General features: G+C 41.7%; 1 protein-coding gene and 1 long non-coding RNA gene across 2 annotated transcripts in view; both read left to right on the forward strand.

The window, feature by feature from the left end:
• Positions 1–25,406: 25,406 nt before the first annotated feature.
• Positions 25,407–55,537, forward strand: LOC308695755 (NLR family CARD domain-containing protein 3-like). Its single transcript, XM_081373950.1, has 5 exons — positions 25,407–25,461; positions 27,061–28,846; positions 29,109–29,282; positions 30,123–30,296; positions 54,620–55,537. Exons 1-5 carry the CDS (start codon positions 25,416–25,418, stop codon positions 54,888–54,890), a joined length of 2,451 nt encoding a protein of 816 aa, XP_081230076.1. The 5' UTR covers positions 25,407–25,415; the 3' UTR covers positions 54,891–55,537.
• Positions 55,538–60,561: 5,024 nt separating this feature from the next.
• The window catches only part of LOC308695756, a 14,376-nt gene continuing 2,848 nt past the window's right edge, over positions 60,562–72,089 (forward strand). The window contains exons 1-3 of the long non-coding RNA XR_014030734.1: positions 60,562–60,683; positions 61,149–61,290; positions 61,828–61,899. This is a non-coding gene — a long non-coding RNA (uncharacterized lncRNA). The remainder of the gene's footprint in view (positions 60,684–61,148; positions 61,291–61,827; positions 61,900–72,089) is intronic.

Raw genomic sequence — 72,089 nt, forward strand, 5'->3', positions numbered from 1 at the left:
ATATATGAAAAATATGCCTATTAGGCTTAGGGTTTTATATTTAACCCACTTACATTTTAAAATACGGCAATTGCTGCTGTTTTGCACAATGTCCCTTTGCGCCACCTGGCGGTCATTTCGGGAACGACTTTGAAATGCGGCTGGTTTTGCTAATAGGCATTCTGGTTGTCCACTATCTGTAGCTCCATGTAGCTCTCGTGGTCTCGGCCCCCCGTCGCTATCAGATGGGTCTGACCCAACAAAAATCCAGTTTGGCGCTGTTTGACAGTGCGCGCGCACTTCTGTACGCGCTCAGAAAAAGTGCATCATGTCAGAACAGAATGCCAATGAAATGTTTACCCGGCAAAGCTTTAAAGCACGAGCAAATAATGAACTTTTATGATTGCGAATAAGTGCACAGTGTCCTGTGAGTGTAACTCTACCGCTGCATTAACATGTGTGATGTGAACGTACGTCGAGTTCTCTTACGAGAGGTTCTCTCGTATTGCGTAAGTAGCTTACGCATCGGGAAAGTCTTCTTTCTTCGAGATCTGAAGCCAAAAAATTATCCTTAATTTTGTATTCATTGTCAACGCAGTGCAGCAGCCGACAGACCTAGGCAGGCTAAATAAGCGTGCTCATTGGCTGCTCGGCTGCAACTGCTTAAGCCTATCGGTGAGCGCTCTGAACGCGGCAACCAATGAGGGCGCTTCGCGCCCTCCACACCCTTCTAACCGTCAGAATGGGCGTGGCCAGCGTGTATATATTCAGCGCTCACAGGCTAAAATTCTGATTTTCTTGTCTTCAGCGACGCTCTTCGCATCGCTGGATCTTGAGAGCCGCCGCCGTTGAAACCAGCGACCAGCAAGCTTAGGACAGCGCCTGAGGAAGCCGGCCGTCTTCGCCGCCTTCAGCCATCCGTGCCTGCTACGCTATCCGGCGACATATCCTTTACATTATTACTGTTTCTGTGTGTACTCTAAAAGAGTACGAGGCGTTTTTGTAAAAACGCCTCGTTTTTGCGGCTCGTGCCGCGCCCCGCTCAGCAACGGAGACCGCCACCTCTCTGCGCTCTCCGACTGGGCCGCGGGCACGCCGCCACCGCACTCTCCGAGTGCGAAGAGCTTTCAATGTCGACCCTGCGGGCTCGACTTGAAGCTTTCGACCAAGCTGTCGCTCCGCCTGTCCCTGCCGGGCCGCGCAATAAGAAGCGCCGCTCGCAGCGACCACCGGAGACTGTTGTGACTGAGGAGCTCGCCGGAACCTCTCCCTCGAGCTCTCTCTCGCCCTCTCCCTCCCGGCCGCTCAACCGCCGGCTCTGCCCGCGCCGCCGCCGCGTCAGGAGATGAGGTGAATGTGATAGATACCCGTACTCTCCCTCTGTTCGAGCCGTGCAATACGCCGCTCACAAGGGATGGCAGAAGCGGACGGTCTCGGAGCGAGTTTCCTCTCCCTCTGTTCGAGCCGCGCAAACTGAGCCGCTCACGAGGGATGGCAGAAGCGGACGGTCTCGGAGCGAGTTTCCTCTCCCTCTGTTCGAGCCGTGCAATACGCCGCTCACGAGGGATGGCAGGAGCGGACGGTCTCGGAGCGAGTTTCCTCTCCCTCTGTTCGAGCCGCGCAAACTGCGCCGCTCACAAGGGATGGCAGGAGCGGACGGTCTGAGCTCTCTTTACGTTACAAGAAAGCTACTCCGTCCTCGCGCGTCACTGGTGAAAGGGGAACAGAGTGTTTTCGTCCCGCCGTGGCCTGGACTATAACCTCCATTCTCACACATTTCTCAGTCCCCTCTTAAGTTCAGGCGACTGGAATTGTTACTATTGCAGTATACGAGCCTGTTATAAATACACGCTCGCCTGCAAGCAAACGCTGTCACAAGACATGATGACGCTAACCGCGTACTAATGTATTCTCCCCTGTGGCTCAGTGGCGGAATCCTAGACTGTCAAGCTAGAGACCCGGGTTCGGTCCCCGCTCTCGCGGCAGTTAAAGTTTATGCTGTTCGCTTCTCCGAGCTCGCGGCCAGTTTTTCTTACATACAGAAAACAAGCCCGCTCTCTCCCTCGTTGGGCCGTGCAGATTGCGCCGTTCAAGGGATGACAAAGCGGACGGTCACGAGCAGCGTTCAGCGTGCGCGCCTCACTCACCGGCGAAAAGAGAAGAGAGTGTGTTAGTCTCGCTACGGCTGGACAACCGCCAATCCTCACACATTTCTCAGTCCCCTCTTAAGTTCAGGCGACTGGAAATATTACTATTGCAGTAAACGAGCCTGTTTTAAACACACGCTCGCCTGCAAACGAACGCCGACGCGACACAAGAGGTCGCTTTTTATATGCTCGCGCTAACTGAAAGCCTATGTGATTCCCCTGTGGCTCAGTGGCAGAATCATACGCTTTCATGCGAGAGACCCGCGTTCGATCCCAGCTCTCGGGGAAAATAAAATTTATGCTGCTTGCTTCTCCGAGCTCGCGGCCAGTCTTTCTTACTTACAGAAAGCGAACCCGCCCCTCGCACCACACCTTCTCAGGGTGCTCGAGTATTTTTTGAGCGTCTAAACATGAGAGAAGAAAAGACGGTTAAATCCCGCAGCCCTGCGGCTGGACCACCGTCGAAGCTTAACGCTCTGTCAGTCCCCGTTGCCACGGCTACTGCAGCTGTTTACCCCGCAGTCAACGAGCCGGTATCTACTCGCTCGCCTGCGCGCATCCGCCGTTCTCACAGCAACCCAGAAAATGTCAAAAGAGCATAATGTCTGGTTGCACGGCTGACGCCGTATGTGTTTCTAGTACAGTGAATGTGCCCACGTTCTGTGCTCACCCCTGTACACAAGCACTATACATCCCGTGTCTCTCACAGAGCCCACTCTCATGAAGCAGGCAAAAGCCGCTTTAGTGTTAAAAGTAGGTCACGTGTCCACTTCTCCGTGCCCACACCTACTCACTGCCCGCTCTGTCACACGGCCTTGCACGACCGGTCATGTTTTAAATGTGAGTCCTGTGCCCGCCCTCGAGCGCTCACACATACATTTTCGCGCCTCACACTATATGTTCCCCGTCCAAAGCCACCGGGACACTGTGTGTAAAACGGCCAGCTATCGCTACGTGCGATCCGCCGTATCTAACCACCAAGAGCGCGCGCGCCGCGCCCGCCCCTGAATGTAACTCCTGTGCCCGCCCTCGAGCGCTCACACATACTAACGAACATTTTCGCCCCGACGCCGCCATCGCGCGTCGCGCCTCACACTTTATGTTCCCCGTCTAAAGCCACCGGGACACTGTGTGTAAAACGGCCAGCTATCGCTGCGTGCGATCTGCCGTATCTAAGCACCAAGAGCGCGCGCGCCGCGCCCGCCCCTCCGTTTCGAGCTCTCGAGCCCGCGATGCGCGGCGATCGGAGCCCGGAGGCCATTCTGCCCCTGGCTGCACACGCAAAAGCGTGGGAAACTATTCCAGGCGCATCAGAACGGGTGCTAAGCACAGTAAAACAGGGCTATACTCTGCAGTTCGCTCGCCGCCCTCCGCGCTTTCAAGCGCGTATCGAGACCAGAGTGAATGGGGAAGTAGCACATCTACTTCGAGCAGAAATACACTTCTGTGCAAAAGGGCTATGGAACCGGTTTCCCCTTCCATGAGCGAGTCGGGCTTTTACAGCCGTTATTTCCTCGTTCCCAAGAAGGACGGAGCACTCAGACCAATTTTGGATCTGAGACGTTTAAACGAGGCTCTTATGAGAAGACCGTTCAAAATGCTCACAACCAGACAAATTCTCGCGCAAATTCGCCCGAGGGACTGGTTTATATCTCTCGATCTAAAAGACGCGTGCTTTTCAGATCCTGATAATACCCCGTCACAGGCCATTCTTGAGATTCGCCTTCGACGGTCAGGTATATCAGTACACGGCCCGCCTGTCGACACAGCGCGCGCGCTGCATTCGACGCCTGGCCGCGTCTCTCCGGCCGGGCAGCACCGTACCTCTCAAAACATTTCAGAGGCTACTGGGTTGTATGGCCTCAGCCGCAGCAGTGCTTCGGCTGGGTCTTTTACGAATGCGCCCGCTACAATGCTGGCTGAATGCCCGAGTGCCTCACAGAGCATGGGCTTCCGGCGGTATTCGCATCAGAGTGACTCAGAGCTGCGTTTCAGCTCTGAAGCCCTGGTTAGCGGCCGACTGGTACCAGCGGGGAGTGACAATGGGAGCTATCTCACACCGCAAAATTATCTCGACGGACGCTTCCACCTCAGGCTGGGGCGCTCTGTTCGAGGGCAAACCGGCTTTTGGCCTATGGTCAGACCGGGAAAAATGCCTCCACATAAACTGTTTGGAGATGATAGCGGTCGAGAACGCGCTCAGGCGCTTCCTCCCATTCATACGGGATCACCATGTGCTAGTCCGCTCGGACAACATGTCCGTGGTATCCTATGTGAACCGACAGGGCGGTGTCAGATCCAGGAATCTGTGCAGGCTGACAGAACGCCTTCTCGTGTGGGCTTACCGCTCGCTGCGCTCGCTGAAAGCCGCGCACGTACCGGGCCACCTGAATGTCGGTCCAGACAGACTGTCCAGGGACAACATTCCCCCGGGAGAATGGTCTCTGCACCTCCAGACAGTCCAGTTTCTCTGGCGCCTATTCGGCAGAGCGGAAATCGACCTCTTTGCGTCGAAAGACAATGCTCAATGCCTGAAGTTTTATTTGAAGAGCGAAGACGCGCTGTCCCAGACATGGCCCAGCCTCCCGCTGTATGCTTTTCCTCCGATCTCCCTGTTGCCACAGGTCATTTAGAGGATCAGAGAAACGCACCACTCAGTGCTGCTTATAGCCCCGTGATGGGAAAACCAAACTTGGTACCCAGAGCTAGTGAGGCTGTCGCACTCACCCCCGTGGCCGATCCCGGTGAGAAAGGATCCTCTCCCAAGCCGCTGGATCGATCTGGCATCCCCATCCAGAGCGCTGGTCGCTGCATGCATGGGTGATCAACGGATACCCGTTGACCTGTCAGAAGGGGTCGTGAACACGATCACACAGTCGAGAGCCCCCTCCACGAGACGGCTCTATGCGTCTAAATGGTCGGTGTTTTCTAAATGGTGCGCTACTCAAAACCTGGATCCGCGCGCATGCGGGGTCCCGCGGGTGCTCTCCTTCTTACAAGAGCTGTTGGAAAAGGGCAGATCCCCTTCCACGCTCAAAGTATATGTGGCCGCTATTACAGCGTTCGCTGAGACGACGCGCGGCCGGGCAATGGGAAGGAATGAGCTCATTATCCGCTTCCTCAGAGGAGCTAGACGGATGAATCCCCCGCGGCCCCCCTCGGTTCCCTCGTGGGATCTGTCCTTGGTCCTGGCGGCCCTAAAGGCTTTTCCCTTTGAACCGCTTGAATCCGCGGATCTAAAGTATCTGTCGCTTAAAACCGTTTTTCTGATAGCTCTGTCTTCAGTCAAACGAGTGGGTGATTTGCACGCGCTATCTGTTAGCCCTGCATGTCTCGAGTTCGGGCCGAATGACTCGAAAGTCATTCTCAGACCGAGGCACGGTTACATCCCCAAAGCGATTGGAACCCTGTTTAGGGCACAAGTTATTTCCCTCTCGGCTCTGCCAGCATCCGATAGTGGGGACAGTGATAACCTCCTATGCCCTGTCCGGGCGCTGAGAGTTTACATCACGCGCTCCGCCGCTTTCAGGCGTTCAAAGCAGCTCTTTGTTTCCTTCGGCGGACGCACCAAAGGTCTTGCCGCCTCGAAGCAGAGCTTGTCCAGGTGGATAGTGGACGCGATAGCAGCAGCTTATGCCTCCAAACACCTGCAGTGCCCTCTGGGCATCAGAGCCCATTCCACTAGAGGCATGGCCTCGTCGTGGGCCTGGTCCAGCGGAATTTCTATCCACGACATTTGTATGGCGGCGAGCTGGGCCTCCCCGTCAACATTCGTGAGGTTTTATAACCTGGAAGTTCCTGCCCTACAGGCAAAAATATTGTCAGTATAAGTGACATGTATGCTCTGCCCAGCTCCCGTGTGCAGACTACGTTCATATGCTGGCGCTATTCTGGTAACTACTCAGGGTGAAGTGTTTGACTCAGACCGGCTGATCCGTTCTGTTTCCTATTTCCCGTTACGCGCTGTTATCGGTGCTGGCCCGCGCTGCTGGCCGCCCGCATTATTCTCTGCCGCGTGGGAATTTTTCTCTTCATGTGAGACCGACTATGTCGTTTTCTCCTACCCTTATGAGTGCTTATGTGCTGTATGGGCTCGCTCCGCCGGCCCTACTGTTTGTACTGTTATGTTTATAGACCGGCCGCGCCGCTCTATTTCATATGCTGCATGAAGTGCATGTACTGCGCTGGCCCGTCTCTCCGACCGGCCACATTTCCCAGCAGAGTGTTTTCCCCGGTTCCCCTGGGATTCATGGGCTGGATGCTCGGCGCACACGGCGTTGACAAAGGGTTCCCGATGCGTAAGCTACTTACGCAATACGAGAGAACCTCTCGTAAGAGAACGTACTCGGTTACTAATGTAACCTCGGTTCTCTCTAGAAGAGGGAACGAGTATTGCGTAACCTGCCGTGTCGCGCCACGAGCTTTTGCGCTTCAGACTGCGAAAACCAGAATTTTAGCCTGTGAGCGCTGAATATATACACGCTGGCCACGCCCATTCTGACGGTTAGAAGGGTGTGGAGGGCGCGAAGCGCCCTCATTGGTTGCCGCGTTCAGAGCGCTCACCGATAGGCTTAAGCAGTTGCAGCCGAGCAGCCAATGAGCACGCTTATTTAGCCTGCCTAGGTCTGTCGGCTGCTGCACTGCGTTGACAATGAATACAAAATTAAGGATAATTTTTTGGCTTCAGATCTCGAAGAAAGAAGACTTTCCCGATGCGTAAGCTACTTACGCAATACTCGTTCCCTCTTCTAGAGAGAACCGAGGTTACATTAGTAACCGAGTACGTTTTACAGTATTGGGACTGAGGCACCAGAACTGCAGCTGATAGAATGTGTCGCGCTGTTGCACTTGCACGATACTATCATATTTTAGTTTCCATTCTTATTTTGTTTTCACAATAATGTTAGTGAGTAAATCTACTGAAATTACCACCATAACAGTGGACTGTGATGTGTAAGATGTAGGGCTACCACATCTTTAAATTACTATTAGTATTATTTGAAGTTAACATAAAAAATACGTAGACCTAGCCTACACCAAAAAAGTTGAGGATAAATTCGTTAAAATTGGGCAATTCCAGCGTTATGGACGTGACATTTGCAGTCAAAACTTGAAAAATAAATTCTCAGAAAATGCATTTAATACCAATATATTGAAATCAGTCTACACATGCGTTTTATATTTAATATGAGGGAAATACACATGTGACGTGACACAAAAAATCTTTAACTTTTAGGTGGCAAAATATTTTTTAGTATGAATTACACTGCGCAAAAACAAAAGTAATATAGCCTTCCCACTGGATGAAGAAGGGACGGCCTCCACAGAACATAAAATGAACATAATATTATTTTTATTTTATTTTAAAAAGATAATATACAACGCATTTATGAGGGGAAAAAACAATGTTATGGACGTGACAGTTCTCCATTACAGACATGACCGTTCCGAGAGCGACTAATATGTAATCCATATGTAGGCTAATGTGCATTTCTTTCTGGCGCGTTCACTACTGCGAACTACTGTGGTCGACACAGAAAACACTTGTTTATTAATAAACAATTAAAATGTCTCCTTGCTACAGTATATTTGACATATTCATAATAATTACTTTTGCCGGTTCTTTGTGACAGCTTTTAGATGCTTTGTTGGTAGCTCCTGTTGAACGCGTCACACCGTATCAGCACCGAAAACAAGATTTTTTTCAAATCTAAAATCAAAAATCGTGATACGAACCGAATCGTAGGTTTGGTCTATTCGTTACAGCCCTAAGATGAGAAAGCAGGAGTTTATGGTTATAAAAAACAATGGCTATCTGAACATCTTTGCCAAACGCAAACCAGAAGTACGCTAATCAATATATTATCGGGTAGGGTCATGCCTTTTTTCACAATCTAAAATTTTGGAGGGTCATAGAAAAATGTATTGCTGGCAAAGGGAGGGTCATGTATTTTTTGACTACAGATTTCAAAACTCCTCTGGTGGCCCCTTAAATAAAAAACAAACAGTCCCTAAGCACTGTCTGTATTTCTTTATACTTAAGTCCAAGTTCAAAATAAAACTCTATGAACTGCTCCATTGTTAACGTACGGAGCTGTCTGAAACACTGACTTAACAGGAAGTGTTTGTCCAAACCCGCAAAAGTTTTGAAAAATAAGGTGAGACTCAAGATTTTTAGAAGTAATAATACAGTGTTAAGTGGCTCCTCACTTTTGTGCAAAGTGGAAAATAAAGAGGGTTCCCCAGTTGACAAATGCCACCTTAGCATTAAATTTGCCGCTGGTTACAGCAATGCCACCCTGACTGAAGATGCCAATGAGAACAATGACATCTGTCAAGCTGACACTGCTGAAACAGTGGATATCAATCATGAGGATCATCTTTAAAGGTGTAAAGACAAAAGTCACAACTCCTGTTGAAGAACTGGTTCTGTTAGTTTTCTGAAAAAGTTCTGGATTAACAAGTTTGAGTTCTGAAGAAAACAACTCCTCAGTCCTTTATGAAAAAATGCAGAACTGAAAGGAGTTCAAGTTCAGTGGAGGAACAAGCAACACCACATCATCATTATTCATGGTTAGTAAATACTAATTTATAAAATACTTATAGATACAGATTTAAAAGTGTCATGTATTTGTCATGTATCATGTAAAAAAGAAAATATTGCTTAGCACTAGCAGCACTGCCAACTTTTGAGTTTAGCTTGGTGTGAGAATTATAGAGCTGTATTTATTGTTTGAATTTTGTATAAAAAAATTTTTGAATTTGAAAGCTGAGACTTTTTATATCAAAGTAATCTGCTCTGTCTTGTCTGTCAGAATCAGTGTCTTTGCTTCATAATTTTTCACAGCGTGAGAATATGGTTGTGTAATGTGAGTAAGTGTGAGAACAGTGTCAATAGCGTGAGTCTCGCACTGAATGTCTGAGAGTTGGCAGCACTGGCACTAGTCTAGACTTGAAATTAAACTTTTCTCCCCGAATCACAGAAGCGAACACCATGAGATGCCATGAGATCTCTTATTTATTATTATATGTCAAGACATAGCAGAGAAAAACTATTTACTGGAAAGAGGGTCTTCATTCGTCAATACACAAAGGTTGGGCATTTATATGCTGACCAAAGGAACTTACATTATCTTTACAAGGTAGAGAAACGTGTTCATGTTTTAAAACTGAATGTATATCTCATGCTACACAATCCTCGTTCCTTAAAGAGAATATTTCAGTCAACATATGCATCAGTGGAAACTATGCTAGATTGCATTCACATTCCTCTGTGGTTAAAACTAACTCATCTCACTTCTCTCTATGTCCTTGGCATGCGATCCTCACACACACTTTCTGTGCGGATATATGGATGCTTATAAAAATGTTATAGCCATGAATAAAGGCTTTTATTTTTTTTAAATTCTCGAGTGCCTTGACCTTGTATAATTTTGCAAGTTGAACAATCCTGCAACGTGAACAACGTGAACGAGCATGCGCGGCGTGAGAGGTTGTAAGGGCTAGAGGGGAGGGGGGAGGGAGGGGATATATGGTATGTGATTATATGTTACATGTTGGTATGGATGGATGAATGTTTGTTTGAACTCTTTAGGTGTTTCCTAATATTTTTGAAAAATGTTATTCTGCAGATAGGGTTGGGCGATGCAGTTTGCCCTATATCATTCCACTTACATATAAAAATTAAATACAAAAATTATATAAAATAGTAGTTCAAATAAAATAATAATGCATACAAGGAGTATAAATATATGTGAAACACATTTAAAGTAGTAACTTGGAATGTAAATGGACTACAGGAGGGTTAAAAAAAACACAAAGTTATTTATCACTTGGAAAAAATGTCAGCTGACATAGTTTTTCTCCAAGAACTCCATTTTAAAGCCGGTCAAATAGAGTATTTGAAAAGAAGATGGGTAGGGGAGGCCTTTGAGGCAGTATATACATCCAGAAGTAGAGGAGTTGGGATACTGATTAATAAGAGAATACCCTTTAAAGCAGGGATCAGCAACTCCGGTCCTGGAGGGCCACTGTCCTGCAGAGTTTAGCTTCAGCCCTGATAAAAACTCACCTGCCTGTATCTATCTAGTAATCCTGAAAACACTGATTGCCTTGTTCAGGTGTGTTTAATTAGGGTTGGAGCTAAACTCTGCAGGACAGTGGCCCTCCAGGACCGGAGTTGCTGATCCCTGCTTTAAAGTAACAACATGTAGCTTTTCAACCTTCATAATATATATCCAAGACCCTTGTGATAGTACATCGACTTACAATAGGTTGAATGAGACATCTGCCAGAGCCTGACAGGGTCTGTATCGCTTTTACTGGCACTCTGTAACTTCGGGGTGCGGGTAGTAACCAGCGCTCAAAAAGAACTACAAAATTCGACTGCTTTACGGCATACGTCACTTCGCCCACCACTTCCGCCGTGACAGGCCAACCAGCGCGTTTGTTTTCGTGCGTCTGTTTTCGTCATGGCTGAAGCAGCAGCGAAACATAAGAAGTCCAAGGTTTTGTCGGAGTAGAGTCGAAAGAGGAAAAAAGAAAGTGATAAACTAAAAGGCAGGACGAGAATCAATATTGGTCGAGCGTTTGCTCGCTGGCGTGAGCTAAAGGAGAAGGAGTGTTACTAGACCGATGCTGACTTGGCCGTCATGCTGTTGAACTAGTAAGTAAATTGCTTGCTTGCATACTATCTTTAGTTTTTCTAATCTGTTGTCTGCCTGGCTACGTTACGGAAACTATCTGGTCCTCCATTTATCTTCATGAATCAGCTAGTAGATGAGCGAATTATCAATCTGGTAGCTAGTAAACACTAATATGATGGTTAGGATGCTATCGCTATCATTCTCGTTCAGATTTGAGCATTGCAATCGACATGCAAACCGCAAATGTTTGAGTTAAAATGTTTAGTCTACTAAACATGTATAAATTATGAAAGGAGGAAGATTAATAATATTATCATCATTGCCCATATGAAAAAAACCTGCATGCTTCATATACAGTAACCGTAAATCATTTTACGACAGCGGTAATGGACAATTCCGCTTCCAACCTGTAGGGCGACCGCAGAGGAAAAGTTCCATGTTGTTGCTTTAAACTAGTGTCACAGTATTCAGATCCGTACGGTCGATACCTTATAATTAAATGCTAATTATTTGGGGAAGTTTATACGCTTTTGAGTATTTATAGGCCTCCGGCTTCAAATATGGCTTTTTTAAAAGATATTCAAACAAGATTGGATAGTTCACAAACAGGTCGGATAATCATGGGAGGAGACCTAAATAGCATCTTTAGTGTTTGTGACAGCACAACAAAAACTAGTAAATGTTCCAAAACATCTACAGAAATTTCTTTCTGTCAATGCTCTTCAAGATATATGGAGGACCTTACATCCAAACTCAAAAGATTATACTTATTATTCAAATCCACTGAATAGTTATAGTAGATTAGATTATCTTTTTGTGTCTCAGGGGGGAATTAATAATTGTATATCATGTGAAATTGACAATATTATGATATCTGATCATGCTTCAGTTGTCTGCACCATGACTCCGAAGGAAAACACCTTACATCATAGAATTTGGAGAATGAATAGGAAATACTTAATGGATGAGGAATTTGTTGCTTATGTAAAATAACAAAATAATATTTATATATAATAATAATAATAATAATATAAATAATATTTTTAATTTAACTAATGTGCAGCAACCTCTTCCTCAAGATAAGCCAAATATCTGTATTATATGGGATTCCTTTAAAGCATATATAAGGGGGGGGGGGGTAATGATAGCCTTTGCAGCAAAAAGGAAAGTTAGCTTTGAGCGGAATATGGCTAAAATAAAACAGGACATTAATTTAATGGAAATACAACTTAAAAATGGGGACCAAACAATAAAAAGGAAATTGCAAGAAAAGAAAATAGAATTGGACACTATGCTGATGGATAAAGTTAAAGACCTTAGACAAAATTCAAATAAGCTTAATTATATATCTGCAAATAAATCAGGTAAACTGGCATCGATGGTCAAAAGGGTTACAAAGACTCAGGGCCCTATCTTCCACCCAGCGCAATTGACTTTGTACACCGACGCATGTGTCATTCCTATTTTGCACCCGCGCAAAGCGCGCTTTTCCCTCAACAGAAGCACGTCGCTAAACTAGGGAATGAACTTGCGCTCCCTGGGCGGTTCAGCGCAAAAAGGAGGCGTGTTCCGGCGCAAACGTTCCTTCATGCTATTTTTCAGGTTTAGAAAACAATTGCGCCACTAACCAGGAAAACATAGTTTAAAGTCAGTGGCGCGTTGCGCATGTTATTCATATGATATTTTAAGGGTGCATGCTTGGCCATAATCAATGTAACGTGTGCACAACGCGCATACACTTTGATTCTCTCATCTACACAGAAGCAGCAGTTTTCATTTTTGCAAATCATACATTATTACGATAGATAGATAGATAGATAGATAGATAGACAATTTATTATAAAAGCATACATCTAGCTTACACATTTACCCAAATTATCATACGCCTGTTTAACCGAAGCTTATTTGGGTGTGTTTCTCCATCCCCAATGTCACTTCTCTCTCTTTTACGGCCCTGACGAGAACGTTGCTCTCCTCGGCTGTGAAGTGCTCCTGGCGCGCGTCTGGCAGATCCGCCGTTACAATAGCAATTCGCTTTAGAACAAGCGCACCTGCTCTTAAAGGGAATGTGAGATGACGCTCTGATTGGTTTATTTCACGTTACGCCCAAACCACACCTATGAATAATGAAGCTACTTCAGACCAACCCATTTTAGATTTACGCCTGGCGAAAGAGTCATTCATCCCGCCGGTATAATAGCAACAGCGCCAAGACCCGCCCACAAAGTTACTTGCGCTTTGCGCTTGACACTTGCGTTTCAGATCATTAAAATAGGGCCCTCAGTCTATATCTTTAAAAGAGGAAGAATCAGATGATGTCATTATAAATAATGATATTATTAATAAAAGATTTAAGCAATTTTATGAACACTTGTATACAACAGAGGTTAAAGATGATGACCCAGATTCCTTTCTTAAATCGGTCAAATTACAGCGCTTATCAGTTCATCAAAAGGAAGATATACGGAAAGTCTTTACAACCTCTGAGATTGAAGCTGCAATTAAGGCATTTCCAGAAAAAAAGGCCCCTGGATCAGATGGCCTCCCTATTGAGTTTTACTCAACTTTCTGGCCAAATATTAGATCTTTGTTCCTGGAAGTTGTAAATTAATTTGTTAGTCAACAAAAGCTGCCAGAAACTATGTATCTTTCAACTATTTCTGTGATACCAAAACCAGGTCGTGAATGTAATAAGCCTTCTGATTTCAGGCCTATCAGCTTAATCAGTTGTGACAAGAAAATCATAACAAGAAAATCATAACAAAAGTAATGAATAATAGATTGGCACTAATCCTACCTAGCATTATCCATCATAACTGTAACGGTCACCAGCTGGAGTTGCCCTTGAGAGCCACTAGAGGGCACTCCACATAAGACTATTATCACTCTTAAACTACATTTCCCAGAACTCACTGCCTGGACTCATTATCACTTATCACTGATCACATTCACCTGTACCTCATTCACTGATTGCATTCACCTTTGTCATATCATCCTGTTAGTCTCAGTCTGTCAATCTTGTTCATTCATTCACTCACTGCAAAGTCTTGTTAAGTGTTACACTGCATTTCTGAGTGTTTCCCTGGTTTTCTTGTTTCTTGTTTTTTTGATATCTTGCCCTGTTCCCTGGATTACTCTCTTGCCTCTGGTCCCTGTCTGCCTGCCTGTTTGTTTGTTTGTTTTGTTTTGTTTCTTTGTTTTGACTGCCTGCCTGTGTATGACCTTTGCCTGGATTTTGACTGCGATTCTGAACAACACTTTAAATAAACTGCATTTGGATCCTCAACCTTCGTGTCTCGGAGCAGTTCGTAACAATAACCAGGCTGGGTTTATTCCTAATAGGGATCTTAGAACTAATGTTAGAACATGTATATCCTTAACACAATATGCAAAAAAACATAATGATGATTTGACTTTGATGGCAGTCGATGTCGAAAAAGCATTTGACTGCCTTGATTAGTCATATTTGTATAAAGTGCTTGAAACATTTGATTTCCCAGTAGAATTCATCAATATGGTAGAAACTGTGTATAGAGCCCCCAAAGCACAAGTCTACACCAATGGTGTTCTATCTGAGGCATTTTCGTTAAGCCGTGGAACTGCTCAAGGCTGTCCATTATCTCCAGCGCTATTCGCGATGGCTATTGAACCCTTGGCTGAGAAAATAAGACAGACAGATAACATAACGGGTATCACTATAGGCAAAAACAAATATAAATTAAGTTTTTTTGCTGACGATTTGTTGTTGTATCTAAGTGAGGTGGATATTTCAATCCCGAGTGTAATCAATATAATGAGTCAATTCTCAAAAATTTCAGGTTATAAAATTAACAGTTGCAAAACTGAAATTTTGACTATTGGCCAAAAACAAATAAACCCAGAGGTATTTAAACAATTTAAAGTACAAAGCTGTAAAATAAAATATTTAGGTTGTTATATCAGTGCAAATAAAATACAATTGTATAAGAGTAATTTTTTAACACTGAAAAATAATCTAAAATATAATCTCAATAACTACAGTGATCTCAAGTTGAATTTAATTGGTAGAATAAATTTGGTAAAGATGATGTGGCTCTCTAAGTTTATTTACTTGTTTAAGTGTATTCCGTTGACACCACCAAAAACCTTTTTCAAGGAAATAAATTCCATAATTACATCTTTTATTTGGGCTGGAAAAACCCCAAGAATAAAAAGGAATCTATTGTTTTGCTCAAAATGGGAAGGAGGGTTAAACCTCTCTAATATGGAATTGTATCAGATAGCAGCTCAGATGTTTTATATTGATCGTATTATTAACTAGATGTACCGCATCGCGGTACAAAATATGACCGCCGCTCAGGCCTGCACTGGCTTTCCACAAAAATAAATGACGTTGAGTAATTTGGCTGTATTGCGTGTTTATGTATATACCTGTCAGGCTTCTGGGTGGATGAAGTAGGAGACGAACACAAAGATGATGAATTCCAAGATTTTAATTCTCAATATAAACAAATACAAACAAAAAGGGAGCGTGTGCTCAGACCATAGATTAACCTAACATAAACCAACCTAACATAAACATTGACCGACAAGTGATGAGTGAACAGAAGGAACTTAAATACACAGACAGATGAACACAAGACAGGTGATGCAGATGATGATGATGACGAACAGGCGGGTAATGAAGGGAGTGAGTTCAGGTGTGGAAACAAGGAGGATTCTGGGAACTGTAGTGCAGACAGGACGATGACAGACGGTGAATGTGACATTACTCCCCCCTCCCGGTAGGCGCGTCCTCGCGCCGTAGAAAGACCAAAGGGGTGGGAGGGTGGGCGCCCTGGAGGCTGACGGGGAAGACAAGGCAAGGGAGACAAGGCAGGAAGCCTCCAGGGCGGAGCAGACTGTGGGTGTGGTCACGGTGGAGCAGGCTGTGGGCGTGGCCAGGACGGAGACGACCCCTCGGGCGGCCACGGTGGTGAGGACCCTTCGGGTGGCCACGGCGGAGAGGACCCTTCGGGTGGCCAGGGCGGTGATGTCCCCTCAGGCGACCACGGCAGTGAGGACCCTTCGGGTGGCCATGGCGGTCCGGACCCTTCGGGTGGCCAAGGCGGAGAAGACCCTTCAGGTGGCCATGGCGGAGAAGACCCTTCAGGTGGCCATGGCGGAGAAGACCCTTCAGGTGGCCATGGCGGAGAAGACCCTTCAGGTGGCCACGGCGGTGAAGACCCTTCAGGTGGCCACGGCGGTGAAGACCCTTCAGGTGGCCACGGCGGTGAAGACCCTTCAGGTGGCCATGGTGGTGAGGACCCCTCAAGTGGCCATGGCCCCTCGAGTGGCCAGGACGGAGCCCTATGGCCCCCCCCCAAAAAATACTTGGGAAAAGTCCCGGGTACCAGAGAGGGCTCGGTGCTGGGCAGCGACGAGGGCTCGGTGCTGGGCAGCGACGAGGGCTCGGTGCTGGGCAGATCCAGCGACGAGGGCTCGGTGCTGGGCAGATCCAGCGACGAGGGCTCGGTGCTGGGCAGATCCAGCGACGAGGGCTCGGTGCTGGGCAGATCCAGCGACGAGGGCTCGGTGCTGGGCAGATCCAGCGACGAGGGCTCGGTGCTGGGCAGATCCAGCGATGAGGGCTCGGTGCTGGGCAGATCCAGCGGTGAGGGCTTTGTGCTGGGCAGATCCAACGATGAGGGCTTTGTGCTGGGCAGATCCAGCGATGAGGGCTTTGTGCTGGGCAGATCCAGCGATGAGGGCTTTGTGCTGGGCAGATCCAGCGATGAGGGCTTTGTGCTGGGCAGATCCAGCGATGAGGGCTTTGTGCTGGGCAGATCCAGCGACGAAGAGGGCTCTGAGCTGGACAGGACCAGCGGCGAAGAAGGCTCTGAGCTGGACAGGACCAGCGGCGAAGAAGGCTCTGAGCTGGGCAGGACCAGCGGCGAAGAGGGCTCTGAGCTGGGCGGAACCAGCGGCGAAGAGGGCTCTGAGCTGGGCGGAACCAGCGGCGAAGAGGGCTCTGAGCTGGGCGGAACCAGCGGCGAAGAGGGCTCTGAGCTGGGCGGAACCAGCGGCGAAGAGGGCTCTGAGCTGGGCGGAACCAGCGGCGAAGAGGGCTCTGAGCTGGGCGGGACCAGCGGCGAAGAGGGCTCTGAGCTGGGCAGGACCAGCGGCGAAGAGGGCTCTGAGCTGGGCAGGACCAGCGGCGAAGAGGGCTTTGAGCTGGACAGGACCAGCGGCGAAGAGGACTCTGAGCTGGGCAGGACCAGCGGCGAAGAAGGCTTTGAGCTGGGCAGGACCAGCGGCGAAGAAGGCTCTGAGCTGGGCGGAACCAGCGGCGAAGAGGGCTCTGAACTGGACAGGACCAGCGATGAAGAGGGCTCTGTGCTGGACGGGACCAGCGGTGAAGGCTTTGAGCTGGACGGAACCAGCGGCGAAGGGAGCTTTAAAGTCGGCGGAATAAAAGAAAACAAAAGCTCTGCGGGCATGACGCTGTCTGTCACAGGTGCAGCGGGCATAACGCTCACAGTCTCAGGGGCGGCGGGCATGACGCATACTGCCTTGGCTTCGGCAGATCTGGCAGGCTCGGCTGGACTGGCGTGAAGTGCTGGCTCGGCTGGACTGGCGTGAAGTGCAGGCTCGGCTGGACTGGCGTGAAGTGCAGGCTCGGCTGGACTGGCGTGAAGTGCAGGCTCGGCTGGACTGGCGTGAAGTGCAGGCTCGGCTGGACTGATGAGAGGAGGGAGATCAGAGAAGTCATCATCTCTGGAGATGTGTTTGATCCTGCAGACGACTGGCTCAGGTTCTGGTTGGACGTGGGGATGTTGGTGCTGAAAAAAGTGTCTGGCCCCATATCGCCCATATCCTCCCCTGTGACCTCCACGGATCCCCCTGAACACAGCTTGGCGGGTTCCCACAAAGGCCTGCTTCCAGATCTCCATCTTCCTTTCTTTTTATTTAAGGTTCGGTCAATCTGTCAGGCTTCTGGGTGGATGAAGTAGGAGACGAACACAAAGATGATGAATTCCAAGATTTTAATTCTCAATATAAACAAATACAAACAAAAAGGGAGCGTGTGCTCAGACCATAGATTAACCTAACATAAACCAACCTAACATAAACATTGACCGACAAGTGATGAGTGAACAGAAGGAACTTAAATACACAGACAGATGAACACAAGACAGGTGATGCAGATGATGATGATGACGAACAGGCGGGTAATGAAGGGAGTGAGTTCAGGTGTGGAAACAAGGAGGATTCTGGGAACTGTAGTGCAGACAGGACGATGACAGACGGTGAATGTGACAATACCTATAAAAAGTAATAGTATGTGCATGTCTGTGTGTGTGTGTGTGTGTGTGTGTGTGTGTGTTTGTGTATGTGTGTGTCTGTGTGTGTGTCTGTGCGTGTATGTATGTGTGTCTGTGCATGTGGATTTGTATGTGTGTGTATGGGTGTGTGTCTGTGCGTGTGGATGTCAGTGTGTGTGCATGCTTGCATTTGTTTGTATTCCTGCATGTGTGTGTGTGACAGTATCATCCTAAACCAGCAACCCTTCGCTCAACAGCACCATCTACAGGCCGATGAGTGTACAGTCACTAAATGTGCACATAAATGAATTTATTTTATACCCCCCCCATGGATGAAATTCTACAAAACTTAGCAGAGGATACCCCCAGAGGATGTCAAGTTAATCATACACATGAAATATGGTGCAGTTCTGAACATCTCCACTGAAGATAGGGGCGATTAAAGCAGAATAATATTGCATTTTCATTTTTTATGGGAGGGGCGCAAATCACAAATGACTGATTATGGGCCAGGTTGATGTGGGCCCTTAAGAGTGGGCCCTACATACCATAAAAATGTCTTCATCCTCGGTGCCACGGTTCAGGTAGTTATTTAGGAAAAACTGCATTTTTTTGGGTTTGGGGGGGCCCAGCGCGGGGGGGGGAGTGGCCCCCGGGGACCAAACGAAATTTTTCCTTAGAAGTCTAGAGGGGCTGCATGCCCACCAAATTTCATGTTCCCCGGTGCTTCGGTGTCCCTGGTATCGTTGACGAAAAATTTACGGGGGCCCCAGCGCGGGGGGGGAAGTGGCCCCCGGGGACCAAACGAAATTTTTCCGTAAAAGTCTAGTAGACCAACATACCATAAAAATTTCTTCATCCTCGGTGCCACGGTTCAGGTAGTTATTTAGGAAAAACTGCATTTTTTTGGGTTTGGGGGGGCCCAGCGCGGGGGGGGAGTGGCCCCTGGGGACCAAACGAAATTTTTCCTTAGAAGTCTAGTGGGGCTACATGCCCACCAAATTTCATGTTCCCCGGTGCTTCGGTGTCCCTGGTATCGTTGACGAAAAATTTACGGGGGCCCCAGCGCGGGGGGGGAAGTGGCCCCCGGGGACCAAACGAAATTTTTCCGTAAAAGTCTAGTAGACCAACATACCATAAAAATTTCTTCATCCTCGGTGCCACGGTTCAGGTAGTTATTTAGGAAAAACTGCATTTTTTTTGGGTTTGGGGGGGCCCAGCGCGGGGGGGGAGTGGCCCCCGGGGACCAAACGAAATTTTTCCTTAGAAGTCTAGTGGGGCTACATGCCCACCAAATTTCATGTTCCCCGGTGCTTCGGTGTCCCTGGTATCGTTGACGAAAAATTTATGGGGGCCCCAGCACGGGGGGGGAAGTGGCCCCCGGGGACCAAACGAAATGTTTCCGTAAAAGTCTAGTAGACCAACATACCATAAAAATTTCTTCATCCTCGGTGCCACGGTTCAGGTAGTTATTTAGGAAAAACTGAATTTTTTTGGGTTTGGGGGGGCCCAGTGCGGGGGGGGAGTGGCCCCTGGGGACCAAACTAAATTTTTCCTTAGAAATCTAGAGGGGCTGCATGCCCACCAAATTTCATGTTCCCCGGTGCTTCGGTGTCCCTGGTATCGTTGACGAAAAATTTACGGGGGCCCCAGCGCGGGGGGGGAAGTGGCCCCCGGGGACCAAACGAAATTTTTCCGTAAAAGTCTAGTAGACCAACATACCATAAAAATTTCTTCATCCTCGGTGCCACGGTTCAGGTAGTTATTTAGGAAAAACTGCATTTTTTGGGGTTTGGGGGGGCCCAGCACGGGGGGGGAGTGGCCCCCGGGCACCAAACGAAATTTTTCCTTAGAAGTCTAGTGGGGCTACATGCCCACCAAATTTCATGTTCCCCGGTGCTTCGGTGTCCCTGGTATCGTTGACGAAAAATTCAGTAAGGTGACGGGGGAAAAAAAAAAAAAAAACTTTGACAATCCCTATATGACCGCTTTCGCTAATAAACAAAAAAATAAACAAAAACAGTTCAACTCTGTGTGGAAACCAATATTTGATGCTCTGTAATTAGCCCAACGCTAGCTCTGCTTAACTCAATCTGTATTTTATTTTATTTGTTTGTAAATCTAACATGGCAATGTTAAATTATTATTATTATTGTTTTATTTTTTTCCTCTTCACAGTTTATTTAACCCTTTAAAACCGATGGGAGCGCCGGCGCTCCCATTTGCGTGTGTCTGTTTAAGAGCCTATAGAAACTGAAACCAAATCGCTAGCTCAATAACTCTTTTTGCATTCAAAACCAGAGATGTAACATGTTCAGATCAAGCCTCCAACATGCTCCTGTTGCGTTGTTTTCACCCTCTAATGAGTCTGTACAAATTGTGTAATATGCGTTTACAAAAAAACACACAAAAATGCATTGCACGTCTTTGCACACATGTTCTGTAGATCTGCGATTGATAGCTACATCTTCCGATGCTCATTGACGTATTACGTTCTGTGCACTATGACCCCAAAGGTTGTCACATGTTGTGACGTCACAAGCTGCGTCATTTGACCATGCGTTTGACTCCCATTTGCTGTACCGGTATATTTCTTTCTTTTCGTTATTGTCTTTTTATCATTGCTTCATTTTATCATTTATTTCTCCTTTACACACTCACAAATACTCTTTTACAAATGCAAGAACATTCACACACACACGCGCGCACGTAACATTACGTCTAGTCTAAATGAAAGTACACGGACGCGGTTGTTTTGGCAATACTAATTGCGTCCGATGAAGATGAACTCTCCGTTTGCTCATCGGCTCCAGATTCCGTTTCAAGGACGAAACCGACTTTCTTGAAGGAATAGATCCGTCCCAGGAAGAAAGCCAGGTGTGTGCAGCCAAAGAAAGAGGTGCATTTTTGTGTGGTTTTTTGTTTGTTTGTTTTTCTTTTGTTTTTGTAAACGCATATTACGCAATTTGTACAGACCTTTATATGAGTGTATCTTAGAAACTAATTAACAGTTCAAATAAATTCTGTATAGTTTTAAATTGTTTTATCAGGAAGAAAGCCAGGAATGCAGCCAAAGAAAGAAATGATGTGCAATGCATTTTTGTGTTTTTTGTTTGTTTTTCTTTTGTATTTGTAAACGCATATTACGCAATTTGTACAGACCTTTAAATGAGTGTATCTTAGAAACTAATTTATGTAAACAGTTCAAATCAATTCTGTATAGTTTTAAATTGTTTTATGCACGTTTTTCACATTGACAAGTTTGAGGTTGGCATTTAGCAAATTTCTGTATTGAATAAAATATGTAGAAAAAAAATATGATTTTTTTATTTTTCCTTTTGTTTATTGCACTTTTGAGATATTTATCTAGTTACTATTGATTTATTACAAATATAGCCTTCAAACTGGGAGAGTAAGGATTATTTTGATGTATGGCATATGAAAATGCTCAAAAGAATGACAGCACAGCATGTGAAAATACAAAGATATACTCTGGCAGAACTGTTCTATGGTAGGTCATAAAGGGTTAAGGAACACCACCAGTGTAATTTGTGTGTGTGTGTGTGGGCATGTGTGTGTGATTGAGACATTATTATTATTATTATTATTATGAATTTGGTAGATCAGTTTGTTTTGTTTTGTTAGCCGGTTGTTTTGTTAGCCGGTTGTCCTGCATCCTCAATAAACAAGTTACAGTTAGTCCAAAATGCAGCCGCTAGAGTTCTTACTAGATCAAGAAAATATGATCATATAACACCGATTTTATCATCACTGCATTGGTTACCTATAAAGTTCCGTATTAATTACAAGGTATTGCTACTGACTTATAAAGCTCTAAACGGCTTAGCTCCAGCCTATTTAACGGATCTTCTATCGCCATATAATCCATCGCGCTCTTTAAGATCACTAAATTCGAGGCTTTTGGTCATTCCTAGAATATCCAGATCCACCAAAGGAGGGAGAGCATTTTCACATTTAGCTCCAAAACTCTGGAATAGCCTTCCTGATACTGTTCGTTGCTCAGACTCGCTCTCCCAGTTTAAAACTAGATTAAAGACGCATCTCTTCAGCCAGGCATTCATATAACATTTTAAATCTTACTGTTCAAACTAAAATCTGGCCTCTAGTTCATAAACGCCAGAGGAGAACTGGCCCCCGACTGAGCCTGGGTTCTCCCAAGGTTTTTTTTCTCCATTGGGTCACCTGATGGAGTTTTAGGACACCTTTAGGTCACCTGATGGAGTTTTCGGTTCCTTGCCACTGTTGCCTTTGGCTTGCTCAGTTGGGGATATTTTGGGGATATTAATTTAATTTTATCAATCAATAAATTTACACTAGAAACAAACCTTGTTGTGTTATTCTGGTTTAATGCTGTGAAGCTGCTTTGATGCAATCTGTATTGTGAAAAGCGCTATATAAATATACTTGACTTGACTTGACTTGACTTGTTAGTGTGACGTGTCCTGTGTGTTGTAACTTGTTCTGGAATGTGTCTAAATGGTTTGTCATGTTTGTCTGCTGTCCTTTGTCTTGTGTGTAAAAGGGAAAAGGGGAAAAAATGAAAAAAAAGAAAGAAAGAAAAAGAAAAGAGTGCTGTATGTATAAAGTGAAGGGGAATGTGCATTGTGTTTTCTTTGTTGTTTGGTTGTTGTTGTTTTTTCCCCCTACTGCACAGAGGATTTTGTTTAGTACTGGTTAATACTTGGATGGAAAACCAGGTTGACCAGGTTTTAAGTTGCTCTATCTCTCTGTTTTCTTTGTACTTGCATAATAAAAACGTCCATCCATCCAACCATTCTACCGCTTATCCGGGGCCGGGTCGCGGGGGCAGCAGTCTAAGCAGGGATGCCCAGACTTCCCTCTCCCTCGACACTTCCTCCAGCTCTTCCGGGGGGACACCGAGGCGTTCCCAGGCCAGACGGGAGACATAGTCTCTCCAGCGTGTCCTAGGTCTTCCCCGGGGTCTCCTCCCGGTGGGACATGCCCGGAACGCCAGGAAGGCGTCCAGGAGGCATCCGGAAAAGATGCCCGAGCCACCTCAACTGACCGATGTGGAGGAGCAGCGGCTCTACTCTGAGCTCCTCCCGAGTGACCGAGCTTCTCACCCTATCTCTTAGGGAGCGCCCAGCCACCCTGCGGAGAAAGCTCATTTCGGCCGCTTGTATCCGGGATCTTGTCCTTTCGGTCATGACCCACAGCTCATGACCATAGGTGAGAGTAGGAACGTAGATTGACCGGTAAATCGAGAGCTTCGCCTTGCGGCTCAGCTCCTTCTTCACCACGACAGACCGGTACAGCGACCGCATTACTGCAGAAGCTGCACCGATCCGTCTGTCAATCTCCCGTTCCATCCTTCCCTCACTCGTGAACAAGACCCCGAGATACTTGAACTCCTCCACTTGAGGCAGGAACTCTCCACCAACCTGAAGCGGGCAAACCACCCTTTTCCGACTGAGGACCATGGCCTCGAATTTGGAGGTGCTGATTCTCATCCCGGCCGCTTCACACTCGGCTGCAAACCGTCCCAGCGCATGCTGGAGGTCCTGGTTTGATGAGGCCAACACGACCACATCATCCGCAAAGAGCAGAGATGAAATCGTGTGGTCCCCAAACCTGACCCCCTCCGGCCCCTGGCTGCGCCTAGAAATTCTGTCCATAAAAATTATGAACAGAACCGGTGACAAAGGGCAGCCCTGCCGGAGTCCAACACGCACCGGGAACAAGTCTGACTTACTGCTGGCAATACGAACCAAGCTCCTGCTCCGGTCGTACAGGGACCGGATAGCCCTTAGCAAAGGGCCCCGGACCCCATACTCCCGGAGCACCCTCCACAGGCCGCCGCGAGGGACACAGTCGAATGCCTTCTCTAAATCCACAAAACACATGTGGACTGGTTGGGCAAACTCCCATGAACCCTCCAGCACCCTGTAGAGGGTATAGAGCTGATCCAGTGTTCCACGACCGGGACGAAAACCACACAGTTCCTCCTGAATCCGAGGTTCTACTATCGGCCCTATAATAAAAACAATAAAAAAAAAAGAAAAAAGAACAATTCTGCATCAAAGAGCGCTGAGATACTGTCTTTATACTCTAGTTTGGATCTTATTCAATCAAATGTGTGTCTTGATGGCCGCTTTCATCACGTGAATTCAGTAAAAAAGGGCTTTGTTACGTCACAACTGTTTCCAAATGTTTCGAAATTTCGATGGTTCGCTGTTGGGGGCCGATCCCAATAAACCTGTGTTTATGGTTTTTACCTGATCTCAGATCAGTTTTATAGTTTTGTAGACATTTTAATGAGATGTTTGTGTAATTTGGTGATGGACAACCCTGCCATTCAACAATCTAAACTATGTTTCCTGTACAACGGCGTTACTCACTGCTTAACTACTGTAGTAGTATGATGCATCGTCGAAGAAATCAACTAATTCTAGTGTCAAAATGATAAATCTGTCAGATAACTCGTTTAGAGTAACATTACTAGAGCATAGACTGCCTTAATGTTGAGACAACAAATGGCAAAAGTGTAAAAGGGAAAAATTTAAAACAGAGAATATGAGGTGGTAAAGAAATAGTTCCCTATCGTTCGGTCACTACAACGTACGTCTCCGTTCCCTCCCTCAGGGAGCGAAGGTTACCATTTGTAACTGAGACATTCCCTATCGTTCGGTCACTATGACGTACGTCGTGGTGAACGACGAATAGGATTCCTATTTGTCATTCACCACAACGTACGTCTTCGTTCTCTCCCTCAGGGAACGAGGGTTACCATATGTAACCGAGACGATTTTCACAATGACTTTTGGAAATTACAGGGTGAACTTGTGCTAAATATTTTGTTGCTAGGGTATTCATTGCCAGCATGTTTTGAGCGCTTATGTCATCATGTTAAGAGTGACACTACTTCAGATCTTTTTCTTTTTATCCTGCAGCTGTGAATCTGTGAAGGGTGATGGCGTCTGTTAAAGAGCTGCTGTTAAACTCACTGAATAAACTGGTAAAAGCTGAACAGAAGACGTTTAAGTGGCACTTAGAGAAGGATCATGAGTGTATATCAAAGTCTGAAATGGAGAAAGCAGATATCTTAGACACAGTGGATAAGATGGTAGCATGTTTTGGATCAGAAGAAACTGTGAACATCACAGTGAAGGTCCTGAGGAAGATGAACCAGAACAATCTGGCTGGGCAGCTGGAGAACAAACACAAGCAAAGTAACATTTAATTCACTCTGTAATGTGATTGATTGTTTACCAATTTAATGGTTTGACTTGAACTTTGCTCTGCTGATGTGTTTATGTGACTTATGTTTCCCAGTGAGTGATCCTCTCTCTCACACACACTCAAGTCAGGCTGAAGGCAATATGAAGACGTCTGCAGCTGTTGGAGCTCATTCAGAAGAGATCAGGGGTAAATAATCCCCGTCTGTACATGGAAACAAGAGAAAATAAAACAGAAAGCGACAATTAGCCAAGAAGAACAGCAGCAGATCTTATTCAAGTACATTTATTAGAACAGACTGTCTAGTCATATTTACGAATGGTTAAATGGTTTACAAGTTTCAAGTTTTTGAAATAAAACTTCTACAAGCAACTTCTACATATGCATAACCCTAATACAGTCTCATGTCTTGTTTGGTGTGCTAGATGTCAATGTTTGATCAAAAAGCTTTTCATTATTTGGTCAGCATGGCCTTAAAGGAATAGTTTACCTAAAAAGGATAATTCTGGCATTTACTCACCCTCGAGTGGTTTCAAACCTTTATGAATTTCTTTCTTCTGCTAAAACAAAGGAAGATATTTTGAAGAATGTCGGTAACCAAACAGTTGATGGGCCCCATTGACTTCCACAGTAGAAAAAAAAATACTGTAAAGACCACCCATTGGCCCAGCGACGGAAATCCAATGGTATGGGCAGAGGGATAATGCGTGTATGTTTTTTCAGTGCTCCAGTGAAGTTCACTTAATTTATTGAAATTTAGTTTCAATATTACTTTAGCTCAACACTTTATCTGTCTCTAATTTCAAATGCTAATCAAATTTAGATTGTGTTTCTTATTAAAAAATAGTCATAAATATTGATTATAAATTAATTAAGATCTTTGATTATTCAGAGTATCCCATACTTTCAATTATTCATTCATTAAGGGACCCGATGCTGCACAGCGTCACACGCCCCGGGTTTACGTGGATCTCACGGACACAGCCTCGCCAGTCTGATCTTGGTCAGAGGGTGCAGGGTTTGCTAATACCTCTTAAGTCGGTTGGCTACTGCTCACTCATACAAAAAAGTGTAGTTTATTTAGCCATTTCCATACAACTTGCCAAGTCAGTGATAGACAGAAATCAAAAGGTCTTCAGATGACGTGCCACTGCTCCGTTCATATATGCGCCTTTAGTTTGACCTATCCTGGACACAGAGCTGAGTTAGCACCAGCCTCCGCTTAGTCTAGTAAAATAATGATTTCAGAATAATGCAGAATAATTCAATGAAAAGGAAAAACAATAGATTCACAAGATACATCATATGTGATATATAGACAATCTCAGTGAACTTTTAGTGACTTGAGGAGGGAGAGGGGGATGCATATATAAACAAGGAGATAAGTTTGGACAAGACAATTTCCTGTGCTCTCGATCTTCTGTCCAGGGTGCGTTTTATTGCTTTATTGCACGGAGAGTTTTGTCTTAGCAGGAAAATCAGTTCTTAAAATACATTCATACAGGCTTGAATCAACTTGAGGGTGAGTAAATGATGACTGTTTTTTCATTTTTAAGTGAACTATTCCGAGTCCAATAGTGTCAATCTGATAAATACAATTCCAATCGCATTCAAGTATTAATCAAGGCATTTCCATCATTTATGTTGTCAACTTCACCATAATCAGTGTAAGATGTGCATATAAACACTATAGCAGTAAGAATGTGATTCATTTGAATATAGTAGAAGCAGGAATTTATGAAAAACACAATCACTTACTTTTTGCTGTTTTTCCCCTCATTCTAAAAGGCTCAACTGCAGATGATAGAGAAACTACTCTTTGTGAATACACAGAAACCAGCCGCAGACTGAAGGACAAATTAAAACCGGACTACGAGCGGATATTAGTTGGTAATTCACAGACGGGTCATCGGGAATACCTGAACAATATTTACAATAATTTATATGTGGTTGGGAATGAGACTGGAGGAAGAGTGAACGACCATGAAGTGATACAGATCGAATCAAATCACAACCGACTGACTGCCAAGGAGACAGCAATCAAGTGTAATGACATGTTTAAACGAAACAAAAAAGTACTGACGATGGGGATCGCAGGAGTGGGAAAAACTGTCTCTGTCAATAAATTCATCCTTGACTGGGCTGAAGGAAAAGAAAATCAGGAAATAACCTTCATTTTTCCTCTGCCATTCCGTGAGCTAAACCTTATTACAGAGAACCGCAGTCTCATGGAACTGCTTCATGAACACTTCTTTAGTGATCCTAAAGAACTGCCCTCTCTTCCTGAAGATGATGGTAAAGTCTTGTTCATTTTTGATGGACTGGATGAATGCCGGTTCCCTTTGAGCTATAAAGAGGGTGGCAGATTTACAGATGTTCACAAAAAAACAACAGTGAGTAAGATTATAACAAGCCTCATCAAGGCACATCTGGTTCCCTCTGCTCTCATCTGGATCACATCCAGACCAGCAGCAGCCAGTCCGATACCCCGAAACTACATTGATCAAGTGACAGAGGTGCGAGGATTTAACGATGAGCAGAAAGAGCAATACTTCAAAAATAACAGCAGTCCTGAGGTTGCTGGAAACCTCATCAGTCACATCAAGAAATCCAGGAGTCTGTACATCATGTGCCACATCCCCGTCTTCTGCTGGATCTCTCTTATTGTTCTTCAGCCTCTACTGGCTCGAAAGAGCAATGCCAAAACTCCCACAACTCTCACAGGGATGTACACAAGCTTCTTAATTTCTCAGAAGAAACAGATGGAAGAAAAATACTGTGATGAGTCCGAACCTAATTCCAATGCAGTGTCTTTTGAAAAGATTATTCTGAAGCTTGGGAAACTGGCCTTTCAACAGCTAGAGAAAGGAAACCTGATTTTCTACAAAGAAGATCTTGAGGAATGTGGACTAGATGTCAGTGAAGGATCGTTGTACTCTGGGTTATGCACTCGAATGTTTCAGGAGGAAAAGGATTCAACAAGAAATGTTTACAGCGTACATCTCAGCGTACAGGAATTCCTTGCTGCTCTTTATGTGTTTATGATGGGCAAAGATGAGAAAGCTGACCTATTTCTTCAATCCAGGAGAGAAAAACTGACATGGAAACTGTCCAAAAAGCCACTGTTTCAGCTTCATAATGCTGCAGTGAACAAAGCTTTGCAGAGTGAGAACGGGCACTTGGATCTTTTCCTTCGGTTCCTTCTGGGTCTGGAGTCCAATCAGAGTGACCTGAAGCGACTACTGCCAGGACTGGAACAGAAAACAGGGGACATGAAAAACACTGTTAACTATATCAAAAAGAAAATAGAGAAGGAGGAATCAGTAGAGAGGACCATCAATCTCTTCCACTGTCTGAGTGAACTGAAAGATGACTTTGTGGAGGAAATCCAGAAGAATCTGAGCTCAGGAAAACTTTCATCACAGAATCTCTCCTCTGCTCAATGGTCTGGTCTGGTGTTTGTGCTACAGATGTCAGAAGAGACTCAAAAGAAGTTTGAACTGCATAAATACAGAAGATCTGATGAAGCACTGGTGAGACTGCTGCCAGTGATCAAAAACACCAGAAGAGCACTGTAAGAGTCTCCTTTACATTCATTTATAAACACTGTTAGTCTTTTGTTATTGCCTTCATTTTAAATGGGTGACTTGCTGGCCTAGACTGTTCAGAAAAATTAATCAAAGTAATGTGTGTGAAAATAAATGCTGGTTTGATGTTTTATGAAGAGATAATTGTTTTGGCTTGGCTTAATACACTACAGTTAAAGGTTTTGTCAAACTCCAGTTTATAAACACTAATAAGCATTACTACTGCTCTTTGTTTTGTTCTCTACAAAGGCTACACAGCTGTAATCTCACAGCTCAGTCCTGTGAGAGTTTATCATCAGCTCTACAATCCTCAAACTCCTTTCTGAGAGAGCTGGACCTGAGTAACAATGACCTGCAGGATTCTGGAGTGAAGCTTCTTTCTGATGGACTGAATAATTCAAACTGTCAGCTGGAGATACTGAGGTGAATGTTTTTAAAATAATTAACTATGCTATAATCAGAGGGTGACTTAACCAGTAAGCAAGGTAAGCGGCCGCTTAGCACCGCTGATATTTTTCCATATTTATACAGACGTATGACCCACATGGACTGCATAAGTTTAAGAAAAATATTGTTTGGGGTGAGGGGAAGGGAATGGACTGTATGAAGATTGAATTTGCAACAGTTACTAAAAGTGTAAAATGCTTCTATTTCATGCATGATTTGCTTCTGACAGCACTTAACAAGCTAGCAGCACCATCTAGTGGCTGTGTGCAGGACACAGTTAGCATCTCAGCCAGGGTTCAAAATTAACACCACACACCAAATGGCGATTAACTGAAACGGAGTTACTTATCAGTTGGCTGGGATTTATTTATTTATTAATACTAACAATGCATTGTTGAGACAACAGGATATGGCTTAGTATGAATGTCAAATTGTGAAGGTTGTGATGTATTCATATAAATATACATTCTGACTGTAAGGACCAAGGTTAGAACTAGGCTGTGAGGGCTGAATATAGAAGGCTAATGATAAAGTCATTCCAAAACTGTAACTCCAGTTGTTCCAAGGGGTCAATACATAAAGCCAAGAGGGTGAGTGTTTCCCAAAAAGGCCAATTAAAAACATTTTGCAGGCCTAGACAGTTTAGAAAAATGAATAAAAGTAATGTGTATAAAAATAAATGCTGATTTGATGTTTTATGAAGAGATAATTGTTTTAGCTGTGCTTAATTCACTACAGTTAAAGGTTTTTTTTCAAGCTCCAGATTATAAACGCTAATAAACTTTACTACTGCTCTTTGCTTTGTTCTCTACACAGGCTACACAGCTGTAATCTCACAGCTCAGTCCTGTGAGAGTTTATCATCAGCTCTACAATCCTCAAACTCCTTTCTGAGAGAGCTGGACCTGAGTAACAATGACCTGCAGGATTCTGGAGTGAAGCTTCTTTCTGATGGACTGAAGAGTCCAAACTGTCAGCTGCAGACACTGAGGTGAATGGTTTTAAAATAATTAACCATGCTATAATCAGTGGGTGACTTAACCAGTAAGCAAGGTAAGCGGCCGCTTAGCACTGCTGATATTTTTCCATATTTATACAGACGTATGACCCACATGGACTGCATAAGTTTAATAACAATATTGTTTGGGGTGAGGGGAAGGGAATGGACTGTATGAAGATTGAATTTGCAACAGTTACTAAAAGTGTAAAATGCTTCCATTTCATGCATGATTTGCTTCTGACAGCACTTAACATGCTAGCAGCACCATCTAGTGGCTGTGTGCAGGACACAGTTAGCATCTCAGCCAGGGTTCACAATTAACACCACACCAAATGGCGATTAACTGAAACAGAGTTACTTATCAGTTGGCTGGGATTTTTTTATTTATTAATACTAACAATGCATTGTTGAGAGAACAGGATATGGCTTAGTATGAATGTCAAATTGTGAAGGTTGTGATGTATTCATATAAATATACATTCTGACTGTAAGGACCAAGGTTAGAACTAGGCTGTGAGGGCTGAATGTAGAAGGCTAATGATAAAGTTATTCCAAAACTATAACTCCAGTTGTTCCAAGGGGTCAATACAAAAAGCCAAGAGGGTGAGTGTTTCCCGAAAAGGTCAATTAAAAACATCTAAAAATGTCAAAGAGAAAATATGAGAACAACAAAAGCAAATGTCAGAAAATCACATAGAGCAAATAAATCAAATTAATTCACAGGAGACATTTACCGAAGACTGGACAGGTTGGTCTCAACATATCAAACACTAAGCAAAAAAACAGAGGAACCGAGCTACTTAAATACACTCACAGGAAATGAGGCACAGGTGAGAACAATAACACATGATACGATGGTGGGAAACTGAAATGAAACACAATGAGGGCCTCTAGTGGCCAAAACTAGTCAATAAACCTAACACTGACATGCTCTGTGTTTCAGAGTGAAGCATGGCACTGTATTCATTTACACACAAGCAACTCATGATCCTGTGTTTTCAGTGTGTCAGAGTGTCTCAGTTCACAGTAAATCAGTGGTCTCAACCTGAGCTCCTGGAGGGTCACTGTCCTGCAGAGTTTAAATCCTACCAGCTTCAAAACACCTGTCTGAAAGTTTTTAGTAATCCTGATGACTTTGCTGGATCAGATGTGTTTATTTCGGGTGGAGCTAAACTCTGCAGGGCGTTGGCCCTCGAGGAGCTGAGTTTGAGTCAACTGTAGTAAATGCTACTCCACATGAACTCCTGCAAGTGAGCTTGGGCCATGTCATGTCATTAAAGGTCTACGTTGTATCAGACTCTATTGACTTTTTTGCATTATGAACATTTACAGACCATGAAACTTTGACTTTTTATTATTAACAATTTCATATGCGGTCTGTGAACTGTGGTTTGTTCCCTATTTCTTAATATATTTACAATTTGTTATGGAGTTCTCTCCGAAAGTTCAGCGGAGAGAAAGTTTGTGTTGTGTGATAATGAGTAATGTTCGTACTAATGTAGTACATGTTTTTTTTTTTCCTTTTTTCCTTTCCTTTTGCGTTTTCTTTGTCCTTTCACTTAACCCTCTGGGGTCTGGGCTGTTTTTGGGGCCCTTGAGATGTTCTGACATGCCCTGACATTTGTGCTTTTTTCAGTTGCTTATAAACATATTAATGGCAAAGGTGTAAATTCACTCTATAAAGCACAAACAGGACTACAATAATATGTGAGCCATGTGTATGTACATGTTTTCATTTTTGAGAGAATAATATTTATGCATGGATATTGAAAAAAACTAAAAACTAAAATTTCTGAAATAAGGCCACAAAACACATAGTAAATATGTGTCAATAAGACTTTTGACTAATGGATGTCCTCGCCTAGAATTTTTTCTTCAAAATTATGTGAAAATAGTCTTGCTTTATCGTTCACATAAAACCATACATTGATTTAAATTGATGTAAAACAGGTTTTGCTTGGAAAGCCAATATGCGAGGGGGGCGTGAACGAGGAGTGGTTTACACCTTAGAATACAATGTCCCACCCACTCTGCATAATGATGAGTTATTCACTCAGGTGTGACAACTGACTGAGCCACAATGCAAGGACAAAAGATATATTTAGAAAAATACTTATATTGACCATTTAAGATTTTGCTTACATCTATCTTGTAAATATGTTTTGCTATTTTATTAAAAAGGTTACACTTACAACAATAATTACAATTTCAACAATATTTCAAGTGTACTCTTTCTTTGTAAAAAAAAAAAGATTATAGGCCTACATTTTATCTATGTATTCATTACTTTGAATATAGCCAACATTGGAACAGCTAACATCTTAGTTGATGACTTTATTTTTGACAAAAATAGTAGGCTATTTTATATATAGAAATTGCTAAACAAAAGCTTATTTGATGTGGCAGTATATTCTACAGTAAAAACTGTACCCAAATCTACTAAACAAAATGTTGTCTTTCATATTTCGCCTTACTGTAACGTTGTTTTCATGAAATATTAGTTCATATAAATGTTAATTTGCAGTTTAATACGTTGCTTATACAAATAGCCTACATTTTATTTCAACATATTTCAGTCGATTTTTACTCATCTCAGTATAGCAATACAGTTTGCTAAAACATCATCATTCATTCACACACGCTATTTAAATTTAACTTCTGGCAAAGATGAAGTTGACGATAGGCTTTTGACTCGCGATCTTCGCAGTAGGCTAGTGAACGCACCGGAGAAATGCACATTTATTAGGCTACATAGTTTTTTGTTTTGGATGGTTTTGTTTAGAACCAGCTTTCTGTAAATATATTTCACATTTTTTAGACATGTGAGGCTAGTAGGCTACGGTCTGGTTAATGATGATCTCCAGTTCAAGCACCTTATGTTGTGATTGCTAGCCTATATTTACTTTAAATCCACGAAATTTGTTAATGAAAAAATTATTAAAATTAAGATACAATCGATACGAAGATAGACAAAAGATACGAAATTCGTTTTACAGAAAGGATTTGTACTTTCTGTTTTGAGGTCTCTGTGAAAGTTTGAAAGTCTTTTAGTGCTTTTTTTAGAGCGCTTGCGTCCATAATGGAGAACTGTCACGTAATATTGTTTTTTGCCAGCTGTGGTAAACAGCGCACATCTATGCCGTTCATTCATTCATGAACAGAAACCCGAGAAGGAAAAACTTATTAGTATTCCTCAGCTCGTATTCCTCATTATTCCTCACAGCGCTGCGAGACGGTGTAAACAAGTAATGTTCTGAATAAACTTGTGTTTTGGTTTTCTTGAGCTGATATGGGGGCGTTCACAGGATTGCGCAGATTACCTCAGCCATTTGCGTTTGAATAGCGCGCGCTCTCCGTGGGCGGAGTCACATTACATTTGAATTAGCTCTAATGAGGTCGACTGGAATCGCTCTCTTTTAATACAGATTTCACAAGATGAGAATATTTGTTTTTTATATAAATTACTTCATTTAAAAGAAGAGAATTCAAGCTTCATGCCTGTGTGTCTGTATGTCTGTTTGACTGAGTATTCACTGAGTTATAGCTCATTTTCGGACGTGTTTCAGAATGAACTACACTGGCAGAGAGAAGGCAGAACTCGCCTCGTATTTATTTTTCTTTATTTGGCAAAAAGCACAACACTTTGTTTTTATTGTGAGTATACACAAAAATAATACACATTTAACAGAATCGATTGATGTATGAAACTTGTTTTTAAAATCAAAGTCAAAAGAGTATTTTCGGGTCTCAATTCAACTCATAAGGAAAAAAGCGAGCAGATCACGCCGGCGTGATTGTCGACCTCTGAGGGTTAATCTCAGAATCTCAGATATGTCAAGACAGAAGAAAGTCACACTATTCATGTTTTCATCATGTATCTTTTAGTTGTTGTTGTAACTAATGTCCACTAGCTTACTCAATGCTCAGTCAGGAGGTTCATGTGTTCATTTTACCAGTTGGAATGTCAAAGGTTTAAACAATGTAATCAAACACAGGAAGATGATGTCACATTTAGAACATTTAAATACTCTTTTTTTTTTTTTTTTTTTTTGCAAGAGACCCACTTAAAGATCATGCTAGATTTTAGTAAGAAATGGATTGGACAAGTTAATCATTCTAAAGTTGTCAGTAAATCTAGAGGGGTGGCAATTATTATCAACAAGTGTATTCTGTTTTCTCCTTCACAAACCTTAGTAGATCCCGGTGGTAAATATGTTATTGTTTCAGGCCTTCTTTATGGTTTAAATGTGACTCTGGCTAATATATACGCACCAAACTTTTATTCAGGAAATATTCTCTCTACTCCCTGACCTAAACTCAAACAAAGAAGGAAGATCCTGAAATTTAGAAAAAAAGACTCAAATTTCAATCTGATTTTAATGTTATCAACTCATCAGGCAGAAAAGTTATTGCTGAAGACTAAACATGCATTTTTTTTTAAAATGGTGACAAGCCAAGTAAACTTCTTGCGCTTCAGTTAACCCTCTGGGGTCTGAGGTGTTTTTGGAGTCCTTGAGATGTTATGACATGCCCTGACATTTGTGCTTTTTTCAGTTGCTTATAAACATATTAATGGCAAAGGTGTAATTACACTCTATTTAGCACAAACAGGGCTACCATAATATGTGAGCAACATGTATGTACATGTTTTCATTTTTGAGAGAATAATGTTTATGCATGGTTATTGAAAAAACTAAAAAAGAAAGTTTCTGAAATAAGGCCACAAAACACAAAATACTAAATATGTGTCAATAAGACTTTTGACTAATGGATGTCGTCGCCTAGCCCTAGAGGTTTTCTCCAAAATGATGTGAAAATCTATCCTGCCTAATCATTCACATAAGACACAATAATACATTATTTAAAGGAACACTCCGACTTTTTGGGACTTTAGCTTATTCACAGTATCCCCCAGAGTTAGATAAGTCCATACATACCTTTTTCATTTCTGTGCGTTCTGTAAGTGTTATTTGACGCACCCACCGCTAGCCTAGCTTAGCACAAAGACTGGATGTAAATGGATAATGGTAGCATACTAATCCCAATAAGTGACAAAATAATGCAAACATTTTCCTATTCACATGTTGTGATCTGTATAGTCACAGCGTGTACAAATAGCAAGGCTATATGAGACAGAGACCATATTTAATCATATAAATACTGGGAACTATAGTCTCACTAGGCGTAGGACACACAGCTAATGTTACTTGGGCGGAGTGATTAGCGCAGCACACGAGACGCCCTGTGGTGAGGAGCAGAGAGTTCGCTCAGAGTTGGAGTAATAGAGCCAGCAATTACTAGATAGTAAATTTATAGTTTACAATCATGGGTGTTCGCTGTATTGTAAAGAGCTGCAACAATAAACAGTGGAGACCAGGTAATACTACGATGTCTCATAGAATTACAACCAAAAATGCTGACCTGATGACTTGATGTCTCAGGGGTAGTGAGAGAGGAAAAACTTCTGCAGATTTAGGCATGTTTGGCTTGCCATATTGGCACCAAAATGCTTCCATACTGCAAACATTTTTCACACGCATCTAGGTACTTTAGACCCAGGAAGTGTGGCTGTCAAGTCTGAATCTTCAGCATGAGAACACACCATTACAGTAGGAACTCAGCATGAGAACACACCATTACAGTAGGAACTCAGCATCATTTTCAGAGTATAAAAGCCCTCTCTCCGATGTAGCGATCAACATCTGTCCTCCCCTGGGGCCCTGAATGAAATGCCTGGTCCCTCATGAGAAGGACCAAAATCCCATTCAAAGCCTCGACGGCACACGGCACGCTGAGCGGCTCAAACCTTTACGAGAAAGGGGAGACGAACAACGTGCCGACGTGGTCATGCACTCATGAGAGAACATGAACCACCCATGAACGCAGTCTCAACACACTGATTAGGCATGTGAAACAGCGATCATGGCCGTCAACCAGGCATACAAGACAGTGAACGTGACCATCGCTGGCACACGGCACGCTGAGCGTTCAAGCCCTCAGGCAAGACGAACAACGTGCCGACGTGGTCATGCTCTCATGTAGAGAGCACAAACCACCCACGAACACAGTCTCAGCATGTTTGTGATGCGCTAGAGAGGAGTGGGAAGCTCGTGTGGGTCTTTCACCTGGCGAGACGTTCCGCACTGTAACCCTCAGATCACCAATGTTATTTGCCAAAGTAGCCCTCTCCTGGTGCACCAGAAGAGAAACTAGATCGGGAAACAAGCAAAGGGACTCACCTCATAGAGGCACGCGAGTCTTGATCTTGACCGCGCATCTTGAGCGCCGAATGACGCGCGCTGGGTTGCCGTGACAACCCACGCTGTCAACCGGCGCTCGACGGCACACGGCACGCTGAGTGGCTCGAGCCTTTAAAAAGGGGAGACGAACAACATGCCGACGTGGTCATGCACTCCTGAGAGAACATGAACCACCCACGAACACAGTCTCACACACTGATTAGGCATGTGAAACAATGAATGTGACCGTCATATGAGGACAGGAAACGATCGCATCCAGAAACACACGAGTGAAACGTCATCCTGAAAAGGACGCGATCTTCACTCGTGTTGCTCTTTCAGGAAGAAAGTACTCTCTTCATTGTGCTGAAGCACACAGGGACCCAACGCGGCAACAAAGCGGGGAAACTGCAAGCCCGCTGTGCGCACTCAACCGTTTACCAGCTGTGAAAACAGCTTTTGAATTAACAAGTGTGTAGACGCAGCCGGCAGACAGGAAATCGCGCGGTCGCTGAAACGCCGTCACGCCAACACAGAGAGATCCCTTCCCGAAACAGCAGACTCGTAGAGCGTAAGATAGATACAATCTTAAAGCTCATTCACTCAGAGAGGACACAATCGGTCGGCTCCGAAGCAAAAAGCACTATGCATGCGTTGCTTCCGTATTTTATACCCGCGCTGATAGGCGGGCTGCGGAATGCAAGTCCTGCATGCCAATTTCATTGGCTCGTTTTAATTCACTCGTAGGCAGTTGGTCTCCCTAGCGTGATCCCAATTCGTCAGGGAACTCCCCGACGACACGTTGGAGTTCCCAGGACGAAAGGGAACTATATTTAACATATGAGCAAAAATTGGCAAACAAAAGCTTATTTGAGGTGGCAAATATTTTACAGTAAAAATTTATAATCTATCCAAAACTAGTCAACGAAATGTCTTTCGTTTATATAAGAAATATAAATGTAAATTTGCAGTTTAATATGTTGCTTATACAAATACATTTTATTTCAACATATTTCAGTCGATTTTTACTCATCTCAGTATAGTTTGCTAAAAGCGGATCATTCATTCACACAGAAACGTGATTCAAATTTAAACTGTCTTTTTGCGAGTTGTGGTAAACAGCGTGCATATTTGGCATTCATTCATTCATTCACACACACACAGAAACGCGATTCACTTGAGAATAAAAAAAACTACTACAGTATTTTATCCGTTGCTCCTCGAAATACCAGCACCTCTGAGGTACATTTACCATTACTATTATTACGATAGTAGGCTATTATTCCTCACAGTGCCGTGAGACAGTATTAACAAGTACAATGATCTGAATAAACTTGATGTGTTTTCTCGAGCTGATATGGAGGCGTTCACAGTTTGCACGGATGCCTCAGTCATTTGCGTTTGAATAGCGCACGCTCTCCGTGGGGGGAGTCACATTAAAACTAATTAGCTGAGAAGAGAACGACTGACATCTCTCTCTTTTCATACAGATTACATAAACTGAGAATATTAGTTTTTTATTAAAATTACTTCATTTAAAAGAAGAGATTTCAAGCTTCATGCCTGTGTGTCTGTATGCCTGTTTGACTGAGTATTCGCTGAGTTACAGTTCATTTTCGGACGCGTTTCGAATTGACTACACTTGAGGAGGCAGAACTCGCATCATGTTTATTTTTCTTTATTTGGCGAAAAGCACAACACTTTGTTTTTATTTTGAGTATACACAAAAAAAACCACACTTAACAGGATTGATCGACTGATGTATAACAGAAGCATATAAGGTAAAAATTAATATTAGTATTTTGATTCTTTTTTTATCGCGCCGGCGCGATAGCCGACCTCAGGGGGTTAAAGGAAAAGTCAGCTAATCATTTTTTAACCCTCAGAGGTCGACAATCACGCCGGCGTGATCTGCTCGCTTTTTTCCTTATGAGTTGAATTGAGACCCGAAAATACTCTTTTGACTTTGATTTTAAAAACAAGTTTCATACATCAATCGATTCTGTTAAATGTGTATTATTTTTGTGCTTTTTGCCAAATAAAGAAAAATAAATACGAGGCGAGTTCTGCCTTCTCTCTGCCAGTGTAGTCCATTCTGAAACGTGTCCGAAAATGAGCAATAACTCAGTCAAACAGGCATACAGACACACAGGCATGAAGCTTGAATTCTCTTCTTTTAAATGAAGTAATTTATATAAAAAACAAATATTCTCATCTTGTGGAATCTGTATTAAAAGAGAGCGATTCCAGTTGACCTCATTAGAGCTAATTCAAATGTAATGTGACTCCGCCCACGGAGAGCGCACGCTATTCAAACGCAAATGGCTGAGGTAATCTGCGCAATCCTGTGAACGCCCCCATATCAGCTCGAGAAAACCAAAACACAAGTGTATTCAGAACATTACTTGCTTACACCATCTCGCAGCGCTGTGAGGAATAATGAGGAATACGAGGAATACAAGCTGAGGAATACTAGTAAGTTTTTCCTTCTCGGGTTTCTGTTCATGAATGAATGAACGGCATAGATGCGCGCTGTTTACCACAGCTGGCAAAAAACAATATTACGTGACAGTTCTCCTTTATGGACGCAAGCGCTCTAAAAAAAACACTAAAAGACTTTCAAACTTTCACAGAGACCTCAAAACAGAAAGTACAAATCCTTTCTTTAAAACGAATTTCGTTTTGTATCAATTGTATCTTAATTTTAATAATTTTTTCATTAACAAATTTCCTGGATTTAAAGTAAATATAGGCTAGCAATAACAACATGAGGTGCTTGAACTGGAGATCATCATTAACCAGACCGTAGCCTACTCGCCTCACATGTCTAAAAAATGTGAAATATATTTACAGAAAGCTGGTTCTAAACAAAACCATCCAAAACAAAAAACTATGTAGCCTAATAAATGTGCATTTCTCCGGTGCATTCACTAGCCTACTGCGAAGATCGCGAGTCAAAAGCCTATCGTCAACTTCATCTTAGCCAGAAGTTAAATTTAAATCGCGTGTGTGAATGAATGATGATGTTTTAGCAAACTGTATTGCTATACTGAGATGAGTAAAAATCGACTGAAATATGTTGAAATAAAATGTAGGCTATTTGTATAAGCAACGTATTAAACTGCAAATTAACATTTATATGCCCTAATATTTCATGAAAACAACGTTACAGTCAGGCGAAATATGAAAGACAACATTTTGTTTAGTAGATTTGGGTACAGTTCTTACTGTAGAATATACTGCCTCGTCAAATAAGCTTTTGTTTTGCAACTTCTATATATAAAATAGCCTACTATTTTTGTCAAAAATAAAGTCATCAACTAAGATGTTAGATGTTCCAATGTTGGCTATATTCAAAGTAATGAATACATAGATAAAATGTAGGCCTATAATCTTTTTTTTTTACAAAGAAAGAGTACACTTGAAATATTGTTGAAATTGTAATTATTGTTGTAATTGTAACCTTTTTAATAAAATAGCAAAACATATTTACAAGATAGATGTAAGCAAAATCTTAAATGGTCAATATAAGTATTTTTCTAAATATATCTTTTGTCCTTGCATTGTGGCTCAGTCAGTTTCACACCTGAGTGAATGGCTCATCATTATGCAGAGTGGGTGGGACATTGTAATTTCAGGTGTAAACCACTCCTTGTTCACGCCCCCCTCGCATATTGGCTTTCCAAGCAAAACCTGTTTTACATCAATTTAAATCAATGTATGGTTTTATGTGAACGATAAAGCAAGACTATTTTCACATAATTTTGAAGAAAAAATTGTAGGCGAGGACATCCATTAGTCAAAAGTCTTATTGACACATATTTACTATGTGTTTTGTGGCCTTATTTCAGAAATTTTAGTTTTTAGTTTTTTCAATATCCATGCATAAACATTATTCTCTCAAAAATGAAAACATGTACATACACGTGGCTCACATATTATTGTAGCCCTGTTTGTGCTTTATAGAGTGAATTTACACCTTTGCCATTAATATGTTTATAAGCAACTGAAAAAAGCACAAATGTCAGGGCATGTCAGAACATCTCAAGTTCCCCAAAAACAGCCCAGACCCCAGAGGGTTAAAAACCTTTGCCCATACCTACAATAATGAACACAATGAGAGAAGAGCTATAATTATCCTTTTCCACAGAGGAGAATGGCAAGACCCCTGGGCCCGATGGGTTCCCTGTGCAGAAAGATGTTTTCTCAAACATTTAAAATGCGCTCCTAAACATGTTATTAGACTCCATTAATAATGACTGCCTCCCTCCAACCCTTCGTCAGTCTTGTATTTCTCTGATTTTGAAAAAAGACAAAGACCCACACGAATGTGGTTCATACAGGCCAATCAGTCTTTTGAACAGAGATGTAAAGATACTGGCTGAATGCTTCCAAAGCGTCTTGAGTTTATTTTACTGGCAATCATACGCAACTGCCAAACAGGTTTAATTCAAAACAGACTACGGTGGTCTCATAATTTAAGAAGGCCATTGAATATAATTTATTCCTCTAATTCTCACCCATCAGAGGCTCTACTGAACGCAGAGAAAGTCTTTGATCGGGTGGAATGGGATTACCTTTTCTGTGTGCTACAGAAATTCGGTTTTGGTAACACTTTCATATCCTGGATAAAACTTTTATATTCCTTCCCAATATGTTCAGTATGTAATATTAGCGTAGCCTTCTTATGATTTAACAAGCACATCAGGATTTATGGGAAGTGTTCCCGGTTTCGGCTGACCTAATCTTTGCAGCCTAACATTGAATTATAGAAGTCTATAATTTGTTATGTGTATACTAGGCCAAAGATATGTGTTTTTAGTCTAGATAAGACTCCATTAATAATGGCTGCCTGCCTCAAACCCTTCGTCAGTGTGACAAATCTGTCTGACAGTCACCGCTGAGAGAGCAGCACTGGCACGCACACACAAACACACTTGGATACATACCCCATTCACTCTCCATTCCCGTCCTCACATGTTTTTTTTGTCATCGGCAACGTGGGTGCACACGCCGGTCCGTTGGCTCACGGACATTTCTCCACACCACATTTCCCTTCAGTCCAGTAGCATACCCGATCATTTCACACATACACACATCGTCCGTGTCTTGTATTTTGTTCGCGTGTCTTCGTTCGTTTGTTTGTTTTCTTGTATGTGCGTAGTCAGACTTGCGACGGGTAACTGCTGCGTCGGCCAAACTGAGCAGATGAAGAGCGGATACTTATGACATAATAGTTGGGGCGCGCCGGCGCAGTGCCGCCAAATTGTTACAATTGTCTTGTGATTAGGGGGGATTATATGTGAATTAAGGCCATGTCCACACTAATACGTTTTCGTTTGAAAACGCATCTTTTTCTCTCCGTTTTGGCCTTCCGTCCACACTGAGACGGCGTTTTTATTAAGGAAAACGAAGCTTTTTGAAAACGCACTCCAAAGCGTATACATTTGAAAACGCCGTTTTTGCGTTGTAGTGTGGACTGTGAAACCGGAGGGATTTAAAAACGATGACGTAAATTTAGTCATGTGACGCATATTGTACCAATAAATATTCGTGTTTATACCTATGGTTTATACCAGTATTGTGCCTGTTATGTGCTATTCACTTTCACACTGTTGCTAAAAATATTCTACATTGCACACTCTTCATATCAGTCCTGCAAAGATGACAGAATTTACTCACATTTGCTGTCCTGAGGTAATACATGAGAGCAGTCGCGTTTTAGACCAAACATAGTGTCTGCGTGCGACCTGGACGCATCAGTGAATGGTGAGATATTTTACTAAATAAAATGATCCTGTCAGAAGAATTGCGCGATAACTTCATTATTTATTTTTCCATCTGAATCATATCAGTGAGCATTTGTGGGGTTTTACACATGCGCAGTAAAGGTGAATTTGGCGTTTTCAGGCGTTTTTCAAAAGTTTCTCATCCACACTGAAACGTCCAAAGACGCTTGAAAACGCTAGTGTGGACGGAGAGCGTTTACAAACGAAAATGCCGTTTTCAAATGTATCCGGATTAATGTAGACGTAGCCTAAGTGTTTGGTATTTATGTGTTTCGGTGTTGTTAATAATGATGTATTATTACAATGTATTTATTTGATAATTACCAGTGAGAAATATTGTTTAATGTTGACTGATGAACATTTTGGTGGGTATAATGAACTGGTAAGGATTTAGATATATATCTTTACCTCTCAATGGGTGTTTTCTAAAGAAGGCGGAGTCTGGCCTATAAAAAGGGAGGCCAGACTCACAATCAGGACTTGTTAACCAAGTCAGAGCGAGAGTGCAACTGCGGTGCCTCAAGCAAACCTTGTTACTGTGGGTACGTTTTGGAGAGTTTTTCGTCATTATTTTTATTTTATTTATTTTTGGTACTTTTTAGGTTTTTGTGTGCACCTGTATATATATTTCACTGTGGACTGTCTGTTTTTTGCCACTGTAAATAAATTACACCTTGCACAAGAGTGCTCTGTGAGTAAGCCATCATTCTGTTTACATCCTCACGGACCCAAGTTACCTTTATTCCCTTCCCCGTGTTGCTCTATATCTCTGATCCGGATGTTCCTTTACCCAAAGTTTTGAGAATTACTAATTCCTTTAGCCTCTTCTCCGGTTATAAATTTAATATAAATAAAAGTGAGTTATATCCAATAAATTTTCCAATTTCTAATTTACCAACGAGTGCTTCAGTGTTTAAAGTTGCTTCCCATAGTTTTAAATATTTAGGAGTAATATTTACACGGAAGTCCTTTGATCTTTTCAAGGCTAATTTGACCACGCTCCTCCAACGAGTGCAGAAAGATTTTACTCACTGGTCGGCCCTTCCCCTTTCATTGGCTGGACACGTGAATTCGGTGAAGATGAAAGTTTTTGCTCCTGTCTACCTTGCTGCTGCTGCTGCGTTGCATTAGTTTGCGTCTGTAAGATTCGTATCTTTCTGTTTTAGTCATTATTTATTATCATTTCTTGTTACTGCTAAATATAACTTAATCAACATCACACATTAACCTGACACCACTAGCTTCAATCTAGCACAACACGCTAGCTTGTTAGCGTGCCATTCGTGCACTCTTTATTTATTTATTTATTCTCTAGCTCGCTCGCGTCTTATGTGCGCTATTTATTTATTTATTTAAGTTACTCTATAGCGCGCTCGCGTCTTCTGTAGGCTCTTTGTTTATTTATTTACTCTCTAGCGCGCTCGCGTCTTCCGTGCGCTCTTTATTTATTTATTTATTTATTTATTTATTTATTCTCTAGCGCGCTCGCGTCTTCTGTGCGCTCTTTATTTATTTATTTTTTTCTCGCGCCTTTTACAAGTTCATCAAAAACCTGTGGTGAGTATCAGTCAACAGACACGGTGAGTCATGTCATCTCCTCTTATTGTCACCTGCACCTCATGTAACATGTATAGCATAGCCTTCTCTGCCAGCACAGGTTTTACATGTGATAAATGCAGGGAGATAGTTAGGCTGGCGGAGAAGATTTCAGAACTAGAAACACGCATCCAAACTTTAATCGAGGTTAATTGTAAGAGTGCAAGGGCTTTAGATACTGCTTTGGATGCGACTAGCTTAGTGACCTCTGTACATAACACGGTTCCGGCTGAAGTAGAGCCTGTGCAGCAGGGCAATTGGGTGACGGTGAGACGCTGTAGTCGCGGGACAAAACACCGCTCTTCCGTTCCGATTACAACATCAAACAGATTCTCCCCACTCAGTGAAACACCCACTGAGAATTGTGTTGATTGTGCCCTAGTTATTGGCGATTCTATTACACGGAACGTGAAAATAGAGACACCAGCCACCATAGTCACATGTTTGCCGGGAGCCAGAGCGCCTGACATCAAAGCAAATTTAAAAGTGCTGGCTAATGCTAATCGTAAATTCTCTAAGATTATTATTCACGTCGGCACTAATGATGTTAAACTCCGCCAGTCGGAGATCACAAAAATTAACATTAAAGAGGTGTGTGAACTTGCAAGTACGATGTCAAGGACTGTAATCTGCTCTGGCCCCCTTCCTGTTCGCAGGAGTGATGAGATAGTTAGTAGATTGTGTTCGCTTAACGGTTGGCTGTCTAAGTGGTGTCCGCTTAATAATATAGAATTTATAGACAATTGGAAAAGTTTTTGGGGCAAAACTGACCTGTTGAAAAGAGATGGTATTCATCCCTCCTGGGATGGTGCGGCTCTTCTCTCTAGTAATATGGCTCATAGTCTTAGAGCTCAAACATGACAATCTGGGGCTCAGGTCAGGAAGCAGACAGACTGGCTAATCCGACCGTCTGCTAGCTGTCTCACCTCACCAAGGTCAGATAAATCCCATCACATAGAGCCTCTTTCACCTAGCTATCATCATATAGAGACTGTGTCTGTTCCCCGAATTAGGACATACAAAAAACTCCTAAACCCATTCAAGGGTAAAAATTTAATTGATGTTCAACAAATAAAAAACAGACATAATACGAATGAACAAATGATAAAGCTTGGGTTGCTGAATATTCGATCCCTTACTTCAAAAGCACTCTTTGTTAATGATATGATTACAGACTATAATCTAGATGTGCTGTGTTTGACAGAAACCTGGCTAAAACCAGACAATTATATTACTTTAAATGAGTCCACCCCGCAAGATTACTGTTATAAACATGAACCTCGTCTGAAGGGCAAAGGGGGAGGTGTTGCTGTAATTTATAGTAATATTTTCAGAATTTCTGCGAAGACTTGTTTTAAATATAATTCTTTTGAAGTGTTGTTGCTAAATGTAACACTATCTAGTGTAAATGATAAATCACGTTTAACATTAGTGCTGGCTACTGTATACAGGCCACCAGGGCACCATACAGACTTTATCAAAGAATTTGCTGATTTTCTATCAGAGTTAGTTTTGGCTGCAGATAAAGTCATAATTGTTGGTGATTTTAATATACATGTGGATAACAAAAAAGACGCATTGGCGTTAGCATTTAAAGACATTCTGAACTTTATTGGAGTTAGACAACACGTGTCAGGACCTGCTCATCGTCATAATCATACTCTAGATCTAATATTATCACATGGAATAAATGTTGATGCTGTTAAAATTCTGCAGCAGAGCGATGACATCTCAGATCATCATCTAGTCTCGTGTAAACTTCATTTAGCCAAGGCTGCAAAGTCGACTCCATGTTACAAATATGTTCGACCTATCAATTCTGCCACTAAAGATTGCTTTATCAATAATCTTCCTGATCAGTTTCATCATCTTAGCATCCCAGATAGCTTAGAAGAACTAGATATTGTGACAGAAACTTTTAACTCTCTCTTTTCTAGCACTTTAGACACAGTTGCTCCCCTGCGCTTAAAGAAGATTAAAGAAAATAGTCCAACGCCGTGGTACAACGAGCACACTCGGCCCTTAAGAGAGCAGCCAGAAAAATGGAGCGCAACTGGAAGAAAACAAAACTAGAGGTATTTCACATTTCATGGAAGGAGAGCTCGATTACTTACAGAGAGGCATTAAAAGCTGCTGCTTATTTTTCAACCCTATTAGAAGAAAATAAAAATAATCCTAGGTATTTATTTGAAACAGTGGCTAAACTAACAAAAAATAAATCTTCAACCCATGAAGTTTCTAAGCAGCACAGCAGTAATGACTTTATGAACTTCTTTACTAACAAGATTGATAATATCAGGGAGAAAATTATAACTATGCAACCGTCTACTACAGTATCGCATCAGGCAGTGCATTGTAGTCTCCCTGAGGAAAAATATGATTCATTCGTTGCTATAGGAGAGGAAGAATTTACTAAATTCGTTAAATCATCTAAATCAACAACATGTATGTTAGACCCTATACCGACTAAGCTACTGAAAGAGATGCTTCCAGAGGTCATAGATCCTCTTCTTAATATCATTAATTCATCTTTATCATTAGGATATGTACTGAAAACCTTTAAGCTGGCTATGATTAAACCGCTTGTTAAAAAAACGCAACTTGATCCTACAGAATTAGTCAATTACAGGCCGATCTCGAATCTACCTTTTCTGTCAAAGATACTAGAAAAGGCAGTATCCTCACAACTGTGTTCCTTTTTAGAAAGAAATGATATTTGCGAGGATTTCCAGTCAGGATTTAGACCGTACCATAGTACCGAGACAGCTCTCATTAGAGTCACAAATGATTTGCTCTTATCATCCGATCGTGGTTGTGTCTCTCTATTAGTGTTACTCGATCTTAGTGCTGCGTTTGACACCATTGACCACAACATTCTTTTAAATAGACTTGAAAACTATGTTGGGATTAGTGGAATTGCACTAGCATGGTTTAAATCATACTTATCTGACCGTTATCAGTTTGTAGCAGTAAATGAAGAGATGTCTCATCGATCACAAGTTCAGTATGGCGTACCACAAGGCTCAGTACTAGGACCACTGCTGTTCACTCTGTACATGCTACCATTAGGAGATATCATTAGGAAACATGGAATTAGCTTTCACTGTTATGCTGACGATACTCAGCTGTATATTTCTTCAAAACCTAACGAAACTTATCAATTCACAAAATTAACGGAATGCATAGCTGATATAAAAAATTGGATGACTAGTAATTTCCTACTACTAAATTCTGAAAAAAACAGAGATTCTAATTATTGGACAAAAAACTTCCTCACGTAATAACCTAGAATACTGTCTAACACTTGATGGCTGCTCTGTTAAGTCTTCGTCGTCAGTTAGGAACCTGGGTGTGCTCTTTGATACCAATCTTTCATTTGAAAGTCACATGTGTAGTATCTGTAAAACCGCATCTTAAAAATATATCTAAATTACGCCATATGCTCTCATTGACGAATGTGGAACAATTAGTTCATGCGTTCATGACATCAAGGCTAGATTATTGTAATGCTCTACTGGGTGGTTGCCCTGCACGCTTAATAAACAAACTACAGCTAGTTCAAAACGCAGCAGCTCGAGTTCTTACCAGAACCAGGAAGTATGACCATATTAGCCCGGTTCTGTCAACACTGCACTGGCTGCCAATTAAACATCGTATAAATTTTTAAAATATTGCTGATTACTTATGTAGCGGCACGAGGATGGGATGGAATGATTTTAAGCATAAATGATCTCTGCTAACGACTACGCCACCCTGGAATCTTGCCAGGGACAATAAAATATAGTTTGTTATTTAAGGAAACACAGGTTCGTCCACAGTAAGGCGGCAGGAGACGTGGGTACAAAAATATAAATTTGTTTTATTAAAGATAAATAATCAATATAAAATGCACAAACATCAACAGCACTCAATGTAGACAATTTTGTGGTTCCACAAGCACACATGGAGCGACCTGAGTCAGCAGGACAGGAGCCGAGGCAGAGCAGTGGATAAGGGCACATAAGGCCTCCACGACAAGTCACCTTTTCCGTACGCCTGTGCATATACACTCACACCAGTACACACACACACTCACACCACTCAGCACACCACACTCGTGAGGGAGACCACCACCAACAATCCGCCCCTGCTTTGTGCACTCAGCTCCTGGAACAGAAATGTCACTGTTGAAACACACTCAGAATTGTCACTGTTGAAACGCACTCAGAATTGTCACTGTTGAAACACACTCAGAACTGTCACTGTTGAAACACACTCAGAACTGTCACTCCAAGAGACAGAAATTGGAGTAGAGATGTTCAGTTTCACGTTAAACATATTACAAAATTCTGAGTCAAAATACAAAATAAAAACTAATACAAATGAAAAGAAAACTTTCCTGGTGTCACAAGACACAGAGACAACCCCGAAATAAAGGGCTCACATGGAGGCACACACACTAAAATAAACACAAAGGACAGTGTTTTCAGTCCTTTGTCCACAGCGGATCAAAGCAACAGCAAAAGCAGCAAAGCAACAGCGCCTCCAGAAGTAGTCCCACGCAGTCAACCGCACGGAAACTAATCGGTGGTGCAGATGCGACCCATTGGTCCGTACTACATCTATAAATTTACAAATAAACAATCAGACAAACTCTGTGATTTAACTGCTAACCATTAATAAAAACTGTTTCTCTCAACAGATTGCCATTTAACCTAGGCGCAAATTTAAAACTACATACCTTTTAAGTGCGATCTCTGGGGACCAACTCAGTCAGGCAGACAACATGCATGTGGGCTCATCCCATCTATCAGGTGGACAGCGTGCGCGTCGGCAATAACTAAGCATTCCGGGCATGAAGTATAAACAACCATACTTTGACCATCAAGGGTACAACCTCAGCCGAATGCCAGCCGCGAAAGCTTGCATGTCGCCCTGGAAATAAGCTAATGTTAGCTACAGTATGCCATTGATCGGCCAGCTCACAACACCCAACATACCTGAATGACAACAGAAAATGACGACACGGGAAGGGGCGGTGCCTCATGGCACCATACACTCTAACCAGCTTATTTATATGCGCTACTACAGCTCACTGATAGGACGAGCTCAAATGAATCAATCAGCCACCTGCAGGCAGGATATATTTCATTAGACCTGCCACAATCACAAAGCACTAAATGGTTTAGCTCCGCAGTACTTGAGCGAGCTCTTAACGCATTATAGTCCTTCGCGTCTATTGCGATCTCAAAATTCCGGCCAGTTGATAATACCTAGAATATCAAAATCGACTGCTGGCGGTAGATCCTTTTCCTATTTAGCACCAAAACTCTGGAACAGTCTTCCTAACATTGTCCGAGAAGCAGACACACTCTGTCAGTTCAAAGCTAGACTAAAAACACATCTCTTTGACCTAGCATACACATAACACATTATAGACTTCTATAATTCCATATTAGGCTGCATAGATTAGATCAGCCAGAACCGGGAACACTTCCCATGAATCCTGATGTACTCGTTACATCATAAGAAGAATGGCGTCTACGTTAATATTAGTCTCTCTGCTTATACCGAGGTTTACCGCAGTCTGCCAGATCCAGGCCGTATCCAGATCCAATGAAGGACCTGTACCTGGACGTGACGACAGTGCAGTACTGAAGTGTCAACCAGTCTCTCCGTTTCTGAAGTAAGGTGGACTCCGGCCGTATCCAGACTAGATGGTGGATCTGCACCTGGACCCAACCATGACGCATCCTTGAAGTGCCGGCCTCATCTACACGACCAATCTGACTTCTGACCCGTAATGCTGCCTGGATCATAATCATACACTTTTCGCTCGTTGGCCAGAGGAGAACTGGCCCCCGACTGAGCCTGGGCTCTCCCAAGGTTTTTTCTCTCCATTCTGTCCCCTGATGGAGTTTTGGTTCCTTGCCACTGTTGCCTTGGCTTTGGCTTGCTTAGTTGGGGACATTTAATATGCAACGATATTATTGATCTGCCTTATTAGGGTAGACAATGATGCAATTTTCTTCTAGAAACAAACTATGTTGTATTATTTTAATTTTTTCAATGTGAAGCTGCTTTGATACAATCTGTATTGTAAAAAGCGCTATATAAATAAAGGTGACTTGACTTGACTTTAACCCTCTGGGGTCTGGGGTGTTTTTGGGGCCCTTGGGATGTTTTGACATGCCCTGACATTTGTGCTTTTTTTCAGTTATTTATAAACATGATAATGGCAAAGGTGTAAATTCAATCTATATAGCACAAACAGGCCTACCATAATATGTGAACAAAATGTATGTAGATGTTTGTATTTTTAAGAGAATAATGTTTATGTGTGGTTATTGAAAAAAATACAAATGAAAGTTGCTGAAATAAGACCACAAAACACATACTAAATATGTGTCAATAAGACTTTTGACTAATGGATGTTGTCGCTTTGAGTTCTGGCTTCAGAATTATGTGAAAATAGTCTTGCTTTATCGTTCACAAAAAACAATACATTGATTTAAACAAGTGTAATGCTGCGTTCACACCAAACGCGAAAATGCGTCAAACTTCGCGCCTGCCGCGTCTAGTTATACGCGTGACCACTTTGTGTGCATTCGCGCGTCAAGAGCGAAATTGACGCGCGTAAAATCAAAATTTTGAAGCGAAATTTACGCGCGTCAAAGGCGAAGTCCGGGGGCGAAAGTTTCGAAAGCTGTTGGCGGCCATCTTTTTTAGATGTTTATCGAGCATTAGCATTAGCATTAATCGAGAGAGTCACCGCTCGTATATGCTCTGGAGAGCAGAAACAGCTGCGTAGGGGACATCGTCGCTGTACTCGGGTCCACCAAAACCTCCGGAGGGTTTCAGGAGTTTCACAATTTGCTCCAGGAGGTAGGTTTGGTGGACCTAACGGTGAGGACGCTGACGAGGACAGCGTAGGCCGTATAAGGCCTCGAGTGGTCTCTGCATGACGAGCCCGCGCTGTACAGTCCGGCGCAAGGTTCACCCTCTCCCGCACCTAATCTGTCATTTATTTTTGTTTTGATAATAAATGGACCCTGCCTCCAAAAGTGAAACCTGTCCTGTGATTTTTTTGAAAAGTTTTTATACACTTAATTGTGTTTGGTGTCTTTACATTAGATTAATAAAGTTTCATATAGGCTAATCTAGAATAGATATGGAATAAATAGCATTCAATACAAATGAGTAGGCTATCTCTCATATTGAAATCGAGTTTTTATGTGAAAGATTTGCTTTGTTGTGCATTTTAGTCATATTACTAAATAATTTATTGAGACCAAACATAAAATAACATTAAACTGTCAGTTCACCACGTGACAGTAGCAAGCAGGCAGGCTCCTGATTGGTTAACGCGGCGCGAATTGACGCAGAAGTTCAGATTTTTCAACTCGGGCGGCAGACGCGAATTCGCGTCAAACGCGTGATGCACAAAAAGCACAATTCGCGCTTGACGCGCGAAACGCGCCAGACGCTCAATTCGCGTCATTCGCGCGAACTAGACGCGCGAATGATGCGAATTCGCGTCTACCGCGCCGCGCAAAACGCCTCATTCGCGCCGCAAGACCTCCAGACGCGCGTAAACGCGTCTTACCATTGACTTAACATTGAAATCACTCGCGCCAGACGCATTTTCGCGTTTGGTGTGAACGCAGCATAAGACAGGTTTTGCTTGGAAAGCCAATATGCGAGGGGGGGCGTGAACGAGGATTGGTTTACACCTGAGAATACAATGTCCCACCCACTCTGCATAATTAGCCATTCATTCAGGTGTGAAACTGACTGAGCCACAATGCAAGAACAAAAGATATATTTAGAAAAAGACTTATATTGACCATTTAAGATTTTGCTTACATCTATCTTGTAAATATCTTTTGCTATTTTATTAAAAAGGTTACAATTACAACAATAATTACAATTTCAACAATATTTCAAGTATACTCTTTCTTTGTAAAAAAATTATTATAGGCCTACATTTTATCATATGTATTCATTAGTTTGAATATAGCCAACATTGGAACATCTTAGTTTATGACTTTATTTTGAACAAAAATAGTATTATATATTTATATATAGAACATATGGGCAGAAATTGCTAAACAAAATTTGACGAGGCAGTATATTCTACAGTAAAAACTGTACCCTAATATAGTCAACAAAATGTTGTCTTTCATATTTCGCCTGACTGTAACATTGTTTTTATGAAATATCAGGGCATATAAATGTTAATTTGCAGTTTAATACGTTGCTTATACAAATAGCCTACATTTTATTTCAACATATTTCAGTCGATTTTTCCTCATCTCAGTATAGCAATACAGTTTGCTAAAACATCATCATTCATTCACACACGCGATTTAAATTTAAACTGTCTTTTTGCGAGCTGTGGTAAACAGCGCGCATCTCTGCCGTTCATTCATTCCTAAACAGAAACCCAATTCACTTGAGAAGGAAAAAAAACTTACTACAGTATTCCTTAGCTCAGTCGGATCCTTGCTCCTCGAAATACCCGCACTTCTGAGGGACATTTTCCATTATTATTATTCCTCACAGCGCTGCGAGACGGTGTAAACAAGTAATGATCTGAATAAACTTGTGTTTTCTCAAGCTGATATGGGGGCGTTCACAGGTTTGCGTGGTTTGCCTCAGACATTTGCGTTTGAATAGCGTGCGCTCTCCGGGGCGTGCTCACATTATTTTTGAATGAGCTCTAATGAGCTCGACTGGAATCGCTCTCTTGTAATACAGATTTCACAAGATTTTTTTTTAATATAAAGTACTTCATGTAAAAGAAGAGAATTCAAGCTTCATGCCTGTTTGCGTTATGCCTGTTTGACTGAGTATTCGCTGAGTTACAGTTCATTTTCGGACGTGTTTCAGAATGGACTACACTGACAGAGAGAAGGCAGAACTCGCATCACGTTTATTTTTCTTTATTTGACAAAAAGCACAACACTTTGTTTTTATTATGAGTATACACAAAAATAAAACACATTTAACAGAATCGATTGATGTATGAAACTTTTGTTTGTAATATCAAAGTCAACAGAGCAAAATTAATTTCTTTTTAACTGATAAGAAAAAAAGCGAGCTGGTATCGCCGGCGATACCGCCGACCCCAGGGGGTTTACTAGATTTCTGTATTTATTTTGATGTGTCCCAATTTGTATACCAAAATCTTTTTTTAAGACTCTAAATCAAAACACCTCATCTTTTATTTGGAACAAAGGACCAGCCAGAATCCGTAGAGAAATACTTCAGAAACCATAGCTTGAGGGTGGGCTTGCCCTTCCTAATTTCTTATTTTACTACTGGGCAGCAAATATACACTCTACATTGTTCTGGTTTCAGAGTCATTTCGGGCTCAGTGACTTGGTCCCGGCTTGGGTCGGTATTGAAGAGGGTTCCTGCTCCCCAGTCTCACCTGCCGCACTATTGTGTGGTCCTCTTACTGCCATCTCGCTCTGTCCTTACGCCAATTCTATTGTCCAGCAATCTTTATGGATTTGGTCCTAATTCCAAACCCATTTCGGCCTTCAGCGTTTGTCAGTGGTTTCAGCTATAAACCGTAACCCTTTATTCCCCCCCTGACTTAATGACAAAGCATTTAATATTTGTCAGAGGGCAGCAATTTCGGCTGTCAATGATATTTACATTGGTAATGTTTTTTCCAGCTTTTTACAATTGAAACAAAAATTATCTCTCTCTTATGCACAATTGTTTAGATATTTGCAGCTCAGAAATATTGTTAAATTCATTCCCTGACTTTCTGAATCTTCCACCAAAATCTTCGCTTGATCAGATTTTTGAAGTAGCCTTAGATAAAGGGAGTGCATTGTCTACGATATACAGGCTGATTTCCTCCATCTCCACTTCCTCTCTCTCTTTTATTAGACAACCGTAGGAGTCGGATCTATGCCTCACTATTGATGGAGACTTGGAACCAGATCCTGTCCCGTGTTCATACCTCTTTTATTTGTGCTTATCATAGTCTTATCCAATTAAAATGTATTCATCGAATTAACTGGACAAAAGTGCCTGTGTTGATCCTCTCTGTGATCATTGCCATCAGGCCCCTGCTGATTTATTACATATGGTTTGGTTGTGTCCATCCTTAACATCTTATTGGCTATAAATCGTTAATTTTTTGTCTTTAGTTACAAAGAGAATCTGCCTTGCCCTTTGGTTGCACTTTTTGGACTTTCTCCAAAAATGTCACTTATTTCTGTCTGGAAATCTTGCAAAGGCTTTTGCCTTCTCAACATTATTAGCTAGACGGCGCATTCTTCTGCTATGGAAACAAAATCTCCCTCCATCTGTTGATGACTGGCTGAGAGATGTTATGAGCTTCATATATTTTTCAATATTCTCCTTTATATGTATTTTGGTATTATTGTAAAAGTTCAATAAACAGATAAAAAAAATCTTTTGAAGATATTTAAGGGAAATTAAGAATTTAGTAGCAACTATAATTCATTGCAACTTTTGAAATATATACACATTCACTGTTATTTGTATGACTGTTAATGTTTCTTGTCTAAATGTAAATTATAGATTTTCAATTCAAACAATGCAATTTTGAAAAAAATAATCATTTATTCTTACATTATTTTGGGAAACGCAGCCAAGATCAGTGTGTGATAGTAACGTCTGATTGCCAAACTAATGTAATGTGGACTGTTGCTGTATGTCTTTGTAGATTGTCTGGCTGTATGGTGACAGAGGAAGGCTGTGGTTATGTGTCTTCAGCTCTGAGTTCAAACCCCTCACACCTGAGAGAGCTGGATCTGCGTTACAATCACCCAGGAGATTCAGGAGTCAAGCTGCTCACTGATAAACTGGAGGATCCAAACTACAGACTGGATAAACTCAAGTATGTAGAGCATGAAGAGTTGATTAAACACTCAAAAAACAGCATTTCAACCTTCACTTATTACTCATATTACTACATTTACAAAATTTCTTATTGAGAATTTACAGAGGTTTAGCTCTAGTTATGCTACAGGGCTGTTGAATGCTTCATTCTGATTGGCTGACGAACATTATAAGGTGTGCAATTATTTACAGTAAACGCACTGGTAAAGTAGTTTTAGGCAGGTCTTGACTGCATTACAGTTCCATATCACTTTGCAAAATGATTTCAGTTATTTCAGAGGTCCTGACAGCCTACAACAGCAAAAGAACCAAAACCCACAAAGACAAAGAAAATATAACATACAACAGGATATTAATCACAAACCATTTTCCATGATTTTCCTACAAAAATAAATTATTCACTTTATCCCACTCTCCCATAAAAACGCACACACAGATTTCATCAGTAAAACAGTTTTGCAACTTATGTAGTATGACTGTAAGGGGGCCTGTGTTAGGTGAGGTCCAGTGGGGTGACGCATGTGCACATTCCCCGACTTTTCTTATTTCAAAATATATTTATTGGCATTTTGTGCAGATACAACATCTTGTATATATAAAAATTAAATGAACCACAGCTCTACTTTTCTCCCCTCTGTTCTTAATGTCCCAAGTACAACCACAGTACACATACAATACAATACATATGACAATAAAAATACTATAAGTGTAATAGTTAAACAATACAATAAGTGTACAACACAATAAAATACAATGCAATATAAAGAAAAGGATAATTTATATATATATATATATATATATATATATATATATATATATATATATAGTTAATCCTCGTCTGCGTTTTCAAGTGCGAGATCAATGATATCAATATCATTTAACAAAGGTTTCCATGTTTTATGAAAGGTTTTTAAAGACCCTTACAAAGATTTTTTTTTAGCTTTAAACACAAGATCTTTCTTTTATCAATCTATCATATGAAGGAGGGCATGCATTTTTCCACTTAAAGAGAATGAACCTCCTGGCCAATAGTGTAGTGAAATAGTGTAGTGTGGCATTGGTGTAATGTATAAAGAATCTTGCTTTGCATAAAGCTGTGCTGGGCGCATATAGAGGAACAATGTACTAAATCTATTTTATAATCCCACTCTATTTCAAGTATAATGACCCCCAGCTCTTGTTCCCAAGTATTTTTGAGTCAAATAGAGGGGTCAGGATTTAATCAATCTATCAATGCATTAATTACAGAGATTAGCCCTTTTCTGTCTGAGCTAAGAGAAAGAAGGGTGTCCATTTTATAATCAGGAGGAAGATTAGAAAACTGGGGAAACTGACTTTGTACAAAATGTCTGATCTAAAAGAAGCGAAAAAGATGCGATTTAGGACGATCAAACTTTTCTGACAATTCTGAAAAGGATAAAATAATCCTTTATCATAAAAGTCCTTGATGATACTGAGCACCCTAGAATAAACGAAATAGTCAAGTCAAGTCAAGTCATCTTCATTTATATAGCGCTTTTAACAATGTAGATTGTCTCAAAGCAGCTTTACAGAGATAAGCGTATAATTTAAGGTAACAGAGATTGTTTCGGCTTTACAGCAGAGTTAAGTTATTTCCATCTAAAGTTAGTTTTAATTGATTTGGTTCCGTCGCAATGATCATTTGTTATTAAATTAGGGGCCGCTAAGACGACACCATTCTCTCTACACAGACTTTAAACGCGAACCTGTGAGAAACGCTGATGGCGGTCACATGCGCATTTAGAATGGGTTCTATAGTTATGTGCGTTAGAATATACGCAGGTTTGGAATTCCCTACAAGCCAAGCCTAAACAAAATACTTGTCTTTCCTTATAAATTTTGATAAGGAATTTTATTTTATTTGTTGCTTTGGGGTAGGACCGCAAGACGAATTTTCCCGACAACGCCTTATCTGTAGAGTGGTAGTGGGATCCTCCATAGGGAGAGACTAGTTGGCACTTCAGCACTGCGTTGTCATCGGTCCAGGTGAAGGTCCTTCGTCAGATCTGGATACGGCCTGGATCCGGCAGGCTGCAGGAAAAACCTTGGGATAAACACAGACACTAAAATTAGCGTAGATGCCATTCTTCTCATGATGTAACGAGTACATCAGGATTTTTGGGAAGTGTTCCCGGTTCCGGCTGACCTAATCTATGCAGCATAACATTAAATTATAGAAGTCTATAATGTATTATGTGAAAGCTAGGTCAAAGAGATGTGTCTTTAATCTGGCTTTGAACTGACAGAGTGTGTCTGCTTCCCGGACAATGGTAGGAAGACTGTTCCAGAGTTTTGGTGCTAAATAGGAAAAGGATCTACCGCCAGCAGTGGATTTTGATATTCTAGGTATAATCAACTGGCCGGAATTTTGAGATTGTAATAGATGTGACGGACTATAATGCGTTAAGAGCTCGCTCAAGTACTGCGGAGCTAAACCATTCAGTGCTTTGTAAGTAATCAGCAATATTTTAAAATTTATGCGATGTTTAATAGGGAGCCAGTGCAGTTTTGACAGAACTGGGCTAATATAGCGTGAAATAGCGTGCAGGGCAACCACCCAGTAGAGCATTACAATAATCTAGCCTTGAGGTCATGAACGCATGAACTAATTGTTCCGCATTTGTCAATGAGAGCATATGACGTAATTTAGATATATTTTTAAGATGGAAAAATGCAGTTTTACAGATACTAGACACGTGACTTTCAAATGAAAGATTGGTATCAAAGAGCACACCCAGGTTCCTAACCAACGACGAAGACTTAACAGAGCAGCCATCAAGTGTTAGACAGTATTCTAGATTATTACGTGAGGAAGTTTTTTGTCCAATAATTAGAAACTCTGTTTTTTCAGAATTTAGAAGTAGGAAATTACAAGTCATCCAATTTTTTATATCCGCTATGCATTCCGTTAATTTTGTGAATTGATAAGTTTCGTTAGGTTTTGAAGAAATATAGAGCTGAGTATCGTCAGCATAACAGTGAAAGCTAATTCCATGTTTCCTAATGATATCTCCTAATGGTAGCATGTACAGAGTGAACAGCAGCGGTCCTAATACTGAGCCTTGTGGTACGCCATACTTAACCTGTGATCGATGAGACATCTCATCATTTACTGCTACAAACTGATAACGGTCAGATAAGTATGATTTAAACCATGCTAGTGCATTTCCTGTAATGCCAACATAATGTTCTAATCTATTTAAAAGAACGTTGTGGTCGATGGTGTCAAATGCAGCGCTAAGATCGAGTAACACTAATAGAGAGATACAACCACGATCGGATGATAAGAGCAAATCATTTGTGACTCTAACGAGAGCTGTTTCGGTACTATGGTACGGTCTAAATCCGGACTGGAAATCCTCGCAGATATCATTTCTTTCAAGAAAGGAACACAGTTGTGAGGATACTGCCTTTTCTAATATCTTTGACAGAAAAGGTAGATTCGAGATCGGCCTGTAATTGACTAATTCTGAAGGATCAAGTTGCGTTTTTTTAACAAGCGGTTTAATCAAAGCCAGCTTAAAGTTTTTTGGTACGTATCCTAGAGACAAAGACGAATTAATGATATTAAGAAGAGGATCTATGACCTCTGGAAGTATTTCTTTCAGTAGCTTAGTCGGTATAGGGTCTAACATACATGTTGTAGATTTAGATGATTTAATGAGTTTAGTAAATTCTTCCTCTCCTATAGCAACGAATGAATCAATTTTTTCCTCAGGGAGACTACAATGCACTGCCTGATGCGATACTGTAGTAGACGGTTGCATAGTTATAATTTTGTCCCTGATATTATCAATCTTATAAGTGAAGAAGTTCATAAAGTCATTACTGCTGTGTTGCTTGGAAACTTCGGTGCTTGAAGCTTTATTTTTCGTTAGTTTAGCCACCGTTTCAAATAAATACCTAGGATTATGTTTATTTTCTTCTAATAGGGTTGAAAAATAAGCAGATCTAGCAGCTTTTAAAGCCTCTCTGTAAGTAATTGAGCTCTCTTTCCATGAAATGCGAAATACCTCTAGTTTTGTTTTCTTCCAGTTGCGCTCCATTTTTCTGGCTGCTCTCTTAAGGGCCCGAGTGTGCTCGTTGTACCACGGCGTTGGACTATTTTCTTTAATCTTCTTTAAGCGCAACGGAGCAACTGTGTCTAAAGTGCTGGAAAAGAGAGAGTTAAACGTTTCTGTTGTAATATCTAGTTCTTCTAAGCTATCTGAGATGCTGAGATGGAATAGGAAGAGAGGACCACTTCTCTATACTGTTTTCTCACTGAGGTGTGTGTGTGTGTGTGTGTGTGTGTGTGTGTGTGTGTGCGTTGGTGCAACCTGATTATGAGGACAAAAACCATGGATACATACCGACTCTATGAGGACATGCCGTAACTACGAGGACAGCACTAATGTCCTCATAAGTCGAGCAGTGTAGAAAGGCTTATCAGGCTGCGCCTAACCACCTCCCGCTTTTTCTCAATATGTCCTTATAAATCCGTTGTACCCGTTTTTCAGTGTGTGCCAGTGTATGCTCAGAGTGTTTAATCTCCCTCTATGTGAAATTCGACGTTACTGCAGTATCATACACATTTCATACACCCACAACCACGCCCAAGCGCGATTCATTGGTGGAACGCTGGAATCCTCGTCAGTGATTGGCTGCTGGAATCCTCGTCAGTGATTGGCTGCATTTCACATCCGTCAAAGTCAGCGCGCCTGCGCCTCTGATCTTCTATCGCAGACGTGTGGTGTGACGGTGTGATTAATCAGAAGATTAATCATCATAATGAAAGATTAATTAGCAGAATTCGAGCGAAGTTGACGAGCTATAGTGGGAGATTTTCATTTTATCACGAGGAAGGTAAGTGCGTTTATTTATATATTCTACCTTTATGGAGTTAAGTGTCATGAGTCAGACAGTTTTAAATAACGTTAGTTACATTACTTTAAACGTGGCCACTAATCGGGCTAATATAAGTCCATAAGCAGTTAAAATGGCGTCTCCAAACAACTTGCACATGCTATTCACGTTTTTTGTTTTGTTTGGTACTTAAACGAAATTCTCTTGTTGTTCATATAGACGCATACAAGTATTAGTATTAGTTGATGAAAGATACATCTCCATGGATGCTTGAGAGAATTAATTAACATTTTGAAATGAATCAAATGTTGTCATCATGATGACTGGTAAAGTTGAGTGGATGAATTTACAGTATAATACAGTAAGATACAGAAATATATGAAATAAACAGAAACGAAACTAATGTAAAAGTATACTTTCATTAATGTAACGTTACTGTCATTAGAATGACTTGGAAAAAATATTTAGTTGATTCATTTTAGGGCTGGATATTAGCAGACATTTTATGATTCCATTCAATTTTAATTCACATGCTGTCGATTCTATTTCCAATTCGATTTTACATTTATTATTTTAATGTAAATCAGGTGTAATACATGTAACATTTTCTAAAACTTTCTCTCTATAGTTATTTTTTCTAAGTAACGAGTTTAGCTTCGTTTGATCTAAGGCGCCACATTAAAGAGTGATAAAATGGTATTAAAATGGACTGAATTTGAAATCGGAGACTGTTTCTTATCAAAAGTAACAAGCCTCAAAACCTCACTTATCAACTTTATGTGTAAAATGTTGTATTTATTGATATAGACTACAGTCTGACAATAATGTACTGTATATAAAGCATCTATCTATCTATCTATCTATCTATCTTTATAAATACATACTAATTATGTTGTCTGGAATGTTTTCAGTCAACATGTTTAGAAAGAAGAGAATAAAACCTGAGCAGGATGCAAAAGAACACATATTGTCGGGCAAAGACAAAGCCTTCATTGAGGGACGACAAATCAACACATTCAAAGGTAAATTGTGCACCACAAGGCAATTTGACTATGTTCAGACTGCAGGCAAATCAAATCATAAAGTAGGCATGCACTTGTAAGAATGAAAAGTAGGCCTATTGCTGGCAGTCTGGACATGATCTTTCACATTCACACATTTTACCCTTGGGTAAGCCGCTCATTTTCATTAAGGTTAAGAGATGAAAAAAAAAAAACTTTAAACAATTTTTTTATTATTATTATTTTAAAATAAATACTTAAAACTATGTATACAGAGAATAGTGTAACCAAATTCAACTAGTAGGCTATATCACAGTGAAAACCAATGCTTGATTTTTTTATTTTTATTTCCTGCACCTCATATTACATTACACAGTTTTACAGGATTTAACTCTTTAAAAGGATAGGTTGGTTAGCTGTGTAACATATAGGTGCACTTGGATTCATGTTTTATTTGTATTATTATATATTATTTTGCCCTTTTAGGGAGAGGTGTGTTTGCACTTGAGCACATTGAACCATCCACCTTTGTTGTTGAATACCGTGGGATTCTCTCTCAAAGTAAACATGTTAAAGATGTACAAGGCAACTACTTGTTTGACTTCACATGGAATGGAACACGTTATTGGTAAGCTGGCTGTTTCTTTTTTGGTTTATTTATTTATTTTTAGTTCATATTCAGAGCAAACTAGTTGCATGTCATTCTAATAAAAACAGTTATGATTATGATGATTATTATTATTACAATATAGGGCTGCACGATTTGGGGAAAATGTCATATTGCGATTGAGGTCAATATTGCAATTGGAATATGCGATTGCGATATAATAAACAAATGGTTTCATGAGTCAACTTGCTTGGATCTAAAGCAAAATGCACACACAGAATAGTGATAATTCTGAAATGTGTATTTCTCAACTCAAACTAGCAACAACAACTAAATGATTGATAACATCTAAGCCATTGATGTCTGGATATAAATAAATCCATGATGACAATATGATGCAGATTATTTAAAACAATTCTGCATGTCTGCTTTGTGCACGACGGATCCATGAAAGGGACACTAGATATTTAGACTTTGGTTGATACTAGAATTAGTTGCGGTGACCAATTGGCAAACATCCTTGCCTCAGTGTTGTACCTGTCTTTCTCATAATTACAGGAATTGTGTGACGAGACATCAGTGGCTGTGACTGAATGCAGTGTGAATCCTTCCTCATCAGTGAAACAGAAAGTAAGTGAGCGCATGTTCCTTCATTGTTTTCTTCTCTTTGACACAGGCAATGTTAAGTGTAGGATGGTTGGGCATCATACTAGACTGGCTGACGTGGACTGTCGTCTTAAAGACGCTGTTGTGACATCTCAAATTCGAGTAAAATGTACCTTGCTCGGTTCATTCATTTTCATAACTCGTGCGTTGGGGGATGGGCATGACACTGACCTGAAATGTAAGGACAGTTCTTCCCTACGAGGACCGTCATGTCAGGGATAGGGTTTGAGGAAAAGATGTTGCTTTGGGTATGTGCCGGCTGCTTCTTTATGTGGATAAGCTGTAGACCCAATATGCACACTTTTCAATCTGGATATGCTTTGTGACTTTCAGTCACAGAGACGTAAACAGTTAAGGCCCATTCACACCAACCATAACTGTGTTAGGGTCCAACCAGCAGACGGTAATGTTCTGTTTATTGTGATCGCATCTTTGACTGCTGCTTATATACTGAAGCATGTTATAGCAGAATTGATTCCGATTGGCTGTCAATTAAGCAATGTATCGCAATACAAAAATGCAACAATATATATTGTGGAAAGTGACAATATGTATTGTGTATAGTACACCCAAAATAAAAATTACTGTGTGAGGGGAAACAATCAAGTTTACAGAGTTCGTGTCAATACTACATTAAACTACTATATATATATATATATATATATATAAAATAATATAATGCAGTGGGGGAATATTTGTGGGTCCTGATAATGCCAAATGTCTTTTGTTACCAGTGAAAAGTGGCCTACATTAATTTAAATATATCTAGTTGGTGACAGAGTGCAAGCATATTTGTCTAAAACAGGGTTCACCAATCTCGGTCCTGGAGGGCCGCTGTCCTGCAGAGTTTAGCTCCAACCCCAATTAAACGCACCTGAACCAGCTAATCAAGGTCTAACTAGGCATACTAGAAACTTTCAAACAGGTGTGTTGGAGCTGGTTGGAGCTAAACTCTGCAGGGACAGGGGCCCTCCAGGACCGAGATTGGTGAACCCTGGTCTAAAACAAATCTGTTAGCCTATTCATTTCCTCCCCCAATGTTTTGCAAATTAGGCATTTTAATCAACAGTTAAAAAAAAAAGTTACCCTTTTACCACGTCTTGGAGTATCTCTATAATATCGTATCGTGATATGTATCGAATCGTGACATGAGGGTATCGTTACACCCCTACTGCCAATGTTTCTAGCGTTTCTCAGCTGGTAAAATCGTTCTGAAAGTGATTTTTTTGTTTTTGTTTCTCTGTGGTGTTATCGTGTAAGCTGTGGTGTAGACTCTGCTATTCTTTAATACTGAGAGGATTTTTTAGGCCTATAATTTAGTAGATATATAGTTTTTAGTTTGAACAGTCCTTTTTTAGTTGGTAAAATTCATCCTGTCCTCAGCTAGCGGTGAGGGGTTTGCGTTTAGGGAGATTTTCTTGTCTAATATCTGCATTTTAGGGGGGAAAGCATAAACAACATCTGCGTTCATACTAGGGATGTCAATTTTCACAAATTCCCATGATCGATCGTCGTTTAAATTAACGATCAATTAATCGATTAATCGTTAGCCTTAATACTGCGATATGCGTCACCTGCAGTGGCTATGAGAGCATGACAGGGTCTGCAAATGCTGCTCAAAACGCTATGTTCCTCACCAAATCAATTAGAATAGTTTTCAATATAAATAAAGGGCTAGTAGGATTGTAAAATGTTTCGATGTGATTGATAATTAAATTAATTATTTAATAATCAAATATAACTACTAATACAACGTGTCACCAACGCCGCCTCATATGCGCTTAGAATGTGTGACCGTTGTGGACGCGCTCTTCCTGGAACAACTGCACGCGCTGAATGAATCTGCTACCATTAAACTGGAGCACTTTGCTAGCACGTTATTTATCTAAAAAAAACGCATCCTATATGAGATTAATCCGATATATTCAGGGCTTGAATTTCGGCACGGGATTGCGGGTATTGCGCATATTTTGTATCATTCCCGCAGGTCTCCCATTTATAATGCGGGAAATTCCCGCAAACATTGATTCACTTTAGCATGTAGGTTGTATTAGTAAATTAATCCACACAGATTGTAAAATCAAATCAGTCATTTTAAAACTGTCTGCGAGACGCAATTTCACAAACGTGTGAAACGAGTGATTCAGCGGCGCTGCGTCTTCTATCTCTCGTCTCTCATATGGGTTGCACAAGGTAATTGTTAAGCGCGCAGCAGGCGGCGATAATACACTCTCGCATTTCGGGAGTCGGGATAGACGGAATTGTCACTTGCATAATCGGGCCAGCATTGCATCACGAGTAACTAAAGTTTACCATTTGCACATCTTTTTAAGTCTCACCAGTTTAAACCTCCTCACAAACAGCTCGCGGGTAACAAAAGTTATTTTTCGTGGATTATATCGCTTAAACAGTCAAAAACATAAGAAAATTATGTCAATTTCGGTCTTAGTGATATCCTCTAAACACAGTCGGTTGTTATGTCTTAAGCATAAATCGCACGTGACCGTATAATCAATGAAAACAGGATCCGTGCATTAGCTCTTAAAGCAGGGCTCAGTAGTTTCGGGATTTCTTCGCTGTATTCTCGCTTTTTGCTCACAGGTTTCTCTCTAGAGCTCCCCCCACAGCTTCGGAATAGATATTTGACAACACTGTTGTAAAAACTCTTTGGCGATTCTCAGACACCAGAGGCTAGTAGATCAACGACATCAAAGCAGATGGGACATTCTTTAAAACGTCTTCTTCATTCGGGTTCGAACAGCGTGAGGGAGCGCAATAAGGACAGCATTTTAGCAGATTTCTTTTGGCCGTAAAGCAATTGTTTACATCGCGAGACCTGATATCACGCGAGACTTCCTGACGCGGCGGCCGCGGCCCGCCGGCTTAAAGTTGCAAGTGCGGATTTTCCGCTCACGGGCACCAGGGGGGTGCGAGACAACCACCATTCAACCCGAAATAAGTAATATAACCATTCCAATGACTCCGAAGCTGTTCAGTTAAGGTAAAAAAGTTACTTAGTTCACCTTTAAAGGGACAGCAGCCATTTGTCTGTCATTAATTTGTTTGTCAAAACAACAAAACATAGCTTTAATTTTAAGGAATCAGGATTGATAGCCTATGTATTTAATTTAATCAGGACTAAAATACTACCTAGTGTTATTTTACATTTGATTACTTTTTTCAGTCTCTGCGCAGTATTTCTGAATACTAGTTTTAGACCTAAGCAAAAACTTCTCTTTTTTTCTCTTTATTGGTATCTTTATTCTATTGTATTTATTTGTGCTACTTTTTTCAATTTAATTCAAAGATTGAAATCAAGCTTCCTTGAGCTGTGTAAATTCTTAAGAACAAAATTACCCCATTGTAAAAATGCAATGAGTAAGCCTACATTTAGGCGAGATAAATGTAAAAAAGAAAAAGTCTAAACTCCCCCCTCAAATTAAAAATCCCCCCCATAAGAATCACCTAAGGGGGGATTTCCCCCCCATTTTCCAAAATGAAATTCAGGCACTGTTATTCAAAATAAACATAATATTACAAATTATATCTGCACAAAATGACGCAAATTCATTCACAAGTGAACTTGAACTAAGTTACGTGCCATTCATTCAGAACTACTCATGTTGTGGATGTGGACGCGGTCTTCCTGGAGCAACGCGGCATGGCAACTAAACCCAAATAATTCACAATGTTTTATTACAATATTGTTCTCTTTTAGGGATGTCAATTTTCTCAAATTCCCATGATCGATCGTCATTTAAATTAATGATCAATTAATCGATTAATCGTTAGCCGTAATACTGCCATATGCGTCTACTGCAGTGGCTATGGCCAACAGCATGACAGGGTCTGCAAATGCTGCTAAAAACGCTATGTTCCTCACCAAATCAATAATGGTTATAAATATAAATAAAGGGCTAGTAGGATTGTAAAAATGTTTTATGTGATTGCTAATTAAATTAATTATTCAAACTACTAATACAACGTGTCACCAACGCCTCGTATGCGCTTAGAATGTGTGACAGTTGTGGACGCGCTCTTCCTGGAACAACTGCACGCGCTGAATGAATCTGCTACCGTTAAACTGGAGCACCTTGCTAGCACATTATTTATCTAAAAGAAATGCATCCTATATGAGATTAATCAGATATATTCAAAATAAACATAATATTACAAATTATATCTGCACAAAATGACGCAAATTCATGCACAAGTGAACTTGAACTATTACGTGCCATTAATTCAGAACTACTCATGTTGTGGACGCACTTTTCCTGGAGCAACGCGACACGGCAACTAAACCCAAATAATTCACAATGTTTTATTACAATATTGTTCTCTTTATAATGTTATGTAATATTACAGTCCCAATAGTCGTTATTAGTCGTGCACTGCCGTTTGAGCTGCGCGCGCTGAAGCTGACGCTTTACTACAGAGTTAATTCTTAACCAAATGCATCCAATATGAGATAAATCAGATATAGATAGGCCTACAGAAAAGAAACAGTATTACAACTTACATTTGCACAAAACAAAAGGCTGCGAATGCAGACGCAAACTTATAGTCATGATGAAGGTGTAAAATGGTCCCAAACATAACTCCGGCGCGCTCGCTTTACATGTTTCGCGGTTGAGCAGCGCGCACGCGCATGAAGACCTGCTTAATCGATGATCAATAAGTTGTATCGATTAAATGTATTATCGACAATTATTCGATCGTCGATTAATCGTTGACATCCCTAGTTCATACTAATTTGTTAAAGGGACACTCCATATCACGTGATGCTTTGCGTGAGGTTGTTGACAAATGACAGGCTGATCCGTCGTCCACGTTGGTGTGCGTCATTACGCATGAACCAAGGCTGATATTGTGGAGAGAGAGAGACGCACGGCACAGTGGTTTCGAGGGGAGAGAGAGAGACGCACAGAGAGACGCGAGTTTTGAAGAATACACAGAGAATAATGGATCATCAGAGATTGAGAAACATGGATCTAAATCAAGCGCTGGCCTTTTTTGATGCCATGGAGGATGATGGATTTTCTGGAGAAGAGAGCTTTTTGACTGATGAGGAACTAGATTACCAGGATGGTCTAGACCCTGCTGAAGAGTAAGTTCCATTTATTTATTTACTGTAAAAGTATATATAAAAAAAAAACTAATATGATAAAATATAAATTTTCTAAATATGTAAAAATAAGTTCTGTAAAAGTAGTATTTCGTTTTTCTATGTTTGTTAAAGAGTAGTAAGAGTTGTGGATTACACTTTGTCTCTCAGCCATTGTTTGTCTGAGTTTACCTAGAGATACAAACAAAGGATAGTGGGGGGTTGGTCACACCTTTTGGCTGGGGAGAGAATGTCTCAAGGATGTTGTAGTGGGGGGTTGGTCACACCTTTTAGCTGTGGAGAGAATGTCTCAAGGATGTTGTAGTGGGGGGTTGGTCACACCTTTTAGCTGTGGAGAGAATGTCTCAAGGATGTTGTAGTGGGGGGTTGGTCACACCTTTTAGCTGTGGAGAGAATGTCTCAAGGATGTTGTAGTGGGGGGTTGGTCACACCTTTTGGCTGGGGAGAGAATGCTCATATTATAGCTGTGGTGGGTTGGGGGTACAGTAGCAATCTCAGCCATTGTTATCTTATGTGAGAAATCAAATACAAAAACACTAATTGATCTGATATGTATGATCTAATATTTTGCTTTATTTGTTTTACAGTCATGATAATGAAGAAGACACCAGCCCACCCACCCGAGCCAGACAGGAAAGCTCCCATTCTTCCGCTGAGGAGGGCCCTTCCACTTCTGCTGCAGTATCCCAGCAGCTGCCAGGAATAGGTCATGGACGGCTGCAGTCACGGTCTAGAGGGAGAGCGCGGTCAAGGTCAAGATCCAGATCCGGCAGCTTGAGGGGTCGACAGAGTCCTGAATCCACAAGGTCAAGATCTAGATCACCACAGCCAGCAGCCCCAACTCCATCATGGAACAGTGAGAGTCAGCCAGACATCCCTCCAGTGCCCAAAAGGTTCGTCCCAACAAGAAAGCCAGGACATCAGCTCAGCCCCACATCCATCTACACACCATTGGACCTTTTCAAACTTTTTGTCAGTGACAGTGCAGCAACCACTTTGTGTAATAACATAAACACAAACGCTGCAAAAAACATTGCCAATGGCAAAAAATATTCCTGGAAAAACTTCACTGTTGAAGAATTTTTCAAATATTTAGGACTGACTTTCTTTTTTGCACTGGTGAGACTGACAAATATCCGGCACTACTGGAGGACAAACACCATTTTCAGCCAACAGTTTCCCCACTCAGTGATGGCACGTGCAGGTATCAGGTCATTTCCTGGAACATCCACATGAGCAACCCTGATGAAGATGTCCACAATGACCGGAAGAGAGGGACACCAGCTTATGACCGGCTGTTTCGTCTGAAGCCCCTTTTAGATGACATCAAACATGCATGCAGAGCATTTTATCACCCACGGCAGAACCTTTCAGTGGACGAGAGGATGGTGGCAACAAAGGTTCACACTGGCATGACCCAGTATATGAAGGCGAAGCCAACTAAGTGGGGCTTCAAACTTTTTGTGCTGGCAGACAGCAGCATTGGGTACACTTTAGACTTTGCTGTATACACGGGGAAGTCTGTGTTTGCTTCTGGTGAGGGACTGGCAAACGACTCGGTTATGTCCTTCATGAACAAATCATCCCTAGGGAGTGGCTACAATGTGTATGTAGACAACTTCTACACAAGTCCAAAGCTATTCATGGATCTCTACAGCATGAACTTTGGAGCATGTGGCACCTACAGGGGCAACAGACGAGGATGCCCCCGCACAACCACAAATGCCATGAACAAAAAGGATCCTAGGGGCACCATCAGGTGGATCCGTGACGGCCCTCTGGTTTTTGTAAAGTGGATGGACACTCTGGAAGTCTCTGTCTGCTCCACAATTCACCCGGCCTTCTCTGGCACACCTAAGATGGCCGACACAGCAGCAGTGCTCGAGTGAAGCTCCTTAAATCTCAGTCTGCTAAATGCGCTAATCAATTAACTTTCCTGCATATCTATCCCACGTTAAGTTCTGAGTGTTACCTCCTTTTTGTGACTTTTTGGATGGTCACTAATACAAATTGTTTACTTGATCATTTCACCTGTGCTTCGCTATGGAACAAAACGCAACTAACGCATTCATTTTGAACGCTCTTCAACAACTTAAGCGAGAGATGTTCACGTATTTTGACCCGAAACTTGACAACCTGCAAACAGCTGCCGATGCGTTGCAGTCTTCCCTTAAATCACTCGGGGATCAAGTAGGCGAGCTCGAATTTAGAGTCAGTTCAAATCAGGATAACATAACTGATCTAGAGCAATGCGTTGAGACGCTGGAGAAGCAAAATGCTTTCTTGCTACAGAAAGCCGAGGACGCCGAAAATCGGAGCAGAGCCCTAAATCTTCACTTCATTCACGTTCCTGAGCGAGCTGAAGGCACTGATAAAATCGGCTTTATTGGACGTCTACTCACTCTTCTATTTGGCGAAGCCAGCTTTCCCATTCCACCTGTGATCGAGCGCGCTCATCGCACTCCTGGAGCCTCCTCCAAAGGGAATTCCAAAGCTGGTTCAAGACCAATTTTGGCAAAGTTTGGCACCAGTGAATATCATGAGGCCCAAAACGCCTGGACTTCTTTTGGAAAAATGTAAATAGTTTTGGTTCTGTTCAAGTTATTATGTTTATTCCTGTGCTCCAGGACTCCAAAGTCATGAACAAACTGTTTTCCAGAGGAAATTTGCTTAGCTTTTATTTATTTGTGTGTGATTTCAATAAATGTTTGAGTGATTCAATTTCCGTTTTATTTTTTCATTTGTCTTTGTGGTCCCATAACTTATTTTACAGTCAGGTGACATCAATGCAACACAAATATGCTGAAAGTTCAATTTGTCATGAAAAAAAAAAGAGGTGTGTCAATTGTCTGTGCACAAAAGGGTTGATGTTTTACAAGCTTTTTTTTGTAAATAACACCAGACGGAAAATTAATTAAAAAAAAAACCCTTAGGTCTTTGAGGGTTAAAGGGTTATGTAAGATTGTGGCCAAAACTGGTACTGCAATCACTTTCAAATTACTGTACCCCCTTCCCCCTCCTCCCTGACTCGAGGTTGCCAGATAGGCTGCAGGATCCAGCAGGAACGTAGGCTGCTACAAGAAGTGGTGACTAGAGCAGAGCTGGCAACCCGGATGCCGCAACACTACTGACTCCGGGATTGGTAGATAGGTGGAGGGTGTTTGTCCCGCCATAGTCTTATCTGATCGGTGAGTAGCCGAATGTAGACGAACTGCTGCGCGTGTGACAGGGCGCATGTTTAACTGAAGAACAGAGAGAGAGAGAGAGAGAGAGAGAGAGAGAGAGAGAGAGAGAGAGAGAGAGAGAGAGAGAATGCAAGCAAGTGCACACCATTTCGAAACAAAAACGAGGAGTAATTCAATAATTAGTTCGCAAAGTAACTCTTCACTAGAAATTGTGTGAAATGATTTCCAGGCGGTAGCGTAGAGTGGAGCTCAATTCTAGTCTATATTGATGGGCGGAGTAGTGGGAGTGGCCTGCGGAGCTGAGCATTGCAATGCACTATGGGTATTGTCTACAATCCACAAGCACTAAAGTCATTTTCTGCCTTTTATCGGCCAAGAAGGACCCAAATTAGAAATGTATGCTACTATTCTACTACATATATGACCCACTTTCAATACACATCCAGTGCATCCTCAAACTGACGACAAAACCTCATACAGTTACGCGCACACTTTGGAGACTGTCTTGTTTTCAATGCAAGGGTAGTAAGGAACTGGGGTCCGTTCTTCGTACGCCACTCAGTTAGTGGGATTTGATTGTGGATGATTTGGCATGATCTTGGATTGTTTGGTTCTTCAGTGCTCATCCTGGACTTGCTGTCATAGTGTTCCTATAGTGGTCCGTAACTTAAACCTGCTCGGAAGCTTATTTCATGTAAACCGGATTAGATTGCATCTTTTTAAGTGGGGTTGATTCTTAAAATATGTCCCAACCACTGCTAATTTATTACAAGAGTTCCTTACTGAAACTAATTTAAAACTGACAAAAGTAATTTAAAATAATAATAATGATATAAAAATTAATTTGAAAATAATGTGGTGAACGCCTGTGTACGAGTCAAAAGAAGTATACTTTGCAAGGCTGTGCATTCGACTGTGGTAAAAATTCGACTGTGGTATACTTCTGGCTTTAGTCTGGTGTTGGTTGTCTAGTCATAGCCAATGCAGACTGTGCATAGCACTTTAATAACACAAGATTTTGGCCAAATGTTTTAAACCAAAAACAAACTAAGCTCCCAAAACACAAATCTAACATTCGCTGGTCCAAAACATCGTAAATCTATTTGAGCTTGATTGACACATGAAGTGTCTGGCCATACATCATTTTATTTATTTGTTATTTTTGAACTAATTTCTTGAATGGCAGCAGTTAACCTGCAATTTTAGCTGGTTTCAAAACACCTGGATATTACCTGCCATGGTGACATTTCCTCAGATAAACTTCTGAGATCCAAAAGCTAATGCCAGCATATTGACATGGTGACTAATAAATTGTGTGCGCATATATTTTAGATATTTATTTGAGAAAAAGGATACATGTTGATTTTGGGTTCATGTTTTATTTTTTATCTTCCACAGTAATTCAGTGTAAAGTGGTCCTTTTCGTGTTACACAGGACCAGAGACTAGTTTTCCCTGTGTGCTTATCTGCTGATATTTCACATTGTAGCCACAACGACATCTGTTTCTAGTTAAGTGTATCATGTTGATCGAAAAACACATCGTTTTTGTTCTGCTGGTTAATGTTTACCACGACTTAATGAAATAAACGAACAGGTCTATATTGTTTCTCAAGCTGTCACGGGGTGCTACGACAATTCCCTTACTATGTCTAACATTAGTTCTTTGTGGACGGAAGGCAAATTTAAAAGACTGACTCCTTTCAGTTTCAGTTCTCCAGGACCATAGCAGCATCAATTCTAAAACACCTCAGGCTGGTCCACAGAACTGCCATTGTCTTTGCTGAATGCCATCTTCCAATCGAACACCCCCCCCCCATGCCTTGGGATCACGTGACAAGCCATA

Source organism: Scardinius erythrophthalmus, assembly GCF_964197995.2.
Source record: "Scardinius erythrophthalmus genome assembly, chromosome: 9".
Classification (NCBI taxonomy): domain Eukaryota; kingdom Metazoa; phylum Chordata; class Actinopteri; order Cypriniformes; family Leuciscidae; genus Scardinius; species Scardinius erythrophthalmus.

Coding starts and splice junctions, on each gene's coding strand:
- LOC308695755 (XM_081373950.1), top strand. CDS start 25,416: ATGAAGACGTCTGCAGCTGTTGGAGCTCATTCAGAAGAGATCAGGG. Junction 25,462..27,060: donor TCATTCAGAAGAGATCAGGG/GTAAATAATCCC, acceptor TCATTCTAAAAG/GCTCAACTGCAGATGATAGA. Junction 30,297..54,619: donor TGTCAGCTGCAGACACTGAG/GTGAATGGTTTT, acceptor ATGTCTTTGTAG/ATTGTCTGGCTGTATGGTGA.